This window comes from Medicago sativa, chromosome 2 (assembly GCF_051527215.1).
Source record: "Medicago sativa cultivar Bolivia chromosome 2, Bolivia_mono, whole genome shotgun sequence".
NCBI lineage: Eukaryota > Viridiplantae > Streptophyta > Magnoliopsida > Fabales > Fabaceae > Medicago > Medicago sativa.
Window position 1 is genome coordinate 71,075,780 of NC_140750.1, and position 56,985 is coordinate 71,132,764.

General features: G+C 33.0%; 3 protein-coding genes, 1 long non-coding RNA gene and 1 pseudogene across 6 annotated transcripts; 1 reads left to right on the top strand and 4 right to left on the bottom strand.

The window, feature by feature from the left end:
* Window positions 1–10,493: 10,493 nt before the first annotated feature.
* On the bottom strand, window positions 10,494–13,636 carry LOC146950311 (Protein kinase superfamily protein). The gene is made up of 7 exons (XM_085746247.1): window positions 13,150–13,636; window positions 12,718–12,988; window positions 12,092–12,144; window positions 11,935–12,002; window positions 11,283–11,372; window positions 11,102–11,150; window positions 10,494–10,989 (listed from the first exon to the last, which is right to left on the bottom strand). The coding sequence occupies exons 1-7, from the start codon at window positions 13,211–13,213 to the stop codon at window positions 10,685–10,687; spliced, it is 900 nt and encodes a 299-aa protein (XP_085602373.1). The 5' UTR covers window positions 13,214–13,636; the 3' UTR covers window positions 10,494–10,684.
* A 3,993-nt stretch (window positions 13,637–17,629) lies between these two features.
* Window positions 17,630–19,324, bottom strand: LOC146950312 (uncharacterized). Of its 2 annotated transcripts, XR_015025473.1 has the most exons (3): window positions 18,955–19,321; window positions 18,666–18,853; window positions 17,630–17,845 (listed from the first exon to the last, which is right to left on the bottom strand). It is a non-coding gene; the product is annotated as an uncharacterized LOC146950312 (long non-coding RNA). The 2 variants fall into 2 exon arrangements; XR_015025472.1 differs by having other exon boundaries at window positions 18,666–19,324.
* A 9,124-nt stretch (window positions 19,325–28,448) lies between these two features.
* LOC146950313 (uncharacterized) lies at window positions 28,449–29,345 on the bottom strand. The gene has a single exon (XM_085748627.1). It carries the CDS (start codon window positions 29,343–29,345, stop codon window positions 28,449–28,451), a length of 897 nt encoding a protein of 298 aa, XP_085604753.1.
* A 1,494-nt stretch (window positions 29,346–30,839) lies between these two features.
* Window positions 30,840–41,366, top strand: UBP8 (ubiquitin-specific protease 8). Its single transcript, XM_085746248.1, has 13 exons — window positions 30,840–31,072; window positions 31,288–31,536; window positions 32,395–32,536; window positions 33,013–33,072; window positions 33,177–33,272; window positions 34,284–34,589; window positions 34,715–34,855; window positions 34,973–35,143; window positions 37,021–37,284; window positions 37,412–37,560; window positions 38,790–39,326; window positions 39,903–40,173; window positions 40,534–41,366. The coding sequence occupies exons 1-13, from the start codon at window positions 30,981–30,983 to the stop codon at window positions 40,666–40,668; spliced, it is 2,613 nt and encodes an 870-aa protein (XP_085602374.1). The 5' UTR covers window positions 30,840–30,980; the 3' UTR covers window positions 40,669–41,366.
* Window positions 41,367–50,250: 8,884 nt separating this feature from the next.
* Window positions 50,251–56,831, bottom strand: LOC146950315 (putative axial regulator YABBY 2; annotated as a pseudogene). The gene is made up of 7 exons (XR_015027496.1): window positions 56,599–56,831; window positions 56,267–56,426; window positions 54,548–54,676; window positions 54,204–54,336; window positions 52,341–52,389; window positions 51,425–51,500; window positions 50,251–50,631 (listed from the first exon to the last, which is right to left on the bottom strand). The product of XR_015027496.1 is annotated as a putative axial regulator YABBY 2 (transcript).
* Between the last annotated feature and the right edge of the window lie 154 nt (window positions 56,832–56,985).

The window sequence follows — 56,985 nt, forward strand, 5'->3', positions numbered from 1 at the left end:
TATTCAATTAACTATTTTCTTCCATTTTGGTATTTTTATGTTATAGGCCAGACATTTTGGTCATTTTCATTGGTGTATAATGTTTGTAACAAAGACAAAATTGTCAAACATTTGTAATTTAAATAACTAAAATGTCTAACATTTATAATTTAAAGGGATTAAGATGAAATAAGAAAATGTAAGTGATACAAATCTAACATTTGTCACTTATTAAAGAATCAAAATGAAAACAAAAATTGTGGAACTAAAATAAAGAGAAATGTTTTTTAAGCAAAATTCAACATCAACACTCACATACAGTATCTGCATTTGTGACTTTTATATTATTTTTTTCTCTTGTCAGCTCATATGTCTATAAAAAAAGTGGTGTATATATATATATATATATATATATATATATATATATATATATATATATATAGGGTAATGCTAATGCACACACACTCAAAAAATAAAAGGTGTATTTTAGCATTGTACACTTTTTACATTTTGACCAAAAACCCACACTATTCTTTTTAAATGCCACTAAACCAAATGGGTGTTAAGGTAATTTAATTTTTTTTCTCTCTCATGCAATAAATGAATCCATCCCTTTTGGTCAAACATTCTTATCTCTCATGGTTGCAAATAACCTTGTTCTCAGTTTAATATACCATTGTTGCTACGTTTGGAAGCTTTCTCACTCTTTTTCTTCTCTTTTTTCGAATGATGCATCTTAACACTTGTTTAATTAGCACAGATTTGTGGACCTTCTGGAAATTGTATGTTTCCATTGTCTTTAAAAAAACAATTCCATTTAAAGTTTTAACAACTGTGCACAGGAGAACATTTTTTTTTTTGAAAGAGCCGTGCAAGTGAACATCAAATGTTTATGATTCTTGTTTTTTATCTTCAACTGCAATGGAACAATGAACAGGGATGCTGCTGCTTCCAATTCTTAACAAAGAGGGTGGTTTATTAATTGCACGGAGAGAGAGAGAAATCAAAGATAAAAGTTAAATTACCTTAACACCCATTTGGTTTAGTGGCATTTAAAAAGAATAGTGTGAGTTTTTGGTCAAAATGTAAAAAGTGTACGATGCTAAAATACATCTTCTATTTTTTGAGTGTGTGCGCATTAGCATTACCCATATATATATATATATATATATATATATATATATATATATATATATATATATATATATATACTCACATCAAACATCTACATTTATTTATATACCACGTTGAATATCTTGTGTCTAAATAAATAATACGACGTTAAATAAAATTTAAAATTAACTAAAGAAATTACAAAGGCATAAAATTACAACCACACACTTAAGACCGAGTTACTATTTCCATGTATAAAACAACAACTCTTTTTAGAGTTTTGCTAGAAGACACTTTCTATGAAGGTGTCTTTTAGCAAGTTATTCTATGAGTATTTGCTAAAAGACACCAACTAATTTTTATGAAGGTGACTTTTAGCAAAGTTATAACTAAAAAGTAGAAATCATACCTTGAGATATGAATTGCTAAAAGACACATTCATGAATGGCTTCTAGCAAAACCCTTTTATTAATCGTGTCCCCTTTTTACTATTTATTCTTAAGCAATGAACCATCTAATATGGTTTTCTATGCATAACACTCCATCACATACACAAAGTAAAATAAAAAAATTAACTTTGGAGATTAAAAATGTAATTTAACCCCGGACACTCCACTTCTCCACAATTAAATTGTGTGAGCTCTAGCCACTAGGCTACTTGACAAAAAAAAAATGTAATTTAACCAAGAAGAATGAGAAAAACATGAAAGTTACGACCGCACGCTTATCATCGAGTTGCTGTTGCTGCTACTTCCATGTATAAAACAATAACTCTTTTTACCAGCATTCTCTCATTTACCATTTATTCCTAAGGCCTAAGCAATCACATGTCTAATTTTTCTACTCACAACACTCAATCACTCCATTTCTAAGGTACACACAACGGACCCCTACCCCCTAACTCTAACCAATGCTTCACCATATAAAAATGCTTGTTAGTTGTTACCCTTCAACATCAACCACGGTTTTATCATTTCATCTTATATGCCTCTAACAAAGCATTTTTTTTCTTGTTTTTTCTTTACCATCTTAGTTCACCTTAATTTCTATAACTTGTTTATATACTAGTTTTAGTAATAATGTAGTGATTTTGGGAGCTAATGGCATGGCCGGTCAAATAATTTTCAATAATGTAGTGATTTTGGGAGCTAATGGCATGGCCGGTCAAATAATTTTCAATGGTAAGAGAGATCTAAACAAATTTTAATATACAAGGTCTTTTTTTTTTTTTTCTGCATATGTGAACTTTTTGTTTAGAAGATTCAATATAAAATAAGTTTTTTTGGTGAGTCTAAAGCAAAGGTTTTAGTAGTCTTACCCTTGATTGCATCCTTTTTTTTTTTTTTTTTTTTTTTTCCATTAATGAAACACCTTGTTTTGTCTTTCCTCAACTATACTTGTTTTGTTCAAAGTTTTAAAATTTCAAATGAAACACTGAGAAGGCTAGGAGAAGAGAGCCATACAAGACCATGGTAAAAATAACGACTTTGTCGCGAGAAAGAAAATTTCGCTCAAGTTCCAATGGAAATTGAAGTCGTAGTGAATAGTGATTCCTCCCTTCAAAATGCAAAAATGTGTATGCATGCTTCTTCTCTCACATTTATTTTATGTTTTTTTAAGACAAATCTATAATGGAATATTTTTATCTAGGGCCAGTGAACTGGTGCAAGCTCGGTTAACATTGAGTCAAAATTTTGATTTTGATGACCCAAATCTCCCAAAAATAAATAAATATTTCCTCTGTCCTTATATCTAAGCATCTATTTGACTTTATTTTTGTCCCTAACACTGTGTTTGGTAGAGGTGATTTATGAGAGAGAGAAATAGGTGAGAGAGATACAAGAGAAATACAACATTTCTTTAGTTTGGCACAGCAGAGAATTAGAGAAGAGAGAAGAGACAGACATGGGTCCCACTACTTTTAGGACTCTCTCCAAGTGAGCCGAGAAAGTGGAGAGAAAGATCCACTTTTTTGTGATCTTCCACATTTACCCTTTGTCTTTTTCTCTTTAATACTTGTTGAGTTTGATTTTTTGTTTTTTTTTTTCAAAACTAGTTATGCCAAAACATATGATTAACGCAACATAAAAATAAAAGAAAGTATCAAATATAAATCTATTGTAACATAACATTTTTCTTTGAAAAAGGACTAAGTGAGTTATCTTAAACAAAATTCAAAAAAAAATTGTAACAAAATACAAAATTATTATGTTGTAATTATTTTATTTTATTAGTAATTCAACGCAAGCAAAAGTATATCAAATATTAATTTTAATAAAAAAATATTATTAAGTATACAAAATAATGCATTTAATTAATTACATTGCATTTTAAAATAATTTTATTTAGAAAAGCAATAATAAAATAGTATACATTAGTTTTTTTAATTGAAGGATATTTTTGTCCTTTCATAAATAATTACGTTTCTGTCTTCTCACTCTCTATCAAACCAAACAAGAGAAGAGAGAGAGAATACAATTCTTTCATTCCTATTTCTCATCTCTTTCTCTTATTACAAACAATACCTCAAATCTTCTCTATTTCTCACATCTTTCTCTCTTCTCTTAGGGTATGTTTGGTTTGCCGAAGAAAGTTTAAGGAAAGAAAGTGAAAGGAATGAAAGTATAAGGAAAGAATGATAGTAGAAAGAGAGAAGATCTTTTTAGTTGTTTGGTATAAGAGAAGGTGAATAGAAAGTGGAAGGAAAGAATGATGTGTATATTTGTAAAAGGACAATTATATCCTTAAAAAGTTTTGGTTATATTTCTCATTTTAAATTAAATATTTTACCTACACATTTAAATATATTTTAATTTAAATATAACAATTTAATAATTTTTTTTAACAGTGGGTGAAGAAATTTGTGAAGTATGTGTTAATGTGTTAAAATCATAACTTTGTCTAGTATGCTTGTATTATATGCCCACGTGAATGCTAAATTGATGGCACAATGCAAATAATATTTTTCATTAGGGCTAATTTAGACATTTCCGCATGACATTGGTGCCTTCCCATCTTTCCGTCCTTCGCTGCGCAGAAAGTTTTTGAGCGTGGGTCCCACGCCAAAACTTTCTTTCCTCTTGACTTTGAGGTGCTGCCAAACAGTGGAAAACAACTGTGTCCACTCCCTTTCTTTCCCTATCCTTTCTTTCCTTTATCTTTCAATGGATCCAAACACACCCTTACTCTCTCTCACCTCTTTCTCTCTTCTCATTTTCTTCTCACAACCAAACACAGGGTAAATGTAAACCCTTTTTCAAATTACTAAATACATTTATTATTATTTTTCCTAAACATACCCCTAATTAATACTACTAATTTGTCTTGAAATATGAAAAATCAAATTTAATACACATACAAACAAAAGACAATTTGGTAATATTAACACACAAAATAGACACGTTAATTGCACTAACAAATTTTTTTAAGAAATGTGAAAAAAGTAAAAGGGCTTAGATATAAGGACATAGGGAGTAGTAAATAGAAATATTTAAGGACCCAGATTTTAGTCAAATATGAAATTTGGAACTTAATTATATGAATTCTGCTCTTCACCCAACTGTTTATGCTCGCTTCCAACTGAAAAGACGAAAATGCCCTTGGAGGAGTTAACTCACACAGAGGTATTTTTCGAATTTTAGTTGAAAATGAGCAAACTGTGTTGGGTAAAGAGCAAAATTCTAATTATATTAATAAATTCTAAATTTTGAGGGTTCCAAAGAGTAAGGGTCCAACTTTTGGCGTATAACAATTTTTAAGGGCCAAAATTTCAGCATATTATACAAATTCAGAAGTTTAGAGTTTTGAAGCCCAAAATTAGAATAATGTCTCCAAAATGTTTAAAACGATACCGATGTTACACTATCGATTTGGTATGTAATAGTCTCCCCGAGGAGCAAAAGTGCCTATTAGTAGGGGTGTACGTGGACCGTTTTGGGATGAGTTTGGTCAAACCTAAGACCCAAACCATATAGGGTACTCCGGTTTGGGTGAGGTAAAATAACCACCCGTTACACTGTTGAGCCGATTTGGGCAAACCCACTAATTTCTTTTTTGGGTTGAATAAGGTAGTGGGTTACCCAAATTATTTTTATGTTTTTTTGTTAATATTAAATGAATAAATGACGAGTCTTCATATTTTTTCATAAAAATTACTCAACTTTTTAATTTTCTAAAAAAAAATTGTAGAACATATTTTCACTATATTTTAGTGTAAAATAATAATAAATGATAAACATTAAATAATGAGTTTCATCATAAAATACTTCCAACAAACTAAAGTTGCATGACATAAAATTGCATTAGTATCAAAACAACCAAAAAGTGCAACATCCGAATTTGTAACTCTAAGCGATAGTAGAATGAATGGACCAGACTGACTAGCAGCAGTGATACGATAGGCCATTCGTGGAGGAGTCCTCCGAACCTTCAATCATTTGTTGGAGTGGTTGTCTATTTCTATAGGCATCAGGCCTACAAACCTCCCCTCTACATCGATGATGATGGATGCTAGTGGGGCCTCTTCGCGTTGTGTTTAGATAAGAACAGGCCGGTCTAGGTAGTTAATTGAATATTACTTTTTCGTTGTTTTCATTACTTCTATGGTCGTGCCTCAACTGGATAAATTCACTTATTTCACACAATTAGGGGGTTGCGGGTCGAGCGTCTTTAAACCTCTGCTCATCCATCTTCATAATAGTCACCTTGGTCTGACTTAGCCGGCTCGTAGGAAGGAATTCCTAGATCGGCTAGGGACCGCAGTGGCATCACGTTATCACCACACCACCTCTATCCTATCATACGACATTACATGACGCGAGAGTACATGGTCAACACAAACCTACCTAAAGCGCCTATGTTCCGCTTGCAGCCAATACAAGCACAACCTAACTTGCACGAGATTCAACCGAAACTACAGGTAGTCCCGAGGGGCGCATCTTATCCTCTAGTTCTCATGTAGCTTCACGCTCGGAATGATTTCTCCACGACGTATGGAATTGTGAGCGTCCTGAGTACCTGATCCTTTCTGTCAACAATCTTTTTGTGCCCGAGACGAAGGATGGATTGATTGCCCGACTATGCGCGTCTTTACAACGACGTCCCAGACAGTGATGGATGACGAAAGCCCGCCAGCGAAAGCCGAATCTCAGGTAACATGTTTTGATTTTCAATATAGAGATTGCATTCTATCAATTTTGAAAATTATACTTGATTTATGACCAAAATCTTTTGTATTCTCCTTCTTCCTAATGAAAATTAAAATAAAAATGTTGGCATTATTGGGTTAGTGGGTTTATTGGGTTTGTGTATGGTTTTTGCCCAAAACCCGTTACTTTTTATGGGTTTTTCATTTTTAAAACCATACTCACCCAATTACCCTACCCAACCTACTTTTTTTGGTTTTTTTGGGTGGGTTTGACCGGGTTTTATGGGTTGACTCAACCCATGCACACCCCTACCTATCTATTAGGGAGAGTGACTTTACTAAGCTCTCTCTCCCTCTCTCTTTATGACTGACGTGTACATGCAGAGTCCGCTTAAATACTCATAATTTCTCTATGCTCTAAATTTCTTAATCTAGGTTTTCCCTTTGTTGTTTGTGTTTTCATTGCTTTTGCTATTGTACTACTCGATTTTGTTTAGCTTGTGTGAGATATCTGCCTAATTGTTGCTATTTTGAACAACCATGATAACCATTTGTAAAAAATAAAATAAAAAAGAACCTTAATAACCATAACCATATTAAACAGTGGATAATACTTAGGTGATATTGTGGTAGGTGACATTGGTGATATTGGCCAACTACAATGTCACAAGTGTACAAAGAAACAAAAAAATATTGTAAAAAAGAAAAAAGAAAGACACATGTGACATTGTGGTTGGTCAATGTTACAATGTCACCAACCAGAATATCACTCAAATGCTAACCCATTAAACAGTCTTCAAACCACGGATCCAAATCCTCAACAACGACAGTCTCTACTGCAAGATATGAGTCATTGGATGTAATACACCCAAAATATTTGTACGGTGGGTATACATATTGATAGAGTAGAAAAATAATAAAACACAACACACTCAAAATGATAATAACTATCACACAACTATTAGACCAAAAATAATATCCAACATCAAAGCAAAATAATTAATTTCCACTAAAAAAAATGAATTTCAACCCACCACATTAGCCAAAATTCCTTAAATCTGCATAATAATTTTGCTGCAAAACAAACTATATTTTCGTGAGCACAACACACAAATGATTGCATATAAAATAGTCTCGTGCTTTAAAATTTGTGAGTAGCCAATGCAAGTAAACCTGTACATTTCAATTGTATGAAACAGTCGGTTCCTGTTGGCACTGTTTGACGAGAAAAGAAAGTTAGTAGTTGAATGTTTTTTTTAATCATATTTTTCTTTCAAGCACCCAAGTTTGAAAGAGATGAAATAGTAACATAAGTTGGCCTAAATTGTAACTTGAATTTCATATATGTCGTTGATCGAAACTTAATCTACTTTCAGTCGAGCATCAAATCGTTTGTTCCTTGTAAGAAAGATGGGGTTTATCTTTTTTTAGTCTTACATTGCCATTTTATATTCCAACCGCCTAATTAATCTAACAATTGAGATTCTTTTCATATACACGTTCATAGAGAAAGTAGTTACTGAGTATCTGAGAGTATCTTAATGTTTAAGTGTTCAGGCCCTCGACAGATACTGTCTCGACAACATTGTCTATGACATGCATCTCATCGTTGGTTTATTTAAACGGTTAGGATATAAGATGAAAATGTGAGACTAAACAACGGCTGAAACCCACTTTTTTTTTCCTATTACAAAGAACAAGCGACTCTATGTTCGACGACAATAAGGTCGAGGTTCGATTCATGGTGGATATGAAAGCCCAAGTTACGATTTTACATCCTTCTTTTAGAACTCTGCTTAAAAAAAATCAAATACTCCAAGACTTCTTTCGTCAAACAGAGCAAATAGGGATTGATTTTTTATATTATTTGAAATGTATAAATTTACTTGCATTGGCTACCACCGACAAAATGTAAAGGATGAGATTATTTTATTTGCAATCATTTGTGTGTTGTGTTCGTGAACATATGGTTCCTTTTGCAGCAATTGAGAAGTTACTGTGCAAATTTATGGAAATGTGGCAAGTATGGTTGGTGGAAATTCATTAATTTTTTTTCATGGTAAATTCATTCTTCTGTTTTTACAGCGGAAACTCATTCTTGTTCCAATAGTTGTTGGCATTTTGAGTGTGGTGTTGTGTTTTATTATTCTTTTCATGAGTGATTTAATATGCATACCCGCCAAACAAATATTTAAAGCGTGTCTTGGGGAAGTATTGAATCTAAGTTAGATCAACAACCCTCACCAATATCCTTTGAACATTCAAAACGGAAAATACTGACACATAAACAACATATCATACTTCAAGGTACTTCAAGTATAGTGATTGTGACAAAGAATTTATTGAAATAAGACAAGACATACTATTAACGGAAACGACTTTCTTGCTTGTTCAATTTTTTTATACCGGCATCAGTTTTATAGCAACATAACCTTTCACTATGAGTAATTTTGAATATTTACTCTTGTGAAACATAGGAATTTAAAAATGTATATGTTCTCTTAAACTTCACGGCGCATACAATTTTGTACTTCTGCAATGGTCTATTGACCTTTTTTAGCAAAGTTATGTTGCAGGTGATCTAACCATCTTCCTGGATACATTTTGCATTCAGTGATGAAATAATATATGATATGTAATCGATTTTTAGATCATTCATTCTCCTTCAACAATGCCTTTAAAGCAGTGTAGATCATTTGGCTCTGAATGGGATCCACCAAGACAGTTACAATGTTTATATGCATTGCTGCAAGGTTTTGATAGGAGACATAAAGAGGATTTGGTAGATAACAACTGAAATATTACATGTGGTTTCATTTTTATTATAGCACTGGTTATTCATCTCAACAAATGTGGGTAGATACTGGATTATAATTTCATCAAAGCACGTCAAGGTAACATTGTAGAAGTCCAAAATTGTACGCGTCGCGAATGCAGGGAAAATGAATACATTTCACTTTACATTATTATGTTGCAGATGAACCAATGTAATCAAAATAAGACGGAAGACCTAGTGGATCCCTACCTAGTGGCTCCTATTCCAAATCCTAAGGGAAATGAGTCTTGCAAATCTATTTCATTAAGGAGTGGTAAGAGATACGAACGTCCTAACATGGGGAAAATAGTTTAGAGATCACACCTGATGATGACCACCCTGAGGAATCAGAATCTGAAGCCCCAACTCAATCAGATCAAAATCCCAAACAAACTGTGGAAGGACCAGAAATTGAAGTAAGCAAATAACAGTCAGATGCCACAAGTATTTGGCATTGACACCTCCTTGCCATATTTATATCCTACCTCTTTATTCAGTTTTATCACAACATGGACAACAATATTCAGCTGCCTTATAGAGTGGAATAATACATCACATAGATTGAAACTTATACAACAATAGGTAGCTGCAATTATGAAAAATATAGAATCTGAACCTATTGCAGGAAAATGAGGAATTAATAATGCATTTTGTAAACCATTTCCGCATCAGTTTCAATGATGATTTTGTTGAGCTCCTCCTCCTGTGCAATCTGCATGCACCAACTTGGACCTAGCCTCATCATTTCCTTCAAGTGATTCCTTGCCACCAATCCCCAAACAACATATCCCTCCTTAAAAGCTTGCATCCTGCATCAGGACTCAGGAGGGCTCCATGTCAGGAGAGGGAGGCACATTCATGGAATGGGCATTCATCTTTGCATTAGCGTGGTTGTATCCCAAAACTCATATGATGCCTTCCAAAGAGTTATACAGAAAAGTTGTGGAATAACGAGGATTAATATCCTCTCCATATGGAGAGGATCCCAGCCCGTATAATGATCTTCACAGTTTAATCATTTTTCCATCGTTTCAAAAATGAGTTCTGATTTTCCCGTGCAGCCAAATGACAAAGGGGGCATAACTTTTCCAGCTTCATCCCTTCTTTACTCAAATTGAACCAGTTGGCAGAACATTTTTAGCCACGCAAAGTAAGCAATACGCAAAGTAGCATTTTCAAGCACAATTATTTTTTCTATTTAGTCCTAAAAGAATAAGAAAATGGTATCTAATCTTTAATATTTTATAAATAGTAGTACCTCAATATCGTAACATTTAAAACGAAAGGTAGTCCCTAAAGTACAATCTTTTCTCTCTTAAGTTCACACCTATTGATATACAGTATTTTCAACAGCTCCTACAATCAGAAATTAAAACCTTTACACTTTAATTTTTATTTCTTAAAGCTGAAACAAACAAATAAACAAAACCTTAAAAGTCATTTTGAGAAGTGATTTTTTGTAAAATGATCCAAAACAAAGACAACACTTCATCAGTGTCATCAGCAGTTATTGTGAAAATACCCTATCAGACGAGGTTAATGAAATAAAGTCTCTCCAAGAGGCAAGAATCATATTGATATTCACACTCACACAGAACTAACATTCTCCTATATTTTCCCAAGTAACATACCTAATCTTGGGGAATATCAGTCTCCTTTTGGAGATACCTAAATAACTGAAGAATTGTATATGAAGGCTTGTCCCATGATTTGATACATAATTTTGCCACAGCTAGAAGACTTTTAAGCTCCGTATACTCATAACTGTTTCCAAGATCAGGGTCTAACATCTTATCTATGGAACTAAAAAATCTGGATTCTTGTATCCATTCAATTAAATCAGAACCTTCCATCTCCGAAGATTGACCTGTTACAAGTTCCAGTATGAGCACTCCAAGTTGGAATATAATCTTGCAACTTTCCGGCCCCATGCAATCTGAAATGAACGATGCTAATGAGCATATAAATATGTAAATTACAAAAGTGAAAGTTTTTGAAATTTGATTTTTGTTGTAAGAGTATTAGAGTAGTTTACAAAGAGAAGTGACCTTGTGAATATGGCGACGAACTTCCACCCGTAAGGCCAAAATCAGAAAGCTGTAACAAGGTAAAAACAGATTGAAATCTCATTTGATAATATTCTAAATTAGATTATTTTTTTATTTGCATTTGGAAATGATCAATCAGATATGATGCATTATAGTGAGATAAAGGGAAGTATTTCCTTACTTTAGGGGTGAAGTTCTCATCTAACATAATATTGCTAGAGCTGATAGAGACATGACTTATTGGTGGTTCACTGAAGAGAAACAAGTATTCCTGCATTGAGAATCAACATATGTAAGAAGGCGCCAAAATCAGTTAAACATGGTTGGCAAATTTTGTGGCTTCTACTAATTGCTTTTAGCTTCTACTAATTTACAGGATTTACTATTTTTCTGTCATTTTCTTTCATCTCATTTTCTATTAGCATCACTCGAACATTTATGAGAATTGATAATTCTCCCCCTTTAAGTACACTAGGGAAAATAGTAAACAGATTGTTAGCCTTCCTGCCTAAAGTCAAATTTTTGGTAGGTTAAAGATCAATTTCTAAATGACACTAAACACTAACTGAACAGACATAAGATAACTCATACAATCGTCCATGAAAGCCAAGTATATTTCCATCATTCGTTTCGCAAAATTGACCAAGCAATTTTCTTTAGACAGGGGCTTGACACAGAGTAGATACTGAACACTGTCAATTTAGCAGGGACTTTCCCACATCCATAATCAATGTATAGGAGACTTAAAATATAGGTTTTTCAAATTAATTGTAACATAGAGTAAAATAGGAGTGCATTATCACATTGGACATGCTTTAATTTACAGAGCTTACCAGTGCAGCCACAACACCATTAGCTATCTGCAACCTCGTCCTCCAATTTAAGGGAGTCTTCAAGGGGTCTGGTAGCATCCAATGATTTAAACACAATCAAAATATTGCAAAACTCGTTAACATGCTCCTCTAAACTTTTTTTCCTTTCAAAACTTACCATTCAGATGCTCCTTTAAGCTTCCATTATCTATGTTGTCAAATATGAGCAGTCTGCAGAAATAATCCAATTTAAAAAGTTAGAAAATTGCTATATCCATCTACCCTCATACCAAATAATCTCTAACTGTAATAAATAATAACTGTCCATGACCAAAAGCAGACAATCTCATCTTATAAAAATGAATAAGAGCCAGTTTTGATAAACTTTTTAACATTTACAAAAAATGAATTATCAAAAGAATGTTGCAATAACAATGATGTGTCTTTTTCATAAAAACAAACTGTGATGTTTTTAAATATTAATATCTTACATAAGTTAAAATTTACTTCTACATCTCAATTATTTTAAAATACATTTACCTTCAATTTACCCATTAGTGAAGATTATTATTTTTTTTTTTTTATAAGTGCAGAACCATTAACATAAAACAGGAATTCAATTCATATACATCGTCGGTGTAAAGATATTTTACACTGTCAATCAGATCGTTAAAAATGTTTATAATAACAACTAAAGATGTGAAACCATCACCATCACCATTAATAAATTCTAATCATGCAAATTTTCATACTCAACCAGAAAAATCAATAAAAAAAGAAAAGAAAAATGAAAAAATGCGAAACCTCTTGCTCTTGCGATCATGTCCCAAAGAAAAACCTTTAAGCGAAAGAAGATGTCGATGATGCAATCGTCCCAACAACTGAACTTGTCTATGAAAATTCTCATCATTTCCTTTATCAAAATCTTTCAATTCTTTCACCAAACAAACACCACTATCACCAAAATTCGCAGCATATGCAGAAACTTCAGAATTGCTATAAACTATTCTTTGAAAACTATCAGTTGCTTTTCTTACTTCCTTGTACGAAATTCTCCTCACAAAAAACACCGATCCTGCACAATTCAACAAGTTACATATTAGTTAGACACCGGATACGACACTGACACACTAATCAAAGTATGAATTAATTGAATATAATCATGTGTGTCAGAGACACTACTGATACAGTTTCTATCAGAAGTGTCGATGCTATAGAGGATTGAAATTGAGTTACCGGAGCGAGATCGGTGAAGCCAATGGAGAATGTGGCGGCGGAACTTGCGGATCAAGGGATCCATTGTGATGGTGATGGTGATGATGATGAAAGAAGCGTTGTCGGTTAGAAGAAATAACGGAGTTTGTTAGGAAGATAACACCGTCAAATTCCATTACTTCACTGAAAGAAAAACGAATCTGTTGGGATCAGATTTAACGTGCGTCGACGTCATTTTTTACGGGAATTGTTAAAAAAGTTGTGAAAAGAAAGAAAATTGTTTATTTAGAAAAAGGAATGCGTAACTGAAAACTGTTTCTGTTTTAAGATTTAGTTTATGGTGACTAAAAAGTTTGGTTATCTTAAATTAATTAATTAATTAATTACTGAAAGAAAGGGTTATAGTATAGTTTAGATGCTTCCATTGCAGGAGATTCAGTTCAATTTCCGAGAGCTTTATGCTCTTTTAATAATGCGGTGAAAAATGTTAGTACTATATAGTCTCGGTAATTAGTAAGTTGTCATCATACAAGCCACTAAAATTGGTCAAATGGTGATGAGTTGGGTGTCCTATATTCAAACATCACTGCTTGCTTCAAGAGCATTATGAGTATATCAAAAAAAGTGGGAAATAGATTTCATGTTGTAATGTAATAGCAGGCTATTGTAAAGCATGTTAGCAGTCTGATCAAAATCATACGGTTAAAATCATTTTATTAAAAAGATAGTTTTTAATGCTAACCGTTCAATCTCAAATAAACGGTTGAGATTTGAAACTGCATGTAACTACGTGTAATTATTGCAGCACCAAATTCATGTCCAAATTAGTGGTCTATCACATTGTAGAGAGACAAGTTAATAGAACATGTGTAGGAGACTATACTTCTTACCTTACTCAAAACTAGTTAATTGGATCCTTTGCTCAAATCTTCTCTCATTCCCTCTTATAACTTTTATCTCAGTCTAAATCTCACTTTCTCTTTTAATACTCTCTATGTCTTAGATTATACTGTCGTTTTGATAAGAGCAAGAAATATTATAAGTTGTTTTACAAAATTATTCTTAATAAATGATAAAGGATAGATAAATTAAAGAATTGAAAGAAAAAAGTAATAAATAGTAAAAGATAATGAAAAACAACATTAATTCTTTATTCGTATTGTAAAACGACTTATAATTTAGAACAATTTTTTTCCCAAAGCGGCTTATAATTTGGAACCGATGGAGTATATGTTTATTCGTGAATTTAAGAGAGAGATAAAGAGTTAGGAGAGAGAAGAAAAGAAAAGTGAAGAAGATGATTCATATCCCAAAACTAGTGAACTTCATTGTGTATAAAGTATTTTGATAATCTTTTTTATTTTTAAATCAAATTTGTTTACCAGAGGCACCACATATTTTCAAAAATACCTTTAATGGTAGTTAACTATTGTTCCACCGTTGAACAGAAGATAATTGTCATTCAGTGCAGGAATTATCTTTGTTGATAAGTGCCTTCAAAGAAAAAATTTATGTTGACGACATTTTTTTTCTTGGAATTGTTAAAAAAAGTTGCAAAAAGAAAGAAAATTGTTTATTTAATGAAACAGAATGCGTAATTGAAAGGTGCTTATCTTAAATAGTCATTTTATCTCTGAATGTGTAACGAATAGTCATAATTGTCTATCAATATAACGAAATTACAAAATAATCTTTGATTGTGCACCCTGTAATGCTTCCTTTAACTCCATGGACGTAGACCTATTAGATGGTTGAAACGTGGTGGTGGGTTAACGCATGAATGTTGAAAGGGGGTGTAGGCAAAGGAGATGTAAGCATTTCTTGATTGAAAATATGAACATTTGTTGCAGCAGCTATTTTAACTAACAAAGTGCATAATCAGTGACTATTTTGTAATTTCGCTGCATTTAAGGACTATTATTGTAGCTACTTGTTACAAGTTCAAATATGAAAATGATTACTAATTTTTACTGAAAGAAAGGCTTCTAGCTTAGATGCTCAATTACATCTTGAAAAGATTTTAGTTCAATTTTTGAGGTTTCTGCTACTAATTGGTAGTGTGATTAGGGGGGAAATGTTAGGAGTAAAAAATAGTGTATCATTTTATCAAACTGTAAAAGATAGTATAAGTGTATGTTTGACTCGGCGGTCAGAAGAATTGATTTTAAGTGAATTGATTTTGTAGAATTAATATTAACTAAAAATGAGTTTCAAGGAAAATGATTTGTGTTTAGTTACATTCATGTAACAGTGGGTTGAATTTTAAATTTATGTGTAAAAAATTAATTTTAGAATCATAATCTACAAGCTCCAACTTTAAGTAAAATGTCAAAATTAATTCTACACTTTAAGAATCGATTTTGACTCTCAAGAAGTGAAACTCGATTGTCATCATTCAAGCCACTAAAATTGGTCACAGGGTAATGAGTTAGGTAGGACCCACACTCAAACTTGATAATTTATATATCTGGAAGAAAAAAAATGGGTCCATCACATTATATAGAAAGATAAATGAAATGAGACTATACTTTTTACCATACTCAAAACTACCAAACTTTGTTTGTGGATAAATTATCCTGCTAATCTTTTGGTTTAAATGTGTTTCTAGCATTTTAACTTTTAAAACTTGCGATTTTTGCCCCTTAACAAAAACATACCAATTTTGGCCCACCAAGTTAAAGATTCATGGCCAAACTTCCTTAGAAGACGTCATATGTCTTAAATTAGGAGGCCAAAAATCCTATTTTTTTTTAAAATTAGGGGCCAAAATTGCTATTTATCAAAGATAAGGGGCTAAAATTTCAACACTTTGTAAAGTTAAGGGGCAAACTTGTTATTTTTAGGGGGATCAAAATCACAACTTTTGAATAGTTAAGGGGGTCAAAAGTGCATTTAATCCTAATTTTTTTTATTTTTAGGAAAATTTCATTACTTAAAATTTTATGGAATTTAATATAAATTTTTTATTTTTTGCTAATAAATTTTTTTATCTTAAATTGTGACATTTAATTACTTAAAAATTTAAGTTTTGGTGTTTTCAATTCAAAATTACCAACGAAGCAATTGAGCTCCATTGGTTAATGAACTCCACAAAATAACGAATTGTTCAGTGGAACCTGAGTTCGATTTTTGGGTTGAACAATGTTTTAGCGTGTTTTACTTGTCTCCTAACCGAATTCCAGTTTACCATGCATCATACCTTATGGTCTGTTGGTTTCCCTTAAATGCACAGTTTCTTACGGTGTACCACGTTTAATTTTTTTTTTTTTTTGTTTCAATCATGTTTCATAATTTAAATAATAAGCTCTCATTTATTAACTTATAAATAAGTCTTATTTATTTATTTATTTACTTACTTATATCATCTATATGTCTTATGTGTGTGAGTGTGATACAACTGAAAAATTGTGGGAGTTATGCATTGAGAAGTTACATCTAAAAATATTGTCTAGGATTAAGGACATGATATTCGGTTGTACAAATCTTAAAACTTGATTTTTATAATTTAATGGGGAAACTTCCCTTAACTGTTCATATGAATATGTGAGCTTGTGTGTGTGTGTGTGTGTTTTTTTTTTCTTCAGTTTGTTTGTTTAGGTGTGTGCGAACATACGCATGTGTGCATGAGTGCATATAGTGGTGCTCCTTATTTTCTTTTTCTTCTAATAGTGGTGCTCCTTATTTTCTTCTTCTTCTAATGCATGCATCACACATAACATAATATTGATTAACTATTACAGTTATTGTTGTATCTCTTTAATCACTTGAAATAAGTTTTATACATTAAAATTTTGTCTACGCTCATCTCTCTCTCTCTCTCTCTCTCTCTCTCTCTCTCTCTCTCTCTCTCTCTCTCTCTCTCTCTCTCTCTCTCTCTCTCTCTCTCTCTCTCTCTCTCTCTCTCTCTCTCTCTCTCTCTCTCTCTCCGCGCGCGCGCAAACACACACACACACACACACACACACACATATATATGTACACACTACTTTTAAATTATATATATATATATATATATATATACTCAACATCCGACGAAGGTATGACTTTCTTCATTGCACCGTCTCTCATTATTCCTCTCAATAGCTTCAGTGGTTTCTTGGGTTTTATAAACACCTCGACAGACGTTAATTCCACCAACCATTTTGTCGCGATCGAACTTGACACAACTAAAGAAGAGTTTGACCGTGACAACAATCATATGAGACTTGACATTGATGGCGTTCGTTCCAATGTCAAAATTTCTCTCAAGTTTGAAATCGCCCCAAACAAAACTCGGTTGTACGTTTTGTGGATAGAATATGATGGAAACCAAAAAATTCCCCAAGTTTACATGACGGTACAACCTTCACTACGTTTACCTATAGTTGCAAAACTGGCTAAACCAAATTTAAGTTTGGAGCTTGATCTTAAAAAAGTGGTGAATCAAAACTTGTATTTTGGATTTTCTTCTTCAACAGGTGTAACGCCCCAGATTTTGATCCAAGACATTACGCCTAAATCATTTTCTTTTTCTGAAAAACACTACTATTTATTTATTTCATCAATAATATATATTCTAGCAAAACCTATACAAAATTCTTAACAAATTTAATTAAAATTCTTAAACTAATATCCTTCAAAATTACTTCTAAAATTACAATTCAATAAAAAACCCAATTTCGTTCCCGTACGCGCTTCAAGCAAAAACACCAAAGCATACACCTGCCTTCTTTGATACCTAAAACGTTAGTGTAAGGGGTCAATTTCCTTATCCAAATTGGTTCATACTCAAAGCACAAGAACAATGCCACAAAATAGTTAGTATCAAAACTTTTCAATCAAAAAGAAATAAGAAAAATACATTTAAGTCTTTAAGGTTAAGTTCATACACATTTCTTTTGTATATATAATAGTTTAATCACTTATCAACACACAGACGTATAACAACCCAATGCAATGCAATGATGTGTAAAATGCATGCTCTTAATTACTACATGATCTGGATATAATTCCCGCCACTAAGGCATCCACACAGAATATAATTGTAATCCCACCACTAAGGCATCCACACATATGCATATGCCATGCATGATCATGAAAATGCAAACCAAATCCCGCCACTTAGGCACCACAAAGAATTATAAGTTTAACCCGCCACTAAGGCACACCAATAATGCATATGTCATGATAATAAAAATAGATGCTATTCCCGCCACTATGACAACCACACAGAAAATAATAGCACATTATCATCTCTTTTTCCTTTCCTTAATTAATAAAAAATCTAAGATGTCTTTCTCAGCCTCACAAAAAACATATGAAACATAATTAAAATAAAATAAATATATCATTCAACATCACATCGTCGTACACAATCATCATATAAAACATAACTAAGAATAATCACTTATAATTAATAATAATCACTTTTAGAAAGGATTAATTTTACCATGAAAATTCGATTTAATTATTTTTCTTTTTAAAAGACAAGAATTGCTACCTCTACTTAATAACACAGCCTAGCACTTAGTATGGACGTATGGGGAAAAAGCCCTTACCTAGAGAGCTTTTCTTCCTAGCCGAACTCTAAACCACCTTAAACTCACAGCTACGGTGCAGACACGTTTTCTCTCACTCCAGGAATTATTTTGACGATCGGACCGTTGAAAACGAAGAACCACATGCTGAGAACATGTTGTCCAGAAATTAGCTCAATCGGACGGTGAACGAAGGCGTAGTCGCAATTCTACGATGACAGGTTTGAGGAAAACGAGAATGGGCTTAGAATTAGAATTTCACAGTGAGACAAGAAATAAAATGGAACAACACATATGCAAAAGGACTTACACGAAAATTATTTGACAAGATGAGAGCATAGGAGTTGATCGATGGACTTGGAAAAAATATGAGAATGGCATATGAAATAAGAATATGCTATAATTTCTCTTTCATTGTAATCGGTGACGCATAGCGCATATCCTTGGGTATCTGTGACTGGTCATGGCTTGGCTTAATAGGTAGGTAAAAATGGTGTTTTATGGATGATTGTTTCAGAGATAGAAATTAAGAATTGTTGGTATAGAAATGTAAACTATGAGTTGCTCCTTTAATCAAGCCACACGTTCAAGAATGAAAAGGAGAAGAAAGTACACAGTATGACTAATTGATGAGGGGGAACTAGAATAACGTGTGCCTTGGTCTTGCTCCTATAACCAAAATGATGTGTGCCTAAAATTTTGGAACTTATGCCCACGTCTTTGGCAACTAGAAGGAATATAACATGAGGGAGAACTAGAATTTTGGAACCGATAAGAGTAAGCCTCTCACGTGTGTTTATAATGCCCCACCAAAGAATGGTCCAATTTTGACTTAATCAAAAATTAATTAATAATTGAATTAACGAAACTAGTCCATTCTAATTAAATAATAAATACAATGGTAATAATTCATCAAATAAACTGTTAGATAAATAAGTAAATGATACATCAATAAAATTATAAAAACTGACGATTATAAATATCGGGATGTTACAACAGGACTTACGGCTGAGATAAACTGTGTATTGAAATGGAGTATTTTGATTGAAGTTTTTGATGAAAATAGAAATTCATTGAAAATTGGTTTAGCTGTTGGTGTTCCGTTGTTTTAGTTGCTTTCAGTTGGAGCTGGATCTGGGTATTATTCTTATAAAAAGAAGGATCATGGTTTAACAGCAACACTTGATGTGGCCGCAATCTTGCGGATGCATATGAGAATGGTGGGGGTGAAATGAAATCACGTGTAACGACATGTTTCATGTAAGCGCAATGTCAATGATACCACTGAAAAATCGTGGGAGTGATGCATTGAGAAGTTATTTTTGAAAAATGTTGTCTAGCATTAAAAAGGACATGATATTCAGTTGCACTCATCTTAAAACTTGATTTTTATAATTTAATGGGGAAACTTCCCTTAAATGTTCATATAAATGTGTGAGCTTGTGTGTATGTTTGTGTTTCAGTTTGTTTGTATAGGCGCGCATGCGTGTACGCATGCGTGCGTGAGTGCATATAGTTGTGCTCCTTATTTCCTTCTTCTTCTAATGCATGCATCACACATAACATAATATTAATTAACTATTACGGTTTGTTTGGTGCGCATGATAAGGAGACATGATATAAATAGATTATCATATCTTGACTCAATTCGTTGTTTAGTGCACCCACAAGAAAGGATAAGTTTAACCTATTTTAAATCTTATCGTGCTCCTCCTTTGTTATTCTTATCCTTAGTTTTTGGTGGGTTAGCAACCTGATAGCATAAAACTATCAAGCGCGCGCCTCTTCTATTCCTAGTAAAACCTTCGACTCCCACTTTTTCCATGTTTCTTCATGTTCTGTTCTTTTTTAATTTTTTTTTGTTTTCTTCCCAATCTTCCAACAAGAAAATTGTTTCTTGCTACTTTTTTTTTGTTCCCAATCTATATCTTTCCAACCTGATAGTATAAATTACACTCTTGTTTCTTGTTCTTCCCACCTGAGTATATGTACCCCACGAGTATAGACACCACAAACAGTCAAACACACAATAAAAAAACGGGGTGAGAATACAATTCATAACATGTAATTAGTACACATGAACAACATTAATTAATAATAATATTGAGTCATCAACAATTAAACACATCATTCAAAACTCTCGTCAATTTTAACGTCATCATTCACACACATCATTCACAACACACACCAGTTATTCACATCAACGTTTATATGCATTATGCAACACACCCATATCACCTATATTCATGTGGTACCATTTCTACTCACCAATATTGTATGTCAGAGTTATGTTACTGAACTTACACGTCACCAGAATCCTAATCATGATATTATGCATGAAGAAACTCACCAAATACAACATCATAGAATTTACATATTTACATGCATGAAGAAACTCACCAAATACAACATCATAGAATTTACATATTTACTCACCAATAACGTCAGAGTTTATATAATTACTTACCAATTACGTCACCAAAATTTATATAATTACTCACCAATAAAGTCACCATAATTTATATAATTACCAATATCGTCATCATTAATCATTTATATGTATATCTCATCAATATTAAGAACCAATTTACAATATATAACTCACTAATATTCAACATTCATTGCAAAATTTATCCCACCAATTATCGACGCAACAACACAACAATACCCTCGCCAATTAACGACACCATTATTACATTTATTAATCTTAATAAAAACAACATTGCATCATATTATCCAATCTCTTCAATGAAATCCCTATAACCCATTAATTCGTCTCACTATTAGTAAACTCATTATCTTAAATCATGACTTCATTATAACTTAATATTTGTTTCTCTATTTTTTTTTAGGAATAATATTTGTTTCTCTATTATCATCACCTATAGCATCAACAATTTCAATAACCGTAACCTCGTTCAAACTTAAGGTCTTTATCTCACCCCATATTCGCACCATTTACATCATTAAAGATTCATCTTATTAACTTCAAGCAACTTGATATTTTTCTTCACCGTTATCACTATCTCTAACCTTACCCATTTCTTTAACTTACATCTTCCTATTCTCATTCACATCTGTCTTATCGTTTCTTAACATTAACGATTATCCTAATTCTTTAACTCTTCAAAATTGGCAAAGAAATAACCACCTTTACCTAGGTTCCATTTTTGCATCTCAGAGATGAACTTTTAATAAGTTCAAATTGATGTTTTTTTAATTATACTTACCTTAGATTCTAATTTCCAACGAAATATCAAACACCTATTTTACTTCTACTCTCTTTTTCGTAATTATCCTTTTTGATATCTCTTAGCTAATTTTATAAACTCCCACCCAAGTACCTAAAAGCCTCGATATATACTTCTCTTTTCCTATTGTGATTTAGTACTCATATAAACCCACTAGATATAAATTGCTAAAGGTGCAGTGCACGTATGGGTACTTGTATGTAGCTTGCCTTAATAAAACTAGATATAGGGTGCCATGTACACAGTATACTAGCAGACAACTAACACTACTAGAAAATGAAGGTACCCGTTTGTTACTTAATTTCCTTCCTAAATGACACTTAACTGAGTTTTGCAATACCACGGGTGTTAACGTGTTATATCTATATAAATATCCCACAATTTGGACTAAATCAAACTAAGAGGGGATTAATTTCATTGTATCTAACTTTAATAGAACCTCTAGCCAATATTGCCTTGTACCATAGTTACATTTGTCCAACTACTATTATTTTTCTTAAGAATCTCTTAGATCGGTACTTGCTAAAAAATAAAGGACTAATTAGAAACAAAAAAAATCTCATCAAGAGAGCCTAACATTACAGTGGCAATTCCTTAAAAGATCAACACTCAAAATGACTCCGCAGAAAACTAAACATTCACCATCCCACACTTATTCACATCTGCCTTAATTTTCCAAAACTCAAAGTGCATGGCACGGTCCACAAAATTGAGGCTCAAATTACCTATAACATCTGAAAATGATCTAGCATTTCCAAGAAAAACAACTAACAAGAGAACCTGTATTGAAATTTTAGGACCGGTTCTAAAACTAATGGTTTTTTTTCCATCTCAAACAACACCCTCCAAATTGGGTTCTATATAAATCAATCTGAAACATGACAAAAATATCTCTAAACGTTACTACTTGGTTTTGCTCTTAACACAACTCAATATTTTTCAGTCAACAAGAGACATACAATTTATTAAAAATATCAAGAACACAAACAAACACAAAGAACACAAACAAACACAAAGAACGCACAACAAGCTCAAAGAACACAAACAAGGCCGAAGCTGGGGTCAAGAGCCAACCCCTCTACCCATTTCCGCTAAAATACCCATGAGTCTAATAATCTCCCCCTTACCTCGAATTCTCCAAAAACACAACATTTGCTTCAATTCTCCTTAGCTAGGGTTTGCCTCCTTTTCTCTGCTCCTCTCTCTGTTTCTATCATACAATCTGACTTTATATTCCTCTATTTATACTAGGAAACTAGGTTAACCATCTATTATTACTTTTATCTCCTCTACTTATTATAATTTTACTCCCTCCTCCCCCACTTATTTTATTACTTCTATTTCTCACCTCCCACCTCTAATATTTATTATTTATTCCTCTCCTTATTATTTTAATTATATTTTTTTTGTTACACCTTATCATTTTAATTCACATAAAATATTAACAACCACCAAAATTCTATTTTTCTCAACGATGACATATTTTTTTTAAGTAAAATGTCTCGTCACCACAATAATAATTAAGTCACTATTTATTTAACTTTATTAAATTAAATAAATAAAATTTGGGGTGTTGCACCAAACACATGATTGGATAAAATAATGTTATCATCTTTCTTATCATGTGTGCACCAAACACATGATAGGATAAGTGTCTATCTTGTTACTATCATATCATATCTTTATCCATTTTCTAATCATATCATGTCTCTGTCTTATCATGCGCACAAAACGGACCCTTATTGTTATTGTTGTATCTCTTGAAATAAGTTTTATACATTAAAATTTTGTCTACGGTCATCTTTATCTCTCTCTCTCTCTCTCTCTCTCTCTCTCTCTCTCTCTCTCTCTCTCTCGTGTGTTCGCACGCGCGCGCGCGCGCACACACACACACACACACATATATATATATATAGGATAGGATGTATTAAGTGAGAGAAAACATTATAACGAGAGATGAGAGGACTGAATAATAGCCTTTAGATCTAAATTAACGGTTAGACTCTAAAAATTCTCGGTGCACCTTCCATCATCATAACACTCGTGCGCCTTTCTCCCTGTTCCATACCTTCTCCCTCTCTCTCTCTCTCTCTCTCTCTCTCTCTCTCTTTCTATTGCACAGGTCATAGGAAATACTCATAATCTGGCATGGTAAAGAAAAGTGGACATAATCATAACAATTGAAAACCAGATGGGTGTATGGCTCATATCAACTGTAAACTTGGAAAGATATGTCAGTTTGGGGAAAAAAACCCAATTCGATTTGAAGGGACAAAGTACTGGAATCTTAATCCACATACAATTGCACCTCTACTGCTTTGCTTCATCTTCCTAATTTGATGGTGCATGGTGGAGGAATATATGTCGGCAATTGAATAGGAGAAGAAGTATAGTAAACAAAAAGGAACCGTAGCCTAAGAGAAAGAGAGTGCATTTCAATCATAGCCGTTCCTTAAATTCTAATTGTTAATAATTAATGCTCTCATCTCTCGTTATAACAAGTCCTCTTACTTGATACACCCCCGCTCTCTCTCTCTCTCTCTCTCTCTCTCTCTCTCTCTATCTATCTATCTATCTATCTACCTACCTACCTACCTACCTACCTACCTACCTACCTACCTACCTATCTATCTATCTATCTATCTATCTATCTATCTATCTATCTATCTATCTATCTATATATATATATATATATATATATATATATATTCAATATTGAAGAATATTCAAATCCATCAAAGATAGATTTTGGAAGAAGAGCAACTCGTGGAGTTTTGATTAAATCAGTGCTTCAATATATTCCTTCGTGCATCATGAGTATATTCTATCTATCCAAAACTATTACTTTTTTTTTTATTGAAAAAATGTTCAACTTGTTTTGGTGGGGCATAATAGACAAGATGTCATGGGAAAGATTGATCATTCACAAATATAACGGGGGTTTAGGGTTCAAGTACTTACGAGCTTTTAATAATGTTATGCTAGGTAAGCAAGCTTGGAAATTCATGAATAATCATACAATATAATTACCAGATTATTCAAAGCTAAATACTATCCGCATGATGACTTTATGGAATCAATAATTGGAAGAAATCCAAGTTATATGTGGCATAGTACATGGAGCTTCAAACACGTGGTAAGAGGAACATTGGAAGTAGAAATATTACTCTATGGGACCAGAGTTGATTAGGTGACAGGAGTTTCATAAGCAATCAAAGTGATCATGACCTCGAGCTGAAAAATCTCACAATGGTAGATTTTATGTTCAATCAAACGAGGATATGAAACATAGGATTATCTGAAATCTTGTAAGTGCCGAAGACGTATAAAAAATTATACACACTTTAATGGTAAAGTTGATCCTTCACTATAAATGGAGTTGGAACCATGAGAGGATTGGTGTATATTCGGTGTCAAGTGGTTACCGTATGAGTTTGCAATATCATGTAGGCGTACAAAACAATCTAAATAATGGTAACTGACAGCTGGAAAGTGTAAGTTCCTCCTAAAGTAAAAAACTTGCGGAGTTTGCAAGAACCGTTTTTCTATGCAGGTTAAACTTCATGATTTTGGTGTAAATTGTTCATACAGTCGTGTTTTGTGTGATACATGTTATAAGATAGTGGACACCTATTTTTCAATTGCCCAAACAATATACAATGATGCCAACATGTGGGACTTTGGACTCTAATATCAGAGGCGTTGAATGGCGTGTTGGATGTTTGTGAAATTGTTTTTAATCTCTTACAGGCATTGAATCCGGGACAACAAGCTACTTTTTGATGCACTCTTTGGTCCATTTGGAAACTAAGAAACAATCTAATATATTGAAATGAGCAGATTTTGCATGCGACTATGTATGAACGAGGTAGAAATCTTTTAACTGGCTAACAAAATGCACATGAAATATGCAAAATGTCGATGATTTATCAACAATAGCCTATCTGTACTAATTGGAGGAAACCAAATATGTGTTGTTTCAAATACAACGTTGATGCATCGTTGGATAGAGCAAGAATCAGAGTTGGCTTAGGAATGTGTATCAGGGATGAGCAAGGGAGCTATGTCATGGCTAAATCCAAATGGCTTTCAACTATGATTAATGTTGATGAAGCAGAAGCCTTTTGGATTATTGTATGCTTTGAGATGGGTTAAGGAACTACAAATTAACAATATGATATTTGAGCTAGACTCCAAAAAAGTTATAGATAACTTTAATAGTGGCAAAAGAAACGAATATGATTTTGGAGCTATCATTAGGGGTTATAGAAACTATTTTCTCTACTTTTTACACAAACTCTCATGTTGAGTTTATTAGACCATGTCCAATGGCAAAAAATATTCAATAACCTTCAACACCCACTTTTTCAATTCCCAACACTCCACATCATTTTCTCTCTCTTAATTCAACACCCATTCAATTTTTACCACTCCAATAGTTTTCATTCAACACCCTACCCCACCACTTTTTATTTCTTATTCTTATTTAATTTTTGTTTTTATAATTGCATAAAATTATAATTATCGATTATAATTAAATTAAAATAATACAAATAATTTTTTTAAAAAAACAATATTTTTTTAAATAATTTATTTTTATTTTCTTAACTTAAAATGCAATACAACAAACTAAGCACGCGACACACGATTAGCTTAAAATGCAAGACAACAAACAAGCACACAACACACACGTAATTTATTTAGTACGATACAAATGATCTTCAAACTCAAAACATTCCAAACTTTGTCCATATGTGCTTCACTAGATCTGTCTGCAATGCGTGGTGAACATTTGGATCACGCAACTCGGATCTAGCACGCACATGATTTGCAAAAGTGGGTAACACCTCGGTCGAGTATGGTTGCGGTGTACTAGATCCACTTCCCTCAGATTGCTCAAAATCGCTCCAACGTTGAGCATATGTATCTCGTTCATCCTCAACAATCATATTGTGTAATATGATGCATGCCCTCATGATGATACCCAAATCGGCTATGTCCCACAAGCGAGCTGGTTCACGGATGATTTTAAATCGAGCTTGAAGCACTCCAAAAGCACGTTCGATGTCCTTCCGACATCCCTCTTGATGTTTTGCAAATAACTTATCGGGTTCACTTTGAGGAAGTCTAATTGATTTGACGAAAGTTGGATAAGAAGGGTAGATACCATCAGCTAGATAGTATGTCATATTATAGGGACGTTGATTCACGAAGAAATTCACCCTTGGAGTCTTTCCCTGTTCCACATCATCAAACACTGGTGACCGGTCTAGAACGTTTATATCGTTCAACGTTCCCGGACATCCAAAAAAGGCATGCCAGATCCATAGATCATGAGATGCAACTGCTTCAAGAATAACTGTGGTGGTTCCCTTATCCCCCCTGGTAAATTGACCTTCCCATGCTTTAGGACAATTTTTCCACTCCCAGTGCATGCAGTCAATACTCCCGATCATCCCTGGGAACCCCCGCATTTCACTAACATGTAGTATTCTTTGCAGGTCATCTTGGGTTGGTGCTCTCAAGTACACTTGCTCATACAGTCGTATGATTCCTTTGCAGAATCTAAGCAAGCACTCCAATGCTGTACTACTTCCTATTTTGATGTATTCATCGACCGCATCTGCTGCCACACCATATGCTAACATTCGCATTGTTGTGGTACATTTTGCTAATGGTGATATACCTTCTTTGTTGGTGGCATCAACTCGCTGGGTGAAGTAGTTATCACTACTTGAAAGGTCTCCAACGATTCGAAGGAAAACGTGTTTTTGCATCCGGAACCGACGACGAAACATTGCATCGTCATATGTAGGCTCATTGGCAAAGTAGTCGTCAATGAGTCTTTGGTTAGCTGCTGCATGATCTCTATTTAAATATTTTTTTTACGAGATCCACTACCTGATCCACTACCTTCCTCTAGTTTTTTTTCGACGCTGAATAAATCGGTTGACGATATAAGTGTCTTCAGCATCACGTTTTTGGAAGTAGGCTTTCATATCAAAACCAAAAGGATTCATTGATGGTGTTTGGAAGTAGATATTGGAAGTAGATATGAATGCAATTTGAGAAAGGAAATAATTTAAACAATATTCAAGTGGCAATACCAAGTAGATATGAATGTTATTCAAGTCCCTATATATAAGCAAATAGTTGAAGCACGGGGAGTGAAAAAAGTATGCATAGTAAAGCAATACCATGGGCTGTGAAAAAAGTATGCATAATTAAAGCAATACCATGGATGTAACACTGACAAAATAGTATGCATAATTAAAGTTTTGTATGCATAGTAAAACAATACCATGGGCTGTGAAAAAACTATTGAGGAATACCATGTGCTGTGAAATTAAAGTCTGTGAAAAAGTAACGGGACAAATATTATGCATAATTATTAAAGCAACATTGAGGACTAGACAACACTGACAATTATTTAAAGCAACATTGAGGACTAGACAACACTGACAATTATTTAAAGTAAACATTGGGGACTAGACAACACTGACAATTTTGACCGAATACAAACAAATATTAGTGAAATTAATTTCCAAACAGCTCACGCTCCAAGTTTTCCACCATTTTTTTTCCTGTCATCGAGATGCTCTTGGGAAGTTAACTTTATGTACATGTCCATTTTCTTCAATTTGTTTTTCTCTTGTTGCACTGCGGTGTACTTTTCCATTTTTTCGGTGTACTCTTTAAAGTGTTCCATCTCTTGCACCTTCATTTCTTTGAATTGAACCCACTCCTGTTCCACCTCCTCCAAGCCAGCGTCCTTGCTTTTCTTTTTTCCTTTTCCTTTTTTTTTAGCTGCCTCCCTACCCATTGGACGAGCACTAGATCCTACAGAGTCATCGTGAGATCTCTTAGATCCACTACTTCCTGAGCCAACACTTCCTCCCACTTGACTGCCATAACGAGGTTGATCACGGAGAGCGCGCCATTCTTCCTTTAAAGTAAATTGAACATTCTTCCCACCTGCATATATTTCTTGGGCTTTTGCCAACACATCATCTTCCGACCAACCGCTTGTTTGCTGACGCTTAGCGGTATCATAAGCACCAACCCATTTATTTATTAATTTGCTCATATAATTAAAACGGTTTCGGCATGCAATGACATCGCGTGGAGAATCAAATGAGCAATGATCATTACAATACTCAGCAATTTTACCCCAATATGATTCACTTGTCTGGTTTCTCCCGACAACACTGCATGTTCCATATTTTATCCACCCACTAATTAACACCAAATTTTGTTCAGTGTTCCATGCTGGTTGCTGGTTTTTCTTGCTCTTAGGAGTTGTATCCTCTGGAGTGACTTCATTAGCTATTGTCATTCCATCACGATTTATTTGTGATGAAAATTCAGGATATTCACCAACACTCTGAAAACTTTCATTCATCATTGGCATATAACCGTTAAATGGGGGTGTTTGAGATGAATATCCCATCATAGATCTAGAATATGGATGAAAGTTGTTTGGAACAGAGGATGGGTGATTGAAATTTGAGGCATAACCAAAATTAGGCATGTTTTGAGGATTTTGGTTGGGAAATTGATTTGGGTTTTGAGGATGTTGGTTGGGAAATTGATTTGGGTGTTGATAATTGTTGGGATTTTGGTAGCTAAATGGGTAATTAGAAGAATTTTGGGTGTTGAATTGATTGTTATTGGGATCGATTTTACTAATCAAAGACTAAAACTTCAAAAGAAATGCTAATAATAAGATTAAGAGAGTGAAAAACTTGATTTTTTTTCTGTGTCCAAATCAAATGATCCAAGTCTCTATTTATAGAGAAAAAAAAATCACGAATTTTGGTAAAAAAATAAAAAAATAAAAAAATTATTTGCAATGAAATAATTGAGTCCAAATTATTAAGAAGATAAAAATCCAGGCAGCCAACCAGATAACACCACGTGTCACAGCTTTATTCAAAAGCTTCTTCTCTCTCCGCGTTTGCACAGTCCCACGCGCCCTGTCGGTGCGTGTGGTACACGCGCTTGCCTGGACGAACAGAAACGCGCCGCGTGGCAATCCGTTGCATGCTTTAACTTATTGAATGGCTTCATCACTTCTCTCCTCCATCTCATCTTCAATACCCTCTTCTCCAATCATTCAACAACTCTAAATACCCTTTCAATACCCCCATTGGACTTGGTCTTAGGAGAAAAACCAATAAGGTTGCTCAGAGTTTAGCTAAGACGACCACATCTTTAATTAGTTTTCAATTATTTATTGATATGCCTACTGTATCCAAACTATTGTTGTTGATAAAATTAGATGAATGTTTTGTCAAAAACACAAATTGTGTTAGGAACAAGTGTGTTTTAAATTAAATGCAAATCTTATTACTAAGATTTGTCAAATTAAACTAACATAATATTTCATAAAATATATGTTATAAATACAACTTAATTGCAAAAACACTGATATACACAAGCCATGTGTAAAATGACTTAGGTTTGAAACTAGAATTTCTCATTACTCTATATCTAAGATGTGTGAATCTGATTACGATTTTACTTCGGTGAAACACAACAATAAAGTTCATAAAAAAAGCAAACCTTTTTGGTAAAAAAAAGCACACCCTATTTTTTTTTTGAAATGATTAATTAACTTTATTAAAAGATAAGTTATTAAAAAAATTAAGTTTGATTTCTATATTAAACATTAATTTTTATTCTATTTTAAGGTAATGAATTTTTGTTTTTTATATCAGATTTCACTTTATATTATCAAAGCATATTCCCCATAAATTCGTTATTAACATAAAAAAAAAACATTGGTAAAAAAAAAAAAACACATAAAAAAAACACAAACACACACCTTTTTCATGACCAAAAAAAAAAGTACTGTCTTAAATGTTTGATTTGTTGGCGAAGAAAATGATGTGTAATAAAATTTTCGAAACGCATATGACACACTAGTATTGTATTTTTCTTCATTCTTGCAATTTGCATTGCATTCTTTCACTTGCGTTACTTCTTCAATCTCTCTAATCCCATTCCTTTCTCTCTCTCTCTCTTAAATGTTGAAATCATAATCTCCATTTTTCGAACCGAATTTTAAATCTATTTCCCTACAATGGAGTGTTCCTCAGACGATTCTTCAGGTAACACTCAAAAACCAGACTCAAACAACAACAACAATCAACGAGTCTATTTCGTTCCTCACAGGTTAGGGTTCATACAAACTCGATTCAATTTCATAATTTCGAAGTTTTTTTGTTTTTAATCAAATGATTTTACTTTTGTGATTCACTTTGATTTCTTATGATTTTGATGTGATTTGAGTTTGTGTGAATTGATTTGAAGAAATTGATTGAATGTGTGAACTGTGAAGAGCATTGATGAATGATGAATGATTTTATGTGTGTGTGTGTGTGTTTCAGGTGGTGGAAGGATGCACAAGATGCAATGCCAGTGGATTTGGATAAGAAGAAGGGGATTGTATATGCATCTTCGCCGGGTTCATCATACGGTCCTATGAAGATAATTAATAACATCTTCAGCTCAGATCTCGTGTTTAATCTTCAGAGAGAGGAAGAATCGCGGAACGCTTTGGAAAACGGTGAAGTGGGTGTTTCTGGAAGGGATTTTGCTTTGGTTTCTGGTGACATGTGGTTGCAGGCACTCAAGTGGTGAGTGCCTTATTCGTTTCTGTTGTTTTATATCTGATTTTTGTGTGAGCAATGATGGAAATTTAAAGTTGAACTGAATTAGGTTCAAGTTAGATTGTTCCATGATGCGGCATTTTTATTTCCATATATGGTTTAGATTTATGATCTTATAACTTTGTGTGATTTAGGTAGTTGGATTGATACTTTGCGATTTATGAAACTATTCTAGCCGTTCGTATCTATGGTCCTGTTTTTTGACGTTATTAATTACTCTGTTTCGTTGGAAAATGAATTATACTTTAGGGACTGATGTTGTGGATGAGAAGGCTAGTGCAGTCATTATTTTTTGTGTTAATTGCTGAACTATTTTCGGTATTTATTCTTCTATGTTAGTTCGCTCTCCAACCAATTTTGTATAGAAATGGCTCACTTGCCCATTAATATGTGATTATCGCCTAAATGAGTAACACTTGACTGTTCTGCATGGCGTATATATAATACACGTGACTCTCGAACTTTAAAACAACCGGCATGTTAGTTATACGTAAATTTGATGATTGATGATTAATGAAATCAGTTCATAAGGACATATTACTGATTTTGGATTCGTGAATAACTAAATTAGCATATCTGTCTTTGTTTATACTCGTGATTTAGAATTTCCAGTAGCAAATAGTATGTTCCTTAATAAGTGGATCAGAGATTTATTGCTGTTTTTGCAAGTTTCGATTTTTAGTTGTTGACTCGCAATAAGAAATAGTTCGTAGTTCATGCTTCTTGATGCAACTGACGAAAGTTTTCTGAAATCCACCATATGTAGTTTGTTCTGTACTTACATCTTCATATCTTCATTCTCACATGCTTTGATATTTCATTTAGGCATAGTGATTCAAAAAATGCAACGAAAGATGACAAAGGCTTTTCAGCAACCGACACTGATATGGGAGATGTATATCCTTTACAGCTCAGGCTTTCTGTTCAAAGGGAAACAAATTCCTTTGAAGTAAGAATAAGCAAAAAGGTATATTATTGTGTCTCTCTTTTAGTTGTGGCTACCTCCCCCCTTTCAATTTATTTTTAGCATGTTTCCTGTCCATGATGTAACTAGTGGTAAGGCATTTAATTTGGTAAATATGTGTAGTTATGTTGTTTCATGGAATACTGAGAAGTGAGAACTGAGATGTTAGGTACACACGACATACATTAGATGTCCTCTATCATTGTTGTTTTATACTCATTAAAGGACTGGTTGAGATGAAGCATTCGTATTATTCATTCCTCATTCAGGTGAAACATTGTGTTTGGATGGGGCTAAGACCTATAGTTTTTGAAGACAATGTTAAACACAATACAAGTGTATATTCAATATCGGATAATTTGATTCAACACAAGTGCTTATAATTCACACATCACGAAGAAATCATGGATTTTATTTGTTCATCATCATCTTATTATTCAAATTCTATCGGCTCTTCACACTCATTTCATTCTTTTTAGGACAATACAGTTGAGCTTTATAAAAGAGCCTGCAAACTGTTCAGTGTGGATTCAGAGATGGTAATGCAATATTATATTTACAGTTCTACTTATGTGTGTTTGTGATTGGACAATTCAACTGTTACTGAACTAAATTGACAACTTTGGTGCATATTATTGTACAGTTACGCATTTTGGACTATTCAGGTCATATAACCTTGCTTTTTAGGGATGGCGAAAATCATGTGCCCACAGACTCTCAAAGGCAGTCTGATCAGGAGGTATGCGGTATAAGATTTTAATTAATATGTTTTCATTCATGCCTGTCTTTGTAATTTAACTTTTTAGGTTGAAATTTGATTCAAACCTTTCCCTTTTTCCAATGTCAGTGATGAGTATCTGTTATGTTCCACAACCCTTTGATGATTAAGCATTCTGTCTAAGATTACAATTTTTGCAGATTGAGAGTTTTGGGTAGTTGATAGATACATGTTTTTAAATTTATAGAAAAGGAACTGCATCAAGTTTAGAATGCAGGTCCTATTGTACACGACAAGCACTGTGTTTCTTCTCCCTATGACTCTTGCTTGGGTTCCTTTATTTGTAATTATTACGTAGGTCTTTGATAGCTATGTAGAGACTATTATGAGCATATGATCTGTGTTAATTGGTATTTCTATATTGATGCGTGATATTTGATTGCTATATTGCAAACACTATTCAGTAAATGTGCAGGATAGAATAGTTAAGGTCTAATTACAGTTGAATTTATTTACATGTGATCAAATATTAGTTTGGATTTTGGACAATTGTTTACTATAGTTTTTTTTTTTTAAGAAGTTACTTATTTCCTTCAGATTTTCCTTATACAACGATTTCTCTCTCTCTCTCTCTCTCTCTCTCTCTTCTTTTTATGCTTTTTTCTCACAAGTTTTTGTTTGTAATTCTGAATGTTAAGTTTTGACATTCTGTATTCCTGCTTTATTTCAAGTATCAACCTGTGTCCTGTAGTGAGAATTGACCTTTTACATTAGATTTGTCGAGGGATGCAAGAGTGTTATATTCGAATCTACCTTATTGTACCTGTATGCATAAATGCATTAAGTGATTGTTATTCAAATTTCTGAGTATTTTAAATTGTTTTTTATTCTGATACCTTGTCTTGTGTGTCCCTCTTTATGGATTTTATCAAAATTTACAATAATGACAGTATCTTATGAGAACTATTGGCTGTGAATGTGATTGAATTCCCTTATGAGCCATACTAACTTTTACTATGTCGATACATACAGAATCTTCTGGAATTGCAAGTTTATGGGTTGTCAGACTCAATGAGATGTAGGGAAGGGAAAAAAGATTCTGGCAGTGCTTCAATGAAGATGAATGGTACTGCTGATTGTACGCGTGCGAGTTCTTTGACATTCTGTTTAGGCCCCGGTGAAGCTGGTTCCTTGGGACTAACTGGATTACAAAACCTAGGAAATACTTGCTTTATGAACAGTTCCCTTCAGTGCTTAACACATACGCCGAAGCTTGTTGACTATTTTCTGGAAGATTATAGTAGAGAAATCAATTCTGACAACCCATTGGGCATGAACGTATGTGACTATTTATTCATTACCCATAATCTATTAGTTTTATGTGTCAGGATTTTCTGGCTGGGATACTTTTACACTTATGATGTCTGTCACTAAATATTCCTTTCTCGGCTTTTCTTTGCCAGGGTGAGATAGCGTCGGCGTTTGGAGATTTACTTAGGAAGTTATGGGCTCCTGGCGCAAGTCCTGTGGCACCAAGGATGTTCAAATCAAAGCTTGCCAGATTTGCACCTCAGTTTAGTGGGTTTAATCAGCATGATTCCCAAGTTAGTGAATCTGGCCCTTTCTTTCTATGTCTTAAGCTTTTGGCTTTACAAGGTTCATGTTCCATGCATCCTTACATTGTCTACAATATTTGCGTATGTATCTTTCTTTCTCAACAGGAGCTTCTTGCATTTTTATTGGACGGACTTCATGAAGATTTAAATCGTGTTAAATGTAAGCCTTACGTAGAAGCAAAGGATGGAGATGGTCGACCAGATGAAGAAGTTGCCGATGAATATTGGAATTATCATTTGGCTCGCAATGATTCAGTCATTGTTGATGTGTGCCAAGTATGTACTCATCTCATTTTATGCAAATTTTTACTTGATTATTGATACATAAATGATACATGATGGGAAGAACCTCTTAGTGTCATGGTTGTTGATAAATCTATAGTTTCTTACAGAAACTTATCTTAGAGTTTGTAATTGTGTGTCTAACTTAGGTTAGATTACCTTGTATTTATAACGGTGTTACATACAAATAAATAAACTGAACGCGTAATTGATCGACACTAATTTGGGAATCTGTACATTCTAGGAATATTAACAGATAACTAATTTTAACACTCCTCCTTAAGCTGTACACAATGCGCCTGGACAGTGACGGTGCATGGGGGTGGTGGGGAAAGCACTATTGTGCTTTCCGGAGGTTTCCAATTCGATCTGTGGTGGCAGTCGGTGTTGGATCTGACAGGAACAGGTGCAACTGCTGAACACAGCCGGTACTGATGGAAAATGGTGCTTAAAAGGAAGATCACTAGAACAGCTTAATGAAAAAATGAATGAACAGTAACCCTAGGATAATATGACTACTGATACCATATAGAATTTGTAATTTTGTGTGTCTAACTCAGATCACGCAAACTTGCATTTATATTTGCGTTACAAGTAAATACATTAATGCCTAATTGATTAGCAGTAATCTGAGAATCTGTACAGTGTAGAAATATTAACATGTTACTAATTGTAACACTTATTGTTGGAAATTCCGCCTTCATTGCGGCCTGCCCCTAGCCATCCAATTGCGGCCTGCCCCTAGCCATCCAATTGCGGCATTTGTGTTTCCTTCATGGTGTGAAGGGGTTTCATTGCTTAGAGATATGACCTGTGTAGTGTTTATAAAGCTTAAGCAGCCCTCATCTTACAAGCCATTTTTGTAAGGATGAGTTAGGCCCAATATAAAAACCTGAGACACATAATGCACATTCATAATTACTTGCACATTTACAAAATAAAAACCTGAGACACATAATGCACATTCATAATTACTTGCACATTTACAAATTTAGAAAAGCTTAAGCATCCCTCACCTTACAAGCCATTCTTGTAAGGATGAGTTAGTCCCAATATAAAAACCTGAGATATATAATGCACATTCATAATTACTTGGACATTTACAAATTTAGAAAAAAACAGTTGCTTAATGAGTTTAAACTTTTAAAAAATTGGCTGTGACTATGAGTGAGGTTCTTATTTCTGTCTGTCATGCCAAATTCACAAGTTCAATTAAACACAGCTTGATTATTGTCAATCCAAGAGAATCTTGATGATATATACAGACAATGTATTATTTAGGACAGATCATTTAGTCATCTAATTTCTGTACACTTCAAATATAAGTTTCACATCACATGTATCATGTTGATAATTGTATCATATGATACAATTGAATTGGTTTTGAAAATTACAGTTAACTTCTTTAAGTGTGTGTGTTGGGACATATCTTGCAAGAATAATGGGTTTATGTGAGAGGTGGGAAAATTGAACAATAACCATTGAGGCTTTCATAAATGATCAAGGATATTACGATATCAAGTCGTAATACTTTTTTTATAAATATGCATTTGATGCTGAATGCTGTTACTTTTAAGTGGTCTTTTAATCTTGACAATTTATGGAATCTAAAATGGATAGGAATTTATGGTAGTAGTAGTTAAATGTGTTAGGAGTTGGAATATATTAAGAACACGTGCTAGATTTTTAATTCATGAGAAAATGCTCTGTGCTCCTTTCCTGTTTCTAGAAGACTGCTTTTTCCTTTTTTGTAAAGATTTCTTTGAGATGAACTTTGCTGTCTTTATTATGTTCATGTGGAATATTTTGGTTACTTATTCTTCCTAATGGTAACTCTTTACTTTGTGGGTCACATTCACCATTTTATGCAGGGCCAATATAAATCAACGTTAGTTTGTCCTGTTTGTAGGAAGGTGTCTGTGACATTTGATCCATTCATGTACTTATCATTGCCCCTACCTTCAACAACAATGCGGACAATGACTTTAACCGTTGTTAGTAACACTTGTGATGGAATGTCTCAATTATCACCATATACAATTTCTGTTCCAAAACATGGAAAATTTGAAGATCTTACTCGTGCTCTTAGCACTGCATGCTCTTTGGGACCTGACGAGACCTTATTAGTAGCCGAGGTATATACTTTTAACTTATTTGTTTAAACTCAAATTTGAACTCAGTTCCCCTCTACTTAGAATTTCTTTATTGATACATTTCAATCTTGCAAAAAGCTATGATGTCTGAAGCTAGGGTCTGATACAGGTATACAACAACCGCATCATACGTTTCCTTGAAGATCCAGCTGATTCATTATCATTGATCAGAGATGCTGACAAACTAGTTGCTTACCGATTTCCGAACGATAATGGGGACGCCCCTCTCGTCGTCTTTATAAATCAACGAATGGAGGAGTAAGTCAATATGTTTCTGATGACAAAAGTAATTATAACATGAAAGAGCTACCTTTTTTTTTTTGTTGTTTTTTGTTATGCACACTGTTGAATGTCATGAGCTGTTTCTGTTGAACACTCAAAATCAATCTTAGGCTACAATAGTTGAATACAATTACAAGCAACTTTTCTAGAAAGTAGTCCTGACAGCCGAACCTTTTAACTGGAAAAACTGGGAACATATGTACAATTTTTTTACCTCAAACACATTGATTATCAACTGACTTTAACCGATGTCCACAAAACTTTGGAGAAAAAAATTTGAGCTGACCCTAAAAGTTTTATTTATTTTATCTAGATGCAGTTTGATGGTTGCATTGTTAGTGTCGTAGCTTTTCATTATGATTAAATTCATCCAAACTAGGGTTTTTCTAATTCGTACTTATTGAGATATCTTGCTTTCAATGCAATTAAGTTGTATGCAAAAGTCAAACAGTTGCACCCAATTAATCTGAATTAAAATTTCCGTAGGAGAATGTTTGTTTGTGAGTAGTCTTAATTTCATCAAACTTGTTTGATAATTCTCGAGCAGTCCCGGACTTACATATAGTATTTCCCAAATTGGTTAGCCTTTAAACATTGAAAAGGATAATTTTCAATGAGTTCATTAAATAGAATTTTGATTCTGATATTTAATTCCACAGTGATGGTTAAATGTAAATTAATTAATTATTTAAAAGCTTGTAGTATTGGGAAGACTTTTGTTATGATGTTAATCTAAGTTACCATGTTTTTGTATAATTTTAATTAATAGTTTCAAACCTGATTTTTTTCTTTTGTACTTTTGGCTAGATCTCTAATCAATGGTCCTCTCTTTACCATTTCATTTACCTGATCTATTTGTTCAAAATCACATATTGCATTGTCCAGTTCATTGTAATCCAATAGTTTTTCAAGTTTTATTTACAAGGCCTTGAGAGAGGTTCTACCCTCCCTCCCATTATTTTGTGTACTGAGGTTCTGAAATCTGTTGGTAGCAAATGCAATATCAAGCACGGCATCTTTTTTAGAATAATAAAAGGATATCGAGTCATTTGCAAGCTGAGTTGTTTCACGAAGCTTTTCTGACTTATAATCGAATACTATATCATTCCCTTAAGATTCACATAAAGACTTTACATGGAATTCTTTATGGTCACATTTGTTATTTCCTTGCCTTATAAAGATTGTATTTGATATAATTCTGTCAGGCAATATATCTATGGGAAATTGGCTCCAAATTGGAAGGCATTTGGAATTCCTATTGTGGCTAGTCTCTGTAATATTGTAAATGGATCTGATCTCCGCAATTTGTATCTGAATTGGTTCCATCCATTACAAGATTCGATCGAAGAAACTTTAGAGAGTTGTGTTGTGTCTGAGAGAACGGAAGAAGTTGCGGAAATTGAAGGGGTTGCAGATTCTGGTTCAGATACCATTGTAAATGGGTTAGATACGCCTTCAGATGGAGAAATGGAGTTCTACATAACAGATGATAAGGGGACTGTCAAGAATTCCAAAATATTAATGAATGAGCCACTTACAATAAATGGAGGGTTAAATCCGCTGCACGTGCTTGTATGTTGGTCAGAAAAACAGATTAAAAAATATGACACCCAGCTTTCTAGTTCGTTGCCTGAGGTCTGCAAGTCTAGCTTTTTAGCAAAGAGACCTCAAGAACCAGTCTCTCTGTATAAGTGCCTTGAAACATTCTTGCAAGAAGAACCTCTTGGACCAGAAGACATGTGGTTAGTTACTGTGTTTATGATATAAAGAACTTTGATGTGCATGCCTGTCGCTCTTTTTTCAATCTAAGAAATATTTTAAAATGGATGGGATTATTATACATAGCAAATAATTTTAGTTTCAGACGCATATGAGCACAGCATTTATATTTTCAACTCATAACTCTACTATGATGTCTGCTATTACACTTGGCAGGGGCAGGTGTTTGTTTTATAATTATCTAGATTTCTATTTACACTTCTTTTTTTAACGGTTCTATTTATACTTTTATCTTCAGATAAAATTTCAATATAATTATTTTCTTTATATTTTCCCTTCTGTTATATTATCTAATATCTTTATGTTTAGACTGGATTTCTGTTTTCTTAATGTTAAACTTTTAAACACGATCTGGGAAAACATGATTGCTAGACTTCGTCTAAAAGTATTGCTGTGTCAACACTTCATTTAACTATTTCTGGTCTTTTGTTTTTATGTTCTATATACTAGGGATATACACTTGGAACATGGCCATTCTTCATGAATTACATATCTTTCAGCCTTACTAGTATCTAAGGTGCAGTTTTCTGTAATGTTAGGTATTGTCCTGGCTGTAAAAATCATCGTCAAGCTAGCAAGAAGTTAGATCTTTGGAGACTTCCTGAAATTTTGGTCATTCATCTCAAGAGGTTTCAATATAGTCGATTCATGAAAAACAAGCTGGAGACATTGGTTGACTTCCCTGTGGATAATCTTGATTTGTCAGCTTATATTACCCATGGGAACCAGAAGTCTTATCATTACACACTTTATGCTATCAGTAACCATTTTGGAAGCATGGGGGGTGGTCATTATACTGCATTTGTACATGTAAGTACCTGTTTTTTTTTTTTTTTTTTTTTAAAAATATTTATCCTCTTCATTTTTAAGCATGTAATTTGGGTTATGACTGAGAAATCAATAGAACATACTGAATTTCTAGAAACGTTAATAACAGTTTAAGACTTTGACAACTCATTATTTTTGCCTTAACTGTGGATTGAGTTTTATGCCTCTATTCGTTGGCCTTTTCACTAAATATTATGAAAAATTGTTCATATGTGGTTGACATAACTATGTTCTTTATGAAATTGTTGATGGCTTTTATTATACATAAAAATTAAATAAACAGCTCTTTAAGCAACTGTTAATATTCTTCCTCATGTTCCTCTGCTCTTGTTTTTAATGTAGCATGGTGGTGATCAATGGTATGACTTTGATGATAGCCGTGTCTATCCCATCAGCAAGGAGAAGATAAAGTCTTCAGCTGCCTATGTTCTTTTCTACAGAAGAGTTTCAGAAGTATTAACAGAGAGAAGAGAGTAGCATATAGTTCGAACAGCAAATTGAAGCTAGATACCATTTATTCACATTATTCCCATCACAGTCTTACAACTGTACAGAGGGTGAACCCTGGTGCAAAGATAAGATTCCTTCCCTGTGACCTGGTCTTCAGAGGATCCAGTTACAGAAATAGTTTCTGCTCATGCAGTTAAGATCATGTAAATCCAAACGTTTTCAAACCCTACAATGTCGAGTGCATGGTGCACTGAACTGGCCCCTTTTTGAGTCTTCTTACAAGTATACTTGACAAGTTAGCATTCTTTTGTCATATACTTTTACAGTTTAGACTAGTTGGAGTTTCACCAGGGAAATGGTTACTTTAAAACTTAGAACAGTATACTAAGGAAGACTAACATAGTAAAAACTAAGGTGAGGAACATACCTATTGGATCAAAGCATATTGTTTACAAATGTCTATCCATGTAAAGAGAATTCTGTTTTGAAGAGCTGGAACGGATCCTGTCCATTTATATTTTTATTCGAATTATGTTCATTAGCTTCCGTAAGCGATTTTGAATTCATTGATAGTCAGTTCAAACTTCTGTAGTTAAATCAGGACGATGTCAACATTTTGATTTTCTTTATGGTAATCAGAATGTGGCGTGACTGAAATTCATATATTCTTTTGGAAATGAATATTTGTTTAAATGAGCTTCGATATTTTCTTCAAAGAGTTCAAATTTTGTGATCCATCTTAATTGTATATTATCTTGTGTGTTTTTTCTTCTCGAGTTTGGAAACTATGAGACTGAATAGAAGTTGTATCTCCTTTTGTGTAACCTATATTAGTGCTCCCAAGATAACCATTCTAAGACTGTTACTGGTTTCAGTCTTGGATCAATAAAATATTTATCACTGTAGGCGAAAAGAAAGTGAATAAAACAAGAAACTTGTACGAACCAAGTGTGCGAATTTGATGTTTTTCAGTTGGATAGCTATGATCGACCGATAAATTGTGTTTTCGTTCTCATAGCAACCCTGGATTTGAGTAACACTGTTATCCTCGACGCTTCTTAGTTTATGCTGGATGTTGGCGGATCGTGTTTCTCACTTATATTTAAGACTGGATAATTGAAATATATCATTCAATTAACTATAACGGCAATCGAAGGATAAGTTTGGATATTTTTGATAAAAAAAAGCCTTGGAGATTATTATCCCATATGAACACAGCTGAAGCGTTGTACAAGTAGCATTTCTCTTATACTAGAAGTCTGAGGTTCAGATCTGTTGAGATTAATGTGGATTCTCTTCTTGTGGTCAACGTTAATAGTAAGAAAGAAGGCAGTCCTTTGGGCAGAGCTTTCGTAGTCAAAATTCATTCTCTTCTTGAGTTGGATTGGGAAATTGTTGTTCGACACTCGTATTGAGAAGCTAACCAGTGTGCGGATGCTCTAGCAAATTCGGTTGCTCCTTAAATTTAGATATTACGTATTATGACGTTTTCACGCCTCAATTTAGTCACTTGTTTAGGAAAATTGCTCTTCTCCCTTTTAATATTGCCGATTTCATAAAAATTATTATTTGCTTTTTTATATAGATATTGAAAATAACAACGAAAGCTAAAGAGCTAAACAAGGGATGGAGATCCCTCTACAATCATTAAACAATAACACAAGTACGTAGAAGATCTACAATAATCAAACAGTAACAACTAAAGTCTAAAGAGAAGAAGGAGGAATAACAATCTCCACCAAGCCAAATTATCCTCCATGACCAGATGTGTAAAGCTTATATGCACTATAGTTAGTTAGTCGATAAACATGTTTGACGTTACACTTCCGATGATCATAATCCATAAGAGCTAGCACCTTTTGGAGATGTAAAATATGTCGATTCTCAGATTTATTTAAGAAACTTCACTATTCCCACCCCCGTGAGAGAAGAGATTACATCTCCACTGGAAGAGAAGTGATGGCCAAGTTACCCGCCAACTTCAAACCATATGTTTCACTTTCTAAAATCACTATTCATTAACTTCATTGACAGTATGCGAAAAAGATATTACAATATTAGGAAAAAAAAAATTAGAAATATGAGAATGATAAATAATGATATAAAAGATCAAAATTAACAATTGAGTGATGGTGTAATACAATATATAAAATAGGGGAAATTATAACAACCTCCCCTAAGTTTTAGCTAAATACAACTAATCTCCCCTCTATTTTGCAAATAATCAGATACATCCCCTCCGTTACATATTCAGTCCAAGTGCCGTCAGAATATAAAACGTGTTGTTAGGTCATGAAAACTTTAACTTATTCTTTCTCAAAACACAACCAATGAGAAACCATGTCCTATTCTCCCTATAGAAACCTTTCGTATCTCTCTTCTTCTCTCTTGTCACCCATCATTGCTTTGTTGACGTGCATTCTCGCTATCATTGTCTTCGTCGTTCTTGCCGTTTTTACAACATCGTTCTCTTAGTTGGGTTGTACTTGTACATGTTGTTGTTCTCATCGCCGTTCTTGCCGTACCCGTCGTCGTTATAGTTGCTCTCATAAATATACTTTTGAAAATCAATTAATTGGTTTAAGTAATTAGTTGTTAAAATTATATATGTATTCTGTAACTCTGAAAAAAAATGTTTGGAAGGAAGGTTAATGTATATCATATGGCAAATATTTGATGCACATGAACCACCACCAACCATCACCCCTGTTTTCATTTTAGTTGCAACTTAAGTTACAATTAGTCTTGATTCTTTATTACACCCCAGCATCCAAATTGTCGAAGAAAAAGAACCGTAATTATCTTAGGACAAAAAAAATGCTTTGGTCCTATCTATTAATATGAGAGCATATCAGTAAATGATATGAACACCAGAATGAAATAGGCTAGAGAGTACCGAGAAACAGAGGAAGAAACTAGTTAGTGGGATCAAAAGATGAGTGTGTGATGATGCCGTGCAGAGAGCATAACTGTGAAATAAACACTGTTAAAGGATAAGGGAGTTGTTTATCCATTTCATGAGAACTTAAGGGAGGTTAATGTATATTTTAAAACTAGAGGGGGTGTAAGTGCCATTTTAATAGACCTTGGGGGAGGTGAATGCAATTTCCCCTATAAAATAAGATACTGTTTTACCAAAATAATTTATATTATGCGTCAAAGTAATAACATCTAATATAATAATATGAACAAATTTGATATACTATGTATTTTTTATAGATAAAAGTTTCGGTGAGTTGGATATTAGACGATGAAAGAGGTAATTATAACGTATCTATCAATAAATTTCTAATAGCGGTTGCATGAGTTGAACTCACGCTTTTGTGAGGTATGAATCAATCTCTTATTAAGTGAGTCGACTTTCGTTGACGATAATTTTTCTAATATACTCCCTCCGTCTTTTTTTATAAGCAAAAAATACTAATTCACACTTATTAAGAAAACCAATACTTAGTGATTTGAGGTATAATTTTTTGTGTTCTCCTTGGAATAAGTTTCATGGAAAGATGTAAAAATAATTCTCATTGGTTAAAAATTATGGAGAAAATAAAAAGAGAAACAAATTGAATGCAACATGCATTTAATTTTATATTGGAAAAGATGATTTGTTTGAAAAAACACAATAATAACATAAAAGTTGGTGTTTTTTGCTTATATTTTGATACAAAGAAAATGAGATTTTTTTGCTTATATTTTAGGACGGAGGGAGTATATGTGAAAGAGTACGTATGATAAAGGATGGAGTTTTTGACAAAAAAAAAAAAATATAGAGGAAGGAGGTAGCATAGTACTCCACATATGATAGGATAGGAAAATATAACAATACATTAGATAATTATGAAAATTCTTAACAACGGTAACATAAGTTGAACACGCTTTTTGCGGGGCATGAATCAATCTCTTACTGACTGAGTCGACTTTCGTTGGCGGTAATTTTTTTAATATATATGTGAAAGAGTACGTAATAAAGGAAGGGGTTTTTGAGGTGGTTTGTGTTATTGGCCTCTACTGGTGTGTTTGTTAGGTGGTTCTTTGAGCTCCGCCTATATACGGTGCTTTTGTATTTTTCCGTTTTTCTAGCCGCAAGTGGTACTTTTTGTGTACAACTTGTCGTGAATAATATTGGCCGATTCAAAAAAAAGAAGAAGGAGCTTTTGATAAAAAAAATAGAGGAAGGAGGTATATGATAGTATAGGAAAATATAACAATACATTAGATAATTATGAAAATTTAAAAGGATTCTAAAGACAGTTTTGCAGTAATTCTTTCTACAAATTTTGTAAAATTATATTACTGATTTTCTTAAATAATTTTCTTTTTGAGGGCCAAGCCCACTTATGAATAATCTTTAAATGACAAATAAATTGAAATGCAGAGAACAAAAATGGATAATTGTATTAGAAGTTTTATACAACCAAAATTGTGAGTGAGTGAGAGGTAGGAATGCAATGCAAGAAAAAGTTAAAGATTGTTTGGTTTGGTTGATGAAGGAATCTGTATCTGTGGTTATTTGGGTGGGATGGTCCTACTGAAAAATTGGCAACAATGTAAGTGACAGTCCGAATTGATACAGAGAGAGAGAGAAGAGACATTCATTTATTATTGTTTTCTGCAAACAAAGATTAAAGTCAAGTCACCCATCTATCTAGCTACTCTATCTTTCTTTGTTTCCAACAAGATCCAAGTCACACTTGCACCCCACCTACTTAACTGATTTGACGTTTCAGATTCTCTACTTTTAACGTTTTCCTATCTTACAATTTTGTTCCACCGCTGTCATCTCCTATCCTTCATTCATATATTAAATACGATGGCCATACTCCCTCCCTCCTTTCCTTGCCCCCTTCATTTTCTTATGGATTCATAAACATAACAAGAGGTGGTTAGTATTAGTTTTTTGGAATTAAACCTAATTCATTTTCGCAAAACCGACTTTAAAGTAGGAATATATTTTCTTATAAACTCTTATTAAGAGTCATATTTTTTTTTTTAGATGTAATTGAAGTTCTCTCCAATACACTCTTTCCTTGTCCCACTTTTTTTACAAAGCTACTTGCTTAATATATGTAATAATTGTAAAAGAAACTTAAAATAAAAGACTTAAATTATATGTAATAATCGTAAAAGATATTGTAGTTTTTAAGAACATTGTTATAGTTAAGTTGAATTATGGGTGCAAACATTTTTTTTTTAAGAGGGGTCAATTCCGTGGTAAAAACTTGAATTTAGAATCTTAAAGGACATGATCCGGTTTTACCGAGACAATTGTAAATGACAATTATTATCATTGTTGTAAATAATAATTTTTTCTGCTCTTCAATTTTATTTTTCTTTTTCATATTTTTAAAATGGGTGTAAACAATCATGGTAACAAGAATTTTCTATCATGTGCAAATTTGTATATGTTAAACAATTTAATATGATAAGTTTATCTTAAAACTTGTGTATTTTATATTAAATATACTACTTTTAATTGTTTTAACATGTGTAATAATATTGCATATGTCAGACAAACTCTGTAATAAAACTTTCAAAAGTTGATACAATACACAATCGATCATCATTCTAGCTTCCCAATGCATTCTCAACTTGACTTTATAAAGCTAAAAATTGTAGCTTCTCAAGTAACTCACAGCCATAACGTGATTTTTGAAGAACCCAAACACATACTATATATAAGTTGAGGATTATTATTTTTGAAGACCAAGGTTTACTAGTTTTGTTAGGTGAAAGGGGATTATTATTTTTTATCTATGTGTTAAAGAGTCCCACATCGGTTAGGAGTTGGCCTGACAATTTGTTTATAAGTGGGGGCAATCCTCACCTCACAAGCCGGTTTTGTGGGGTTGTGTTAGGCCCAACCACGATTTCTAATATGGTATCAGAGCCTCTTCACGATTCTTTGGGCCACCTGTTATCAGGTTTCCGTTATCGGGCCACCCGTCATTTATGTTCACGCTTCAGATGTGCAATCCTGAGCGTGAGGGGGTGTGTTAAAGAGTCCCACATCGGTTAGGAGTTGGCCTGACAATTTGTTTATAAGTGGGGGCAATCCTCACCTCACAAGCCGGTTTTGTGGGGTTGTGTTAGGCCCAACCACGATTTCTAATACTATGCAAATGAGATAGCATGAAATACTAAAGTGTATGTTAGCAACCTACACCCACTTGATTATATACACTCATTTTTTTATAAATTTTATCAAATTGTTTACACCCACCTCACTAATTTACATCCACTTTCATCATTCCAAATATTGTTTCTTTAAAAGTTTGTCTCTATTACATGTTTTGTACTTTACGCATGTCATTGTCTTTTTTGTTTCTTTTTTTAAGGATCTTCCTTAAGATAGTTACAAAACTATCATTTTATTTAAATTTTATTAAAATAGAAACAAAATGATGTTTTAGTAAAATATAAGTGGGTGCGTGTAGCTTGCTAATTTACACCTTAGTTTTTTTTTTGTGAATGTAAATTAGCAGCCTCCATATATATATATATATGCTAATGCACACTCTTACAAATTGAGTTTTCTATTTCTTCCAAATTGAAAATTTTAAGCCACATTGCTAATGCACACCTTGAATGTGAATTAGCATTCCCCTATTTGTAACTGTTGGCGTATAGTACTCGTGTACTAATGTTGTGAGGTGAGTGCCTTGAATCAAGGATCAAATATGATGATTCTGAGACAGCCATGACCCCATTAGATTTAGGGCATCGCTAAATAGTTGAAATTTTCATGTATGACATGCGTATTTTGATCATTTTGAGCCCACTCATAACACTGTGTTAACCATATGTCATGTCAACATTTATGAAATAAAGTTCGTAGCTTTAGTTATTTCATTTCATGAAGCTGCCTTTGGGAAGAAGCTCGTTTTCTACCGACCTTCATTTTGGAAGAAATACAAAACTTGTAAGAGGGATTTTTAAATTGAGTACCGACCTTAATTTTTATCTATCTGTCATAAATTGAGTTGTCTATTTCTTAAAAAATGTAAATGATTTTTAAATCGACTAATATTCTCTCATGTTTAAACAACTTTTAAGAATTTGATCTAGTGCTAAATAGATAAATCTTTGATCCAAAAGTTTCGGATTCGAGCTTCACCATTACTTTTAGAAGAAAGTAATATAATTCTATGAACCCTAAAATATTCTCTTCCCTAGACGGAGACAATATCATCTTACCATAAATTTTTATACTTTTTCTAACTACTCGTTTTTTCTGTTTGAAAAGTTATGATAAACTTAAGCACTTGTATGGTGAAATGCAACATTGATGCAAGTTTTTCGAGCACTATGAGAGGTATGAGAATTGGCATGCGTTTAAGAATTGAATATGCATGGAAAATTTTGGTAGGCTAAAATTTTGTTCCTATCTTAAGCACTAGGGGTACGTGAAAGGGATTGGACATCTGAGTTGCAATCAAAAGTGGCATCTAAGGGTTGTAGAAACCGAGTTGAGAGGTATTGCTACCAATATGAATGTAGAGTTGCAAGCTATTTTTTACGGCCTTCAGGTGGCATGGAACAATGGCTTTTGACATGTTGAATGTGTATCAGATTGCCAATCGGCTTTGACTTTGATAAGGGAAGGAGTTCCGACAACTCACACTTATGCACATGTTATTGACCTCATTAAGAGAATGATTGATTATCCATGACTCGTCTTTCCATCATTCTTTGATGGAAGGTAATAGCTGTGCAGACTGGCTAACGAAGAGGTGTTGGACACTGCCTCTAAGAGATCGAGTTGTTTTTTTTCCATTACTTATCTTTTTTTTTTCTTTTCATATTTGGTTTTTCTTATTGTTTTTTTCCTTTCCCCTGCATAAAAAAAAAAAAGCTACATAGCATTGTTTCTCAAAGTAGGCAAGATGAGATGCCCAACATCCTATTGATGAAACTCAAGTGACTAACATATCTCTACGCCTTAAAAATTGCGGGTACTTCATGATAAGAAAAATATTCCAATAATTAAAGAAAATATTATGTGGTGATCATGATCACAGTCAAAGCATAAATCAAGGATCCATGCATAATAAAAATCATAATCAAATCAAAGGGCCATTAATCTAAGTTATCATATGATACATGGGTCCTTGTACGATTTCTACAACTTCTCGCTATTATGCGAAAATGTCCTCCTACTATTATAATGTTAACAATGTTATCCATAGTCCAAAGGCATTGAATAAATTAGGCAATCCTTCAAACCTTGGTAGCATATACACTTAATCAAAAGATGTGTTATTCTAAAATAGAGAGTCTGATCATGATAATGTGCTTGTTTCTATTAGTGTGAGAACATATGTTGCTTTGGTCACGGTCACACTTCTCAAGCTTTGTCTCACACATGTATTAATATTTCTCGCACATGTTCTCTCTCCCCCCGCCTCTCTCTCTCTCTCTCTCTCTCTCTCTCTCTCTCTCTCTCTCTCTCTCTCTCTCTCTTCCCTTCATGTATTTTTTTTGGTAGAATATTCTTCATGGATGTAACACTAACAAATGTTCCACAACCTTCATAGCTTTTGGCCAACGCTATTACCGCTACCTCCCTCCCACCTTCACGCACGGACAATGTGTCAATTTTCCACCTACTCAACTTGTTTTGGTCACGGCCACACATCTCAAGCTCTATCTCGCATGTTTTCATATTTCTCGCACATGTTCTCTCCCTCCCTCCCTCCCTCTCTCTCTCTCCTCTTCATGTTTTTTTGGTTGAATATTCTTCATGGATGTAACAAATGTTCCACAACCTTCCTAGCTTTTGGCCAACACTATTCCCATTGTTCCTCACTCTCACCTTCACGCACAAGGTGTCAATTTACCACCTACTCGTCTTGATTTGGTCTCAGTCACACATCTCAAGCTCTGCCTCGCGCATGCTCTTTCTCTCTCTCTCTCTCTCTCTCTCTCTCTCTCCTCCCTTCATGTTTGTTTGGTAGAATATTCTTCATGGATGTAACTATAACAAATGTTCCACAAGCTTCTGGCCAACACTCTTGTCATTGTCCCTCCCTCGCACCTTCACCCACAATGTGTCAATTTGCCACTTATTCATCTTGCTTTTGTCACAATCACGCATCTTAAGCTCTGTCTCGCACATGTTTTCATATTTTTGGTTGGTGTTCTTTGTATTCTTCACCTCTCAAACCTTGGGATGTTTGATATAAAAAACCTTTCATTGATGATGACTTTGAGAGCTTCAATTCTATTGGAAAGTTTGACATTTGTAAAAGATAGAGAGATAACGTTTAAAATTTGCGAGCAAAAAATAATTTTGATATTTTGGTCATTTTGATCACTCGAAATCTAGTCCAACCCAAAATGAAATTGACTGGATTTATCTAACTCAATCCACAACGCAAATCTCAAGTTTATCCACTAAATCCAACCCGAGTGTCTAATATTGGGTTAAATCTCAAGTTAAGTCAACCCGGTCTAAAGCAACCCATGTACGTCTCTACTATTTTTCTTAATTAGAAAACATAATCAATACATAATTTTAAAAATCATTTTATATATAAGGTCAATTTATTTTTAAATGATGAGATTTATGTAGAGGGATAAAGATATAGTATACTAATTAAGAAAAACACATTATTGAAGAAGCTTATAATTTATAATGTTTACTCAACAAGTGCCTAAGTTCAACATAATAGTTAATGCAATCACAATAAAATCATTATAGGAAAGGGAAATACATATACTATTACTTAAACAAGGTGAGGGGAAGAGGTTAATTTTGATAAGAATCCCCCATGCAATTGTGTGAATGGGAAACTTGATTAACCTCATTTTTTTTACGTCAAGAACAGAAAAAAACCAACTGATCGATAATTATATAGACTTAATTCCATTTTATATGTATCAATAGAATCCGTTAGACTTTTGAGTAGCTTCCCCAACCCCATGGTCCAACTTTGCTTGCTTGCTACCATCCAACTTTAACCCAAAGTGAATGTGAGGAAAATGTGCCCACTGCATATATATTCATATTTAAACGAGACAATCAGCTGGCAGAAAAATCAGTGGTACCACAATCTAGCAGTTGCAATTCCAACTATATATAGATTGAAGGGTGCAAATTGGCTATCAAAAAAGTTGTGATAATTTCATCTTTTTGTTATAGTTGTAATATATTGAGGGTGCTACCAAATTAATATTGTTAAAATATTTTTAAAAGGGAAAATGCTAGTAATGTATCGTGGGTGGAATTTATTTTGAACATTTTTACTATTTAATATTTCACTACTTAACTTCTTCACCTCAATCACAAAGTCAACCTTATAGTTGCATAATATCATCAAAAGGAAAGCATAAAATGGAATGATCACGTATGTACTAGTCTAGGGCCACTATAACTTTACCTCATTTTCTATTAAAAATTGGACTGTTCCTAATTGTGATGTAAAGAAAAAGGATAATTTGTTCAACCTTGTCATAAAAAAAATAAAAAAATTCCCAGCTTTGCATGCACGTTTACATTTGTCACCATAGTTGCTTAAATAAGAACAACCCTCGTTATAGGAAGCACTTGAAGTATATTATTGGTTTCCCTTTATATATATACCTCAATTTTTCAATATTAACCTTTGGCCTTGAATGGTAAAGTCTCAACAAAAATATTATGTAAACGACAAAGTTATCTCTTATTGTGTAAGCCACACATGTGATGGGAAAAATTGATATGGAACTTTCATGCAATCATGTGCCAGAATGTATGTATATGCTGAAAAAGGAAAAATAGTTATAAATTAAGATTTGAACTCACGTTTTTAGCTGCTGTGCTAAATGCTTCCCTGTGACTGATATCTGGATTACTAGCCTTAATTCTTTGTATTTCCTCCCTGAAACCAAAAGATAGAAGGCTCTTCAATATTTGTAATTTTGTTGAATGATTACATACATATCTGATAAAGTACTACCTCTAGGTTTCCCTATACAACATATATTTAAGACTACAAAACAAAAATTAATAAGCTCAAGATGCATATAGGGCTATTAAGTAAGACTAAAATTTGTGACTATTTTTATTTTATTTTTTAATTAGAGCAAAATAAATCCAAACTTTTCTAATACATGGGATGGAAGATAGTATATAGTAGCATCTTAATTAAATTGTATGCCTAAAATTAGTTTTAAAAGTTACATAAAAAATACATACCAAGAAAATCAATTGTATGCCTATTATTATTATTATTTCATTTCATCTATTTTTATCTCTTCAACAACTAAGACTATTATTGACAAAAGAATAATTAATGTTGCATTGAATTTTAAAATGTACTTTCCTTTTAAAATAATGCTGAGTTTCCAATACTTATTTTGCATATAATCTTTTTATTAGGATTAGAGGTATTCTATTGCTAAAAATAATTAAACTTTTGATTTGCTGAAAATTCATCTGACATAGATTTATATTTGTATGAAATTATTTATGGTTATAGCTTAATTGTCTTTTTATTTAATATATTCATGAATTAGTGTAGTTTGACCAACACTATATCAATTGAATCATGAATAATCATTCTCATCAACTTTGTGATTAAACTTGTTTTTAGAGCATTGAGATCAAACTCTATTAAACTATATTCATTAATTAGAAGAGGTAGATACCCAAAAACACAAAAATACATGAATAGATGGAGAGTTGATCTTAGAATTGCAAATTGGAAAATGTTACTTACTTAATGAACCGATTATAAGCAGAAGGAACACGTTGTCTCTTCTCTGGAGCTGTGTTAATCATAAAGTTATACAATTAGCTTGAACTATTAAAGAAATTGCATAGTATGTAACAATAAGTATGATTTTCTTTTCTTTTTTTGCTTGAAATAAATATGATTTTTTTTCCAGGACCAAAATCAAGTGGGGCTAAAGTATTTAACAACAGGCCCATTAGTTGGAGGAATTACTATCATTATAGGGCAAACTCAACCCACTAAAATGGTATTGAAGTACCACTACCAATAAGAATCATCATGAGGTGTTATAAAGAGCGAGATGAAAATTGTTACTTAAAATAGTAAATGTGTAAATTAATTATCATTGAGTGGCTAGAATAAAGATTTTAACATCATTTTGTGAAACTAATTTGCACATGTATATTGGTCTAGTTCTAGGGCACAACATGATTGCAATAAATTAAAGAATGGGGTTAGTTTTGTTATGAAATGTCAACATCTAGTTGGGGACAGTTAAATGATGATGTAAAGATAATAGGCCAATTTTGGGTAGTTTTGTACCTAAAGAAAGTGGATACTCAGAGAGATGAACGGCCACTCTTATGAAAAATACTCAGTTTTTTAGGACAAGTGGCCTCAATCATGACCTTACTTTCATTAACTTCTGCCTGTTGTGTAGTAACTAACTAGTCTGAGTTATTTTGTCCTTCAAGCCTGACCTTATGTAACGAAATTGTTCAGTCTGTGGCCTAAACTTCCTATTACCCCCCAGGTTAACTTTATTCATATAATAACTCAAAGAGTAAGTGAGTAAATCATCAATTTACTTCCTCAAGTGCTCTCTCCCTATTGTCTTACATATAAGTAAATAGGTAAATGTATTTGGTACAAATTTAAAATAAGTATATATATACCTTTGCTTATATTTAAGACGGAAGAGATTATATATTTGTGATTATATCATGTTTAACGTTATGGTATCCTTAGGTTTTATTGGGTAATAAGTTGCCCAATATCCAATCATTAAATAATATATAATTTGTTTTATTTTTATCATTTTAAAATTATATTAAACTTGAAAGTAATTTTATACACGTAGTACTAGTACCTAACAAAAGTTTGGGGTATCAATTTTTTACTCATGTTATATAGAATAGGGAGTACAAACGAGTACTCAAACCTTGTAATACAACATAAAACTACAACACCCCAAAAAATTTATTAAATTGATAAGTAATTTTTTAAAGTATTTAAAACATTATTTCAATTCGTAAAATATATGCAAATTTGTCTCTTTAGTCTTGAACATTTTAATATGTTTGAATTTGGAGCAAACCTCGATGACACTATGTAGTAACATGAAGCTTCAATTTGTAGCTTCATAAAATAAAATTGCGGTAAATATGGATTGGAATTCAAGATTTTCTACAGCACTGCTAATCCAAACATAGAATTTTTTTTTTATAGAGGAGATCCAAACATAGATGAAGAATATCGACTAAAGTGACAAATTTCATATATTTAAAAATTAAAACTTACTTCTTATTTTTATATTTCTTTTTCCTTTTTATATATTTAAGAGTTAAGTTAGAAAGAGTGATATTTGAGAGAGCTTTTTTTTTTAATTGAGACTTAATTCAAGTTTAAAATCAAATATCTACTAATTGAATTTGATCTTCAATTATAATGTTTTTGACCATAGAATTAGATGAGATATTTCATGTTATTTTTTTGAAAAGGAGACATTTCATGTTATTGGATCTCAAATTTTCAGTCTCTCTTTAATTTTTTTAACTAGTAGATCAAAAGGTTAATCAATTTAGGAGGAAAAATTATAGAGTGTGTGTGTGTGAGAGTGAGACTCACGACGAATTGGAGGAGTTCTAGGTTGCTCATGGACTAAAGGCTGAAATGCTTTGCATTTTGAAGAAGAAGATGATGATGATCCTACAACTTCCTTCCTGCTTTCTTCTTGATGACAGTTTATAAGCTGCTGTTTCTGTAAATTCATTACAAACAAATTAAAAAAATTAGAGATGATAAATACATAAGTATAGTAATAAACTTGTATATATGTATGTACTATTGTACTCAGCATAATATAAAAAGAGCACAAAGTATATATGTATTATGCAGCATTTCATTTCCATATATAGGGGTCATTTGCAACAAATTAAGAACAATTTAAGCAACTGAAAATGAAATTATACCTGAGGGTGATCTTGTTGAGGAGGAAAAGATTGAAGTGATGCTGCTCCCATGTTAACAGAAAGCAAATTAGCACAATGACCACATCTAACTGTCACTATAGTCAGCAAACTACTGCATGGAACACTAACCTGCAAATTAAAACTTTATTACTATATAGTATCACACTTTCAATTATTTCACTAGTACCTAGCAGCATAAACTAAACTAAAATCAGTTGAATAACCTCAAAGAATCTGTGTCATTAATAGGAGGAACAGAAAGAAAGCTACAAGCCTATATAGTCACATCTCTATCCTCTTAATTGGGATTCTCAATGCTTTTAATTCATACTTTGGACCATCATTTTCTTCAATATTAGTACAAATATTTATTTTTGTTTTTTTTCAGTCAACTATCACATTCCAAACACAAACTTTGAAAACTAATGCAACTAGATAGTTGAAGAAAAATTGAAAACATAAACATAAGTGGACAAATAAGAGGTTGAGACTTGAGAGAGAAAGAGAGGTGTGTACTACTGTACAGGTTTAGGAAGAAGTGTGCATGTGCAGTACTATATGAAATTGAATATAAACAAGTTATTATTATAGAAGGAAGAAGCATTTCATATAGGATCTGACAAATATGACATTGGTTTAAATATGATAAAAGTTAGCACTCTCACAATGGTGCGCATCACTTTTTATATTTTCTGACACTGCAAGCCATATATGATAAAAGGTAGAAATTGTGAAGACTCATTTCAGAGAGCTCATATTGAAAGAGAGAGAGTGAAAATGACATGACTTGAACAGAAAAAAAAAAATCATAAAAGCTATAGACAGATCAAAGGATAGCATATAGGGCTATCTATGAATAAAGAAAAGTTCAAGATTTTGATTGATTTATCATAATCATGAATCAAACACAATAACAAGATTAATTTCAACAGAGAAAGAAAGATGGTGCTTTCTTAAAAGGAGTAATTTCAACACACATATTTTTATGAAAAAAAATAAAAAAAAATAAAGATGAAATAGGTTTTTTTTCTTTCTTTCTGGTTCATTTGTCTTGACTTGATTAATAGATCTCTACAACATGTCCAAAATTGTGAAAAAAACTTGATCACAAAAAAAGATGACCATTCACTGCCAAATCATGATGAACAGAATACCACCCAACTTTGACAGACATATCAGAGAAAGAGATTTCTTTTCACGGTTAATAAATTAATAAATAAATAAATATGTTAATTTTGGCATATGAGATCACATGATACTATTTATTATCCTGAATAATTAAATAAATCAATTTAAAAAGGGAAAGGGATTCATATATATTAGAATGAACCCTAATATACCTTCTCTGTGAGTCTAGCCCTACCTATTCATTCACAGCCTTCAAATTATGCATTTTGGATTTTTGTTTCTAAACAAACAAACACCTTGGAATTGCTTCATTCAACCTCATATATATAATTATTTTTTACCACCCTTCAAATTAGCACTATATGTAGCTGAAATTCTCAGTATATATAGTAGAGTTTATAGGAAGAAAACCCAGTTGCACTTTCTCATAAAATATAACATAAGAATTAATTAATTCTCGATCTTAAGTTAAATTCAAGAAATCCACTTCACTTATTCCTTGTTATTAAGAAATATAGGAAGCAAAATTAAATTAGATGATGAAAGACATAATAACAAGGTTAGAAAAAACAAGAGAATTCAGAATTGTACCGCTAGAGTAGTGTTGCAGAAGTTGCAGTGAACATAACAAACACGTTCATTTGTTGCCATCATATTCATATCCATTGACATTTTTTTTTCTCTTAAATTTGTAGTAATTGTCCTTTGTTTGTGCTTATATAAGCAGATCAAAGAGGAGAGAAACTCTTCACTGAAATAAATTGAACAAGTTAGATCAAGAATTTATAGACTAGCAAGAGGAATATATATTAAGACAAAGAATCATAAAGATTGTTAAAAATAAAAATAAAAAAAACTTTGATAATATTTTTTAATAGAAAAATAGAGATAGAGAGAGAGAGAAAGAGAGAGAGGATGTGTACAAAATTGTGAATGGTTAGGATGGGACTAGACTGGTCGGGGAAAACAAGATATTAATAAGTAGGGTAAAATTAATTATTATAAGTGGGTTATGAATTACTATGAAGAAAATATATTTTTGACAAGATTATGAAGAAAAGATTGATTATAAGAATGAATGTATGTTTGTGTGCGCGTGTAAAAGAAGAGAGTGGGTGTAGTGTGGGGTGATAGTGTTATGATTGAGAAAATGAGTGGGTGGGAGTGACCTATCTCTCTAATCTTACTGGCTTTCTGTAGCGGACGAGGGGGGCGAGATATTAATGTCACCCAGCTTGCTTAGAATGTTTAGGGATCAGAGATTATGAGAGAAAAATTAATTCATTATTAGTATTTGTATTTCTATACAA

What these genes read in the sequence shown, in the direction of transcription:
- LOC146950313 (XM_085748627.1), bottom strand. Translation starts at nt 29,345, where the DNA reads ATGGGATATTCATCTCAAACACCCCCATTTAACGGTTATATGCCAATG.
- LOC146950311 (XM_085746247.1), bottom strand. Translation starts at nt 13,213, where the DNA reads ATGGATCCCTTGATCCGCAAGTTCCGCCGCCACATTCTCCATTGGCTT. An exon ending in GCTTCACCGATCTCGCTCCG is followed by an intron (nt 12,989 to 13,149) that starts GTAACTCAATTT and finishes TGAATTGTGCAG; the next exon opens with GATCGGTGTTTTTTGTGAGG. An exon ending in CATGATCGCAAGAGCAAGAG is followed by an intron (nt 12,145 to 12,717) that starts GTTTCGCATTTT and finishes TTATTTCTGCAG; the next exon opens with ACTGCTCATATTTGACAACA.
- UBP8 (XM_085746248.1), top strand. Translation starts at nt 30,981, where the DNA reads ATGGAGTGTTCCTCAGACGATTCTTCAGGTAACACTCAAAAACCAGAC. An exon ending in TTAATCAGCATGATTCCCAA is followed by an intron (nt 34,856 to 34,972) that starts GTTAGTGAATCT and finishes CTTTCTCAACAG; the next exon opens with GAGCTTCTTGCATTTTTATT. An exon ending in TCATTGTTGATGTGTGCCAA is followed by an intron (nt 35,144 to 37,020) that starts GTATGTACTCAT and finishes CATTTTATGCAG; the next exon opens with GGCCAATATAAATCAACGTT.